The sequence below is a fragment of the Hemitrygon akajei genome, chromosome 11 (assembly GCF_048418815.1).
Source record: "Hemitrygon akajei chromosome 11, sHemAka1.3, whole genome shotgun sequence".
NCBI lineage: Eukaryota > Metazoa > Chordata > Chondrichthyes > Myliobatiformes > Dasyatidae > Hemitrygon > Hemitrygon akajei.
The window spans coordinates 150053531-150125619 of record NC_133134.1 but is presented as its reverse complement, the minus strand read 5'-3'; positions in this window follow the sequence as shown (position 1 = coordinate 150125619).

Sequence of the window (72089 nt, the reverse complement as noted above, 5' to 3'; positions counted from 1 at the left end):
AATATCACTACTCTCGATTAATATTTCTCAAATTTTTACCTTTCTCCCCTTGTATCATATAATTAAGAATATATTTAAATATTCTTCTGTCCTTAAACATCCATCAACTCCATTCACTGTCCCTGTCTTCATCTTTAATCCGTTTCACTTTTAAATCTTTGGCTATGGTTAGCAAGTATTTGGGAGTTCTTGTGCAAATTCTTCTGCATCCCGATAATCAGTAAAAGATCTTATTTTTCCGTCATCCAAAAAAAATATCAGGGTTGCCGGGTGGCGCAATATAAATTTATAACCCTTTTCCCATAAAACTTTTTTCGCTGGGTTAAATTCCTTCTTTCTCTTCAAAAGGTCATAACTTATATCAGGATAAAAAAGAACTGTTTTCCCTTCTATCATCAATGGCCCATTTCTCTTTCTAGCACGTTGGGCAGCTGCCTTCAGGATCTTTCCTTTATCTTGATATCTTAAGCATTTTATCAAGATTGATTGTGGGTTTTGATCAACTTGAGGTCTTGACCTTAAGGCTCTGTGAACCCTTTCAATTTCAATTAACTGGGTTCCTTCTTCCATTTCCAAAATTTCCGGAATCCATTTTTGAAAAAAAATTATTGGATCCTCTCCCTCTATACCTTCTTTAAGTCCAACAATCTTAATATTATTTTGTCTGTTAAAATTTTCAAGTACATCCACTTTTTCCAACAACCGTTTTCTTTCTGATGTCCAGGCAGAAATATTATCTTCCATTTTATTTACTCTATCAATGGTGTCTGCCATTATTTCTTCCAAGTTTTTAATTTTCTTGTCCATTTTGTCCTGTCTTTTCATCATTTTATCAAACATAATTTTCATATTTTTAATATCTTTTTTATTACTTTTAATGCTTTTAATTTATGCATTATTTGCACCAAAGATTTTTTTATGTCTCCAATATCACCTCCAACCTCTTCCTGTTGCTCTTCTTTGTTTGTCTCTTCATCTTCATCTGATTTATCCAGAGAATCTGATTCCATCTCATATTCACTTTCACTTTCAGTTCTGATCATAGCTGGGATTTGTAGTTTGGGTTGCTCGTGTTTGCGCATGCCCCTTCCTTCACGCATGTGCAATTCCTGTTGCTCTTTATTTTTGGAAATGGTTGATGTTGCCGCAGTTTCCCGTTCTGTATCGCCGGAGGTAAAATGCACTGGAGCCCGAGGCTCTTTCATGGTGGCCGGCCTTGATTCTTTTCCAACTTGTGTTGTCTTCAAAGTAGTAGTTTTCTTCTGCTTCTGTTTAGGAGACATATCTTAAGACAATCCTGAGTAGTTTATAAGTAATTTTTAAAAAGTATTTACTAACTTTTCTTCACAAACATTATTTTACTAGTTTTTTACGGGAGAGCTGGATTTCCACGTCTTGATCCTACGTCATCACGTGACGTCCCCTGCCAGTGTTCTTTTCCAATCAATTCTGGCCAACTCCTCTCTCAGGTGTCTTGCTCCACTGTAATACTGAAACATCTAACTTTAATTGCTCCTTCTTACATTTCAGGGTGAATTTGATTAGATTCTGATCACTTTCTCCTAAGGGTTCTTTTACATAGAACATAGAAGATCATAGCATATCACAGGCCCTTCGGCCCACAATGTTGTGCCGACCATGTAACCTGCTCTACAGACTGCCTAGAATTTCCCCTACCTCATTGCCCTCTAGTTTTTAGATCTCTAATCCTTAAGCTCTCTAATCAATTCTTAGAATTGGAATTGCACAGTAGATAGGTAGGGAAACAGTAACAGCTTTCCTTGCTAAATAGAAATGTTAAGATCTTTTATAAATCTGCTAATTTCATGGCCAGCTTGGATATTGTGTATTGTTTCATTTACCTAGGAGATATTATATATATGTGTCGGCACCTGGCCAAGTGGTTAAGGCATTCATCTAGTGATCTGAAGGTCACTAGTTCGAGCCTTAGCTGAGGCTTGTGTTCTTGAGCAAGGCACTTAACCACACATTACTCTGCGACAACGGTGGTGCCAAGCTGTATGGGTCCTAATGCTCTTCCCTTGGGCAACATCGGTGGTGTGGAGAGGTGAGACTTGCAGCTTGGGCAACTGCCGGTCTTCCATTTTTAAAAAAACCTTGCCCAGGCTTGCGCCCTGGAAAATTTCCAAAGCACAAATCCATGGTCTATTGAGACTAACGGAGGCCTACACATATTACATATATTCTACAACACAGAGCATAAGCAGTATTGTACCAACCTTTTAACCTATTCAAACATCAATTTAATGCTTCCCTCCCATTTTTCTTAGTTTAATGTACCATTCTAAGAGTCTCTTAAATGTCCCTCATGTATCTGTCTCTACCACCATCCCTAGCAGTATGTTCCACACAGCACCATTCTCTGTGTAAAAACAACTACCTCTGGCATCCCCCCCCTCTCCAAATACTTTCCTCCAGTCATCTTAAACTTACATCCTCTTGCATTAGCCATGTTCATCTGAGGTAAAAGGTGCTGGTTGTTTTCTCTCCATGCCTCTTATCATCTGTAGAAAATGTTCTCTCTGAAATAGCCTAATAACCGGTTAAATAAAATCTTTTCAGCTACAAGGTGGACTAATAATCACAGCTTAGAAAATAAAGGCCTTGCACTTAGTATATATGCCTAAAAATCAGGAATTAATCTTTATTATTACAATATTTAAATCAGAATTCCATGTGATTCTATGATCCTGAAATTTACTGTTCCTTCAGCAAATTCATCGGTTTAGGAGAATGTGAGCCATCAGCTTCACCTGGCAAATATTTTTTTTTGCATTCTGGTCTTGGGAATTTTAGTATTTATTACATTTTCTTTCTTGTTTCTTGTGTAGCTTACTTATATATTTCAGAGTGCTGTAAATATGGTTCTGTAGTTTCAAATAAGACAGAGGGATATCAGTGACCCAAGTGTTCAGTCCACCATTATTAGAAAGACCAGATTTTTTTTAACCCAAGATTTATTTAATTACTTGTATTTTTCAAATTCCTCAGCCACTATGATGGGAGACAAAGCCATGTACAGAGATCAACAATTCAGACCCCTGGATATTAAGTCCATAAATTTACTTACTTTGCCAATAGATGCTTTTGTGATTATACTGTTTTTTGGCAAAAGAGTAAGTCCTACAGAGCTTTCAGCCTCTGCAGTCCTAATCACCAGTTTCCACACAATCTCACTATCACCAGACACCATTACAGATTTCTCTCACCTTCCAGTTCTAAGATCCTTCATTTATCCCTGTATTCTCCCTGCTATCATACATCTTTCTGAAGATTTATTCTGAAATCACATAGGTTCATCCATGTCATTAATAAAATTGGTTATTAATCAGATAGGGCACATCTCAGTCTTCTCTCAGACTACATAAAGTGATAAAATACTCCAGCTGTCAGCGAGAGAAAATCCCATGTTTATTTGATGAGGTGATTATTGATGGAACCAGACAGAAAAGCAATCACATTGAATATTGGGACACTCAGATTTTGAAGATAAATGAAAATAAATATAAATCAATTAAGCACCTAGTTAGAAATAGAGAGCATATTTAATCATTGTTCTGGCATTTTTTTCATTTGGGATAATGGAGAGTAAATTAGATAGATCTTTGTGTTTTGTGATCTAACAAATCCTGTGGACTTTCAGGTTACTTGAATGAAGAATATTCTTCAAATGAATACTGTGGAAAATTACTGTGAGAATAATGAATTTTATACATATATATATGTGTGTGTGTTTGTGTGTGTGTGTGTGTGTGTGTGTGTGTGTGTGTGTGTGTGTGTGTGTGTGTGTGTGTGTGTGTTTGTGTGTGTGTGTGTGTGTGTGTGTGTGTAACTCTCAGGCTCGGCCAGCATGTGTTTGTCTAGGGGAAAACAACTTCTGGCCCATCAAACTGAGAAATCTCGTTTGTGAGGAGGCTGCGCATTGTGTTGCCCAGTTATAAATCTGCACCGCAAAATATCTGACAGTACACCATATTTAATTAAATGACTGAACTCTATAAATTTTAATCTGGATAGAGGGTTAGTAAAGAAAATAAAAATAAAAGGGCCCATTTTAAGGAAGAAGTCAAAAGTGCACGTTGGAACTCACTGCTACTGCCACGCATCATCATCAACCTCCTCCGAGCATCACCGAACTTCGGACCCTTGCTCCCAGTCCACTCCGTCTGGTGGTCTACCATCTCTCTCCACACATGCCTTCCTTCTTCTTCTTCTCTTGCCGACAAAAGACCGCGAAAACCTCTCTTTCAGACTCACAAGAAAGAACAGCATTTCTCCCATTGGATAACATACATTCCAAAGCCCTGTTACTTCTAGTCATAACCCAAACATTGCTGCTACAGGGAAACCATTACATTAGCAGTGAAACATTTCAAAGGAGCCATTACATTAGCAGTGACACCTTACAGCATGTTACATGTATATAAAATATAATGTATTTCTTCCTGCTATTATTTATTATTTGGTCCAAACATGGACCAAAGAGCTAATACCAGAGGTGAGGTGAGAGTGATAGCCCTCAACATCAAGGCAGCATTTGACCGAGTATGGCATCAAGGTGCGCTAGCTAAAATGGAGTCAGTGGGAATTAGGGGGAAAACACTCCACTGGTTGGAATCATACCTGACACAAAGGAAGATGATTATGGTGGTTGGGGGTCAATCATCTCATCCTCAGGACATCACTGCAGGAGTTTCTGAGGGAAGTATCCTTGGACCAACCATATTCAGCTGCTTCATCAGTGACCTTCCTTCCATCATGAGGTCAGAACTGGGGATGTTTGCAGATGACTGCACAGTGTTCTTCACTATTCATGACTCCTCAGATAGTGAAGCAGTTCAGACCCAAGTACAGCAGGACCTGGACAACATCCAGGCTTGGGCTGACAAGTGGCAAGTAACATTCGAGCCATGCAAGTGCCAGGCAGAAACCATCTCCAATAAGAGAGGCTCTAACCATTGTCCCTTGACAATCAGTGACATCACCATTATTGAATTCCCTACTATCAACATCCTAGGAGTTACCCTTGACAGGAAACTGAACTGGTCTAGCCATTTAAATACCGTGGCTACCAGAGCAGGTCAAAGGCTAGGAATTCTGTGGCATGTAAATCACCTCCTGACTCCCCAAAGCCTGACCATCATCTACAAGGCTCAGGTCAGTAGTGTATGGAATAATTGCCACTCGCCTGGATGAGTGCAGCTCCATCAACACTCAAGAAGCTTGACATCATCCAGTACAAGGCAGCCCACTTGATTGGTACCCCTACTATAAGCGTCCAATCCCTCGACCATCGATGAACTGTTGCAGCAGTGTGTTCCATCTACAAGATGCATTGCATCAACATACCAAAGTTCTTAAGGCAGCACCTACCAGACCCACAACCACTACTATCTAGAAAGATGAGGATAGCAGATACCTGGAAACATCAACACTTGGAAGTCCCCCTCCAAGTCACTCACTATCCTGACTTGGAAATATATTGCCATCCTTTCATTGTCAGTGGGTCAAAATCATGGAGTTCCCTTCCTAACAGCACTGTGGGTGTACCTGCACCTCAGGGGCTGCAGTGGTTCAAGAAGGCAGCTCATCACCACCTTCTCAAAGTCAACTAGGGATGGGCAATAAATGCTAGCTTAGCTGGCAATGTCCATGCACCATAAATGAATAAATAAAAATAAAGGAGGGATATGATATAAGCAGGATTATAATTTCTAAATTAATACTCTTCATAGGAATTGTCAGGTTACTGCAAGGTAAAAATAGTTTTACTCATCTGACCTACACCAGAATGCCATTGGACTCTTTCATCTTCAGTGGTTCCTGAACAACCCAGAAAGCACAATTTCTTCCAGAGCTTTTCTGCTGGATTGACCACATTAATAAGTGAAGGAAAGTGAGGGAAAGGGTGCATCTATTTTCCCTGACTTTCAATGACCCTTCATCTCATGTTTTCAGTATTTATTGCTTATTTGCACAGTTGAGCATCCAAGTTGGTGCAATCTTTTCACTGATTCTATTATGGTTATTATTCTATTATGAATCTATTGAGTATGCCCACAAGAATCCTCAGGGTTGTACTTTGTACTTCGATAATAATTTTACTTTAAACTTTGCACTCCATCTCTATTCAATGTGTGAACTATGTGAATTATCAGGCACTGGGGAAAAGGGAAAAGGCTGGGGAAACCAAATGTAATTGGTCAGCATCTACTTTTCTTCTTCACTGTAACTAAGAAGCAATCAGTCCTCAGCTAAAAATCTCTCCAGGCTTCTTTAGACCTGCAGTTATAGCTTCACTCCAAATAATAAAATAAATTATCCCTTTTAGCCCTCCATTATATTTCATTGATTTGAGAAAGCCAATTTGTCTACATTATATAATTAGCTTCAGCCATTCTTAATGTTAGAATTAATATGAAACTAGTCTGATGTGCCACAATTTAAAATAAATGTTATATCACACCCTAGCAGCGAGGAACTGTGGGGGTCTTTCACCCCAGTGGCCCAGCGGGATATTCTTTCTAGATTATTACTTTGTGAAGCACTTTCAGGGCAAAGGTCTATGGTCTCCAACTCCCACAACAATGCAACACATTCCTTTTGCAGAGTTGCACATCTGGATGATATTTCTATTACAATGCCATACATGTAAGGATTCAAATGAAAAATAAAATAAAGAATGTATGGGAGTAATAGGCACAGGTTTGTTGTTTTCGCACATTCCGACCATCTAAAATATAAGAACACAAATGGATGCAGTTAAAACATCTTTAGCTGCATGACAACAATTTTGCAGCAAAATAATGCAATAAAATAGAATACCGAAGTACCATATCAGCATAAAATACTGCATGTTATTTGGCCTGGTAATTGTACACATTCACATCAATAAGAACCAACAGAAACAAATAGTCAATAGTTTTCTATCAATCAACAGTCAATTTTAAAAGGTGGCTGTTACAGTAATGTTGATTTCCTTGTGTAAAATGGGAAAGCATTTGATCTCTTGAGACATTATCCTAATATAGTGTTGGAATGCAATATGATTTTATAACAACAACTTCCTATGGAATACCAGATGTCTAACATTTCCAGGTGGAGAATAAAAAACGAAATTATCCAAAGCAGTTCATTCAAAGTTTAAGGATTTCAGAAATCTTAGCATACTAACAAATATTTCAAGTAGGTTGTGACATGTATCATAGAAACCCCACTTCCTCTCATAAATTAGCAGTTTTATCTATAAATAAATGCGTGCAAACAAATTTTCTGACATTAAGTTTATATAAGTAATATAAACAGCTCTGTCAAAGTTCCACACTGCAATTTCCTACACACTAAAAATGGTTTCATTTCCATGTACTTTTGATAAGAATCTATCTTTTGTTTATATAATAATCCCTTGAAAGGCCAAGTTCTTCATTCTTCTCAAAGGCAGCACCAAGCACTAGTTTGGAATCCTAGAAACTGGTTCTTGTCATATCTGATACAGTACCTGAATGGTGAAGTGGAGTTTGGGAGAATAATTTCCAGACTTGATCTCTTGGCTTCTATCACCCCACAGAAAAGTTCTGGCTGTCAGTTTGGAGTTGCCTATAAGTCTTTTCATTATATTAACCTTGGACCTAATGGTATATTTATAATCCTGATGGCAAATTCAGTGCTAATTAACCAGATCATTTGGCTCCAAATATCTCTCCACATCTAGGGTAGTAAGTGTTCATGAGGTCCCACACAAGGTTCAGGAACAGCTATTGCCCTACAAGCCTCAGGCACCTGAACCAGTGTGGATAACTTCACTCACCATAACTCTGAAATGATACCAAAGCCTGCAGAGTCACTTTCAAGTTCCACTCATGTTCTCAGTATTTTTTTCATTTGCACTGTTTATCTTCTTTTTCGTATTGATATTTGGTTATGTATAGATTTTCATATATTCCATTGTATTTCTTCATTTTCCCATAAATGCCTGCAAAAATGAATCTCAGTGGTAGTGTGTACAGACCTTGATGATAGATATACAAGCACTGTGGAAATGGCAATAGATTATTTTTATGCATTCTACTGTGGAGCTTCGAGAAACAGGATTATTGTCCTTATTCTACAACAATGTGATGGTTGCTGACATCAAACTTACAGATGCTTCTTGTTCACTCCTTCCTCTTATATCACTACTTAGCTGCAAAATGGAGGCATAGGCAAGAAGGATAAAGTGGGGCTTAGCCCCTTTGGATAACCTGATGAGATTTTGCCCCTGGCATATTTTTTCCTTGTTCATTCATAGGATATATATTAAAGTGCACAAGACTTAGGCACATATATGTAACTAGGGTGTATAAGAATCTTGCACAGTACTGTAGTAAATTTATGTATTGCACTGTACTGTCGCAACAAATAAAATCATGATATATGTGAGTGATGATAAACCTGATTCTGATTTAGGTCTCTATTCAGGACTGAGAGTGGGAAGGGGGCAGGGAGAGGGGAAATCATAGTTGGGAAAACAGGAAGGGAGAGAGGATGGAGTGGGAAGCACCAGAGAGACATTCTGTAATGATCAATAAACCAATTGTTTGGAATCAAATGAACTTGTCTTGTGTCTCAGGGGTGCACCCATGCCATACCCCACCACCACCCCTGGAACAACTTTGCCACCTATCCCAGATCTCTCCTGCGACACTCCACCCTCACCATTCCCAACATCCTTTGCTCCCGGCAGATTTGCAAACTAACACTCCACTCCATGTTGACAAATACAGTACTGTGTAAATGTCTTGGGTACTCTAGCAATATATATATGCCTAAGACTTTTGAACAGTACTGTACACATCAGAGTTGATGCCATCATTTATTGTCCATTCCTAATTGTATCCAACCTAAAGAAACACTTAAATATCAAGCATGTTGGTGGGCTGAAGACACATATCATACTGAAATCATTAGTAAACCAGACGGACTTTTACAACACACACAAAATGCTGGTGGAACGCAGCAGGCCAGGCAGCATCTATAGGAAGAAGCACTGTTGACATTTCGGGCCGAGACCCTTCGTCAGGACTAACTGAAAGAAAAGATAGTAAGAGATTTGAAAGTAGGAGGGGGAGGGGGAAAACTGAAATGATAGGAGAAGACAGGAGGGGATGGGGTGAAGCTAAGAGCTGGAAAGGTGATTGGCAAAAGGGATACAGAGCTGGAGAAGGGAAAGGATCATGGGACAGGAGGCCTAGGGAGAAAGAAAGGGGGAGGGGGAAAATAAATAAATCAGGGATGGGGTAAGAAGGGGAGGAGGGGCATTAACGGAAATTAGAGAAGTCAATGACTTTTACAACAGTCTTGTCACTTCTGAAACTATATCTTATTTAAATCCAGACTTTTTTCCTGTCATCTTCCTACAGGAAAGATGCCAATAAGATTGAAAGAGCGCAAAGAAAATTTACAAGGATGTTGCTGGGATTTGAGGAACTGAGTTAATGGAAAGGTTGAATAGTTTAGGACTTTATTCCCTTGAATGTACAAGAATGAGGGGAGATTTGTCAGAGATATACATAATTATGAGGGGTATAGATGGGATAAATGCATGCAAGTGCTTTCCTCTGAGGTTGGGTGAGACTAGAACATGAGGTCATAAGTCAAGGGTGAAAGGTGAAATGTTTAAAGGGAACCTGAGGGAGAAATTCATCACTCAGAGGGTGGTGAACGTGTGGAATCAGCTGCTAGAGGAAATGGTGGATGTGGGTTCCATTTCAACATTAAAGAGAAATTTAGATAGGTTCATGGGTGGGAGAGGTGTGGAGGGTTTTGGTGGTCTGGCTGTGGTCCCAGTTCAATGGGACTAGGAAGATTAATAGTTTGGGTCCTGTTTCTCTGCTGTAGTGTTCTATGGCTCTACTTAACTAAGTATTTTAATTGAAATTCCCCAGATGTATGGGTGAGGTCAGAATGCTCAAAGGTCTAGGACTCTGGTTGCCAGTCTAGCTTCTTAAATAATACGCCCTGAGAACATTGTGGACCTGTGGAAATTTAGTCATCTGTTCATGCTGCTGGCTGTGGGCAGCAGTGCCTCAAAAGTCAGTCTGTGTCAGGGTCCCTGATCGATATCTGCAGCTGGTTTGACAGTATATCGATGAAAAGTGAAGCCCAAACCCTCTGCTGCTTCACCTTCAGCAGGTTACTCGCGTCGTATTGGTTTTCAGATGTGTCCCTTCTTCTAAGCTGCAAGGTGCCTGCTCGACATTCTTGCTATGCTTTATTGCCATACACCTGGTCAACATTAACAATGCTTTCTTTCAGCACAATGCCATTCTACATGGCTTTGTTCGTTAATGGAAACTGTTCCCTGGATCTTAATTAACTATTTTCTGAATTAAGTTTTGCATTTCAATAACAAGGTCGGGTACAGAAGGAAAGAAGGAATCCAGGTTACAGGCATTTAGTTTCATAATGACGAGTCTTTTCACTTCAGGAAATAATTTTAAGTACTCTCCATATGCTTGAGTCACCCTTCCAGATTAAAAGAATATGTTGCTTTGCATAGTATTAAAAAGAGAATCACACTACAAACAGGGCAATATTACCAATCCATTGTGATTTATAATGCATAATTGTTAAGTCTGCTTTGGCGCTCAATCTAAATGTTCGAGTTCAAGGAATTTTTCTTTACAATGGAAAAAAAGTATATTTTTTTGCAAATACCAGCTAGGCAGGGCACTATGACTTCCCTAAGTAACTTTGGGGGAAGGGATTCCATTCAGGTTTGAGGTGAATGTCTAGACATGATGTTACTAGGTTTTTATACATCTGTTAAATATTTATGAGGAAGTACATTTAGTAACAGTTTTGACAATTTATTAGCTAAGCTATCACCATAACAAGGCAGCAACCTCATGCCTAGAAGATTTTAAATAAATAGAATTAGAAAAATATGCAAAATACTACAAACATAATGAGTCCTGAAGAATAGCCGCGGCACAATATGTTGACTATTTACTCTTTTCCATAGACATTGCCTGACCTGCTGAGTTCCTCCACCATTTTGTGTGTGTGTGTGTGTCGCTTTGGATCTCCAACATCTGCAGACTTGTTCGTGTTTGAACCATAGTGAAAATCTGTCCTCGTATCAAAGTTACACAAGTTATTGGTTCCTTAGCATTTATATCCCACACCCTGCTTCAAAGTGGCCAAGATTTTTCATGTCATCAAGTCTATAGACAAAGGGAGTGCACATGGTGGTTGAATTCTTCAAGATGAAGATAACATTATTTGATAATGTGATTGACGAGAGTGAAGAAGAACATGTGCTGATGCATTTTGGGAATGGCTATGCATCTCAAGGTCATAGATGATAGAACGATGCAGTAAAAGAATCTTGAATGATTTTGTTTTGCCTGTTTTTATGAAGTTAAGTCCAAACAGTGAACTCCACTCAAAAGAGTAAACCAGGAAGTAACAGCTGGCAACACACATAGTGGATGCTTAATATGATTAAGTGAGATGAGCTATTTTGAGAAAGATTTCTTTGAAAGTAGTACGGTAACATCTGCATTGAAAAATAGGGAAATGGATGGCAAATATGTTAAGTCTTTGTTCACTTTTATCATCAGAAGTGATTTATGATCTTAACCTCTTTTTGATTCTCAGAATCAGAATCAGGTTTGACATTATTGGCATGCATTGTGAAACGTGTTGTTTTGCAGTAACAGTACATTGGAATCTATAATTTAATTAAAAAATTATAAATTACAATAAGGAATGTATTTTAAAAATAAATTAAGTAAGTAGCGTCTTGCCACTGGATCCAGATGGGAATTGGGAAGAGAGAGTGAGGGTGACGCAGACTGAGGGAGTGTTCATGGGTTCACTGTCCATTCAGAAACCTGATGGCAGAGGGGATGAAGCTGTTCCTGAAACTTTGAATATGCGGCAGATATAGGAGGCTCCTGCACCTCCTCCTCGATTGTAGCAATGAGAAGAAGGCATATCTTGGATGGTGGGGGTCCTTAATGATGGATGCTGCATTTTTGAGGCATCGCCTTTTGAAGATGTCCTGGATGCTGGGGATGCTGGTGCCCTGAATGGAGCTGGCTGAGTTAACAACTTTCCGTAGCTTTGCCCAATCCTGTCCAGTGGCCCCTCCATACCAGATGGTGATGCAATCAGAATGCTCTCCACTAATTTCCCTTCTGTAGAGATTTGCGTGTGTCATTGGTGTCCTCAAACTCCGGATGAAATATAGCCACTGTCATACTTTCTTTATAACTGCATCACTATGTTGGGCCCAGATAGTTCCTCAGAAATGTTTGCACCCAAAAACTTCCCTCAGCTGATCCCTCAATGAGGACTGATATGTGTACCCTTGACTTCCCCTTCCTGAAATCTACAATCAATTCTTTGTCTTACTGACATTGTCCACTGCCCATGGGAGGACTGCAGTGAGGAGGAGTCAGTGACCCACCTCTTTGAGCACTGTGGGTTCATGGAGAAGGTGTGGAGGAGGACAAAAGAGCTAGTATTGCACTTCATCCCCAGTAGCTGCATAACAGAGGACTCTCTGATCTGTGGGCTGTTCCCAGGGATGCACATGGAGACCAACATCCGGTGCTGTTGGCAGATCATCAACTCAGTGATAGATGCTCTTTGGTCGGCCCGAAACTTAATGGTCTACCAGCACATGGAGATGTCCGTGGGAGAATGCTGCCAACTGGCACATTCTTGGCTGCAGGAGTACGTGCTGAGGGACACACTCAAACTTGGTGCAGCCACCGCAAGAGCCTGGTGGGGAAGGACCACGGGTTAGGGTTCTTCTGCCATGGGAGTGGGAGGGGTTGGGTGGCAGGGAGTGTACCCCTCAACAATGGTGTGTAAAGATAAAACAACAGTGTCACGTGAGTGGCAAAAAGTGTGGAAATGTATAGAATGGTTTATTGTACATAATTTTATTTTTGAATAAAGTACATTTTGTTAATAAAAAAACACTGATTCCTGTTCTCATTCCTGTACACCTACTTGTCACTGTTACATTTTGTAACTCCAAAACATAAAATTAATAGATAGAAAAACATAGAGCCACATATATGTCTGTGTACCTCCTTTTAACTTTAGTGAGGCATGCACTTAAGTCATGGTGGTGTAAAAAATGCTAGCCCTCCTGTTTTACTGCATAAAAGCCCAGTGTAATTCATTGGTTCTTTTATTTCACTGTTACAAATGTCTTTCCCACAGGAATTATCTTTTCAACAGTATAACTTCTTAGTTGAATATCTGCAGGCTTCAGTTCAGTATCTGAAATGCCATTCAAACTCATTGTGAAATGACCATAACAGCTGAGCCGGTGTCCAATTCCATTTTAATTCATTTGTGATTCATTTCTGATGTAAGCCATATTGCTTGCCTCTTAATTTTCACATTGTAAATCTTAAGGCTACTCAGTCTTGCATCACTCTCATCATTATCAGATTTTTCATCAACAGCATGTAGATGAGTGCTCTTTTTTAAAACTGCATCTTGACTTTTTATCTTTTTCTCTTCCCTGTGCAGTCAATTTATTTTTGTCTGCCCAACATACACTTTGTCCTACATTTTCTGCAAGTTTTGCCTTTTAACCTGCATTGGTTTGGTGTATGTGACCCCTGCCACAATGGTAACACAATTTGTTTGGCCAGGATGGTTTCTGCTTAAACTTTGCAATTTTGTTCATGCTCACTTCATTCCTGACTGCAACTCAATTGGCTTCCTGGCTGCTGTTTCCATTGACACAGCAATTTCAACTGTTCTTTTAAATGTGAATTTTGCTACAGGTAGGAGCTGTTTTTGTATGTTTTCTTGTAAGATTCCATAAACTAAGCAATCTCTCAGTGCATCATTAAGCCCATTATTGAACTAACAATGCTCAATTTCTTCAGTTCTGCCTTGTAAGCTGAAATGGATTCACCTTCCTTTTGATTCCATTAATGAAACCTAAAACATTCTGCAATCAATAATGATTTTGGTTCTAAATGTTCCTGCGTTAGTTCAATAGTTCCACTGAATATTAGAGAATGTATACAATATACAATCTGTAATTCTTGTTCTTCACAGACATACATGAAAACAGAAGAGGGCCCCAAAGAATGACTGACAGTAAAATTATTTGAACCGCAAAGCCCCCCATCCCATACACAAGCAGCAGCAAAGCAGCAACAATCCTCCTCCCCCACCCACATCAGCACCCTCCACCCACCAAGCAAGCAATAGCAAAGCCCCCAAGAGAGACCATGATCTGCAGTACAACTAAAACTAATCATTCACCTGACAATTTGACATATTTGAGGCTCTCTCTCTCTCTCCTTAATAAAGGGACAGAGAGGTGTCACACAGCAGGAGGGGAGACAAAAACACTCACTGATTTACAGTGTTGAAGTCTGCTGTGTCACTTTTTTCTGAGTTCCCCGACTTGAGAATCAGCAACAAACTCTCCCCCACCTACAAGTGGGAGAGTGATCCCAGTACAGAGCCCCGACAGCGGATCCACTGCTTGCGACGTTCTAGTTTCTCCCACGATGCTTCAGTTAGCAACACTGGTTTGGAATGAGCTTATCCCCAGAGCCGCAAAGCCTTGCAATCCCAAAGGTGCATCCTTAAGATATCGAAAATGGCTGTTTGGTGAGCCCCGAGAGCGGGAACCAATGTCGTAAAGGTCAAAGTTTGAGTGCAGCTGTAGGTGAGGGTCTTCAACAGAACCCCATCCCCATGAAAAGGAAAAAGAGGAACATTAAAGCTAGAAATTAAGCTGCTTTCACAGATGATCTTGAAGAAGTCAATGCCTAGTGGCATCGTAGCTCTGCCTCTCTAACATGATAGCAGCAAAGCTTATTTCAGCTGGTTTGGGTGGACCAGTCAAACTTCTAAGAAATTGTATGCCTTTCCCCCTATTGCACTCAGCAAAACTGGCACTTGTTTCACATTAGTGATTTCATTCATTTTAAAATTCTACACAATTCATTCGACACGCACCATCCAGTTTTTTATTGTGCAATCGAACATGTCTAGCTTTCCAGCGTACCCAACCATTTCATCATTATTATGAGATAATTATTTACTTTTATTATTATCTCCCAGAACTCACTTTTTATGAACCTATGAATTTCATCCCTTTTCTGCCTTTTATTAACTCAACCATCTTGCTACTCTTCCAAAGGAAAAAAAGAAAGTGCTGGGCTTTTTTTTTATTTGAACGTCCTGCTGTGTTTCAAAAGGTAATTATTCATCTCAGGTTTGTTTAAAATCTTACTTGTCACCACTGTTATGTTTTGAAACTCCAGAACATAAAACTAATAAAAGAAATACACAGAGCCGAGAATATGTGTGTGTACTTCCTTTCTACTTCAGTGAGGCACTTATGACATTGTTGTGTAATGACGTATGCAATTTACATACTTTTTAATTATAACCTGTAATGAATTATGTAAACAAAGTATGCTTAATCAACAATAAACTCTAAATACAATATTTCTCAAATAATACTGCAAAATAAATATCTGAAATTCTGCCTACAATAGTTGTGTCATTGGCAAATTTTATAGTTGCCGTTTGATCTATGCCTAGCTACACAGACATGGATGTAGGAGAGTCGAGCAGTAGGCTCAGCATGCTTTCTTGAGGAGTGCCAGTGCTGACTGTCAGAAAGGAGGAGATGATTTTCCCATCTGCACTGACTGGTCTCCCAATGAGTAAGTCAAGTATCCAGTTGTAGAGGGAGGTACAGAGGCTCAGGTTTTAGAGTTTGTTGATCAGTACTGAGAGTATGATGGTGTTGAATGCTGAGCTGTAATGAAGCCAAATCTGAATGATTGGAATCAGTATTGCGGGAGGTTTCATACCCTAATTATGAATTGTTTTATAGTATGTGTAAGTATGGACAGTTCTGAGCAAAAGTCTTAGGCACATATATATAGCTAGAGTGCCTAAGACACTTACACTGTATTGTCAACATATTTGTATCTGTCAATGCCGAGTGGAGAGCAAGTTTGTAAATCTGAGGAGGAAAAGATGTTGGGAATGGTGAGGGTGGAGCACTATGGGAATGGTGTGGCACAGGTGGCAGAGAAGGAGTGGCAGGGGCAGGGGGTGCACAGGTACAGACACACCCAACCCTGAAACACCAGGCAAGGTCATTTGATTCCAAACTATTGGTTTATTGATCATTACAAGTTACCTCTCTGGAGCTTCCTGCTCCCTCCATTCCCCCTCTTCTTTTCCCAACCATGATTCCCCTCTCCCCACCCCTTCCCACTCTCAGTCCACAAGAGAGAGCCATATCAGAATCAGGTTCATCCCTCACATACGATACAAAATTTGTTTTTTTTGCAATAGCAGTATAGTGCAATACATAAAATTACTACAGTACTATGCAAAAGTCTTAGGCACACTAGCTATATACGTGCCTAAGCCTTTTGCGCAGTACTGTAGATATTATGAGCAAGTTGCTCGAACCTAAGGTTATCACATAGGAAGACCTTGGTGTTTTTGTTTCAGTGGAAGGAAGGAGCTATTGGATTAAAGACATATATATTGAAGCAATAGAGAAAAAGAATTTTCTATTAGTTCATTTTCTTCAATATGTGGATTTTATTTTTATTTCCATCAGGCAGTGCAGGAAGGGTTGTTAAGAGGTATAGCTGAGAAGGGAAGCGGTTGAAACCGTTGGTGTGTTCCACACCCATTATTATTTGCATGTGGTGAGTGTTAAAGGGAAGCTGGAAATGCTTGCTCTTGGGGTTAAGGTAGTGATCAAAGCAGAGGCACAGAGATCATAGTAGAGTACACCATCATATTTTATGTTATTTTTGTTGCCAACATTTTTTCTTCTGGGATGATATACTGTAACACAGAGAAGTCTGCACCTCATATGGAAAATAACAGCACGCAAACCTAAATCCTAAGTTCAGATGAAGGCCATCCAGTCTTTAAGGCCTGTTCTGCTATTCACCAGGTTCACAAATCATCTTCTACTTTAGTTCTATGTTCCTACATTGGCTCTATAACCCTTGCTTCCCATAACATCCAACATTTATCAGTCTTAGTTTTGAGCCATCTCAATAACGAAGGCTTTACTGTCTATTTGGGTAAGGAAGTCCAATGATTCACCATAATCCAAGCAAAAGCAGGTCTGAAATGACCTAAACCATACTCTGAAATTGTGATTCCTGCATCAACACCACTGAATGACTGGAACCATCCTCCCAACTTCCGGCATATGCCATATGTAATTATTTTACATTTCAATGGATTTTCCTTTATTCTTCTAAATTTCATACCTACGTGTTGGTTTCCAGACAAACACACACTGGTCCCTTTGAACATTGACATTGCCCATTCCCTCACAATTATAATGTCTGCCACCTTTCTGTTTCATGCAAAAAAATGAATAACTCCATAATTGTCACTTTACATTCCATCGGCCACGTTTTCCCCTTTTCCATCTTGCCCACGTCACTCTCCCAACATCTTTCTTTGTACATGCTGCCCACCCAGTTTAGAATCACCAACCTTGGAAACATGACATTTTGTTCCCCCACAGAAATCAATGATGTGAATTGCATGTAGCTGTGGTACACACGCACTCTGTGGTACTCAATTAATCACTCGACTGACATGCAAGGTTCCTGTATTTCAGAGGAGAGCAGATCAGAAAAAGAACAATAATTTTCCATGGAGTCCAAATATTACTGAGGTACAAAGATTATTTGAATTGAGCAATCATCCTTTCACAGTACCATTCACTAATTTTAGTGTAAATTAGTTTCGAGGTCCACTTCTAAGTGATCCAGTGCCTCATTTTGAAATGTTACCAAAAGCTGACATGAAATAGTGAGTGGTTACATCTACCCAGCTACATTATCATTTAATCATAAATCTGATAGTTGTGAGGGAGGCCACTAAACTCATTTTCCTGGTGTTCAGTTGGAACTATTTTCTCTAATAATATTTTCCTGCCTTTTTTCCATGTCCTTTTATATTATTTCCTTTCCAAATACACATCCAATTTCTTCTTACATGTTAAAAGACTGTTCCATAATCAAAGCGTTTAGTTACAAATCTAACACACCCCAGTCAAAATTAAATATAAAACAGTTCTTATTTTTTTTAATGTGGTTGGTTTCCTAGTGCATTCCTTTTAGCATCCATGGCTTTAAAAAATGCTTTGTTTTCAAATAAATATTTGGTAGTTTGTTTTATTTCATACCACCACTGAGAATTTAGCTTTACTGGCTCCTAATAAAATTCAGTAAAGGAATACAGCAGGTATGCATTACTGAGAGGAAAGTTTAAGATTTGGCAAACCAGTCAAAAATCCATTCATAAATACCATATGTAAAACCATAAAGATCTATTTGTAAGTAATGAGAGACAACAATCAGCAATCTTTACAGAAATTACAGGAAGGATGGTAGTGTTGATTGGAATAAATAGATGAAGTTCAGAGAGTAACAAAAGACATTTATTGGCCATTTAATGGGATTTTGGAATTGGAAGTATTGGAGAGAAGGAAACATTATGGATCACAGATAGGACTACTGGGGAAATAGAAGTTTCTACCCATTAAGGTGCAGATGACAGAGTAGTAGATAATCTGTCTGGATGGAGAATGTTGGGGTTGGGTTTGGGGTTCATGGTGGTCAAATAGTGGTCTAGAAAACATTGCAGTAATTCAGAAGCAATGTTATTCAGGATTTCAGAAAAATTTGTGTTTTTGTAGGAACAGTAACTAGCGATATAAACATAAAATATTTTGTATTGGAGAGAACATGGGCATCAAGCGATCTTTAAGGAGACATGTTTCACACTTATTAGGCCTCTCTAAGGGAGGATGAAGCCAAAAACCAGAGAATTAAGTATGAAGTAATGAATAATGATAATGGTGTTGCATTTTCCTAATACTTAGCCGGATGAAAGACCAAGAAGTAAAAACGTGTCTCTGTAGAGTCAAGCACCAAAATAATAATAATCACAACCTTCTTTCAAATTAGTTTAAATATTTATTTAAAACACAAGAATATCTGCAGAAGCTGGAAAACCAAAGCAACACACACAAAATGTTGGAAGAACTTAGCAGGCCAGGCAGTATCTATGGAAAAGAGTAAACAGTCAACATCTCGGGTTAAGGCCCTTCATTAGGACTCAGCCCGAAATGTCAACTGGTTACTCTTTTCCATAGCTGCTGCCTATCATGCTGAGTTCTTCCAACATTTTCTCTGTGTTGCTTAAGTATTTATTTCATTGATTTTCTGGGTTTTATACTGTCTTGTCAAATCTTTAATATTTCCTGTGTATGCTGCGCTTCCCATACGCCAGCTGTTTTTACCAGTACATTTTATCTTTTCCAGGATCTTCTGGGATTTTTCAAGTCCTGCAAACGTTCATCTGTCATACTCTCTTTCTTTCAGATGGTTTTCTGTCTTTTAGGTAAGCATTCTTTGATGTTTTAGCATGACATCCAGATGTTGACATCACACAATCTGTTGACAGGAACTTTGCTTCTTCTCCATTTCTTTCGCAAATGGAATAAAGAAAAATGGTGGAAAATGAGAACAATAAGTGTAAAAGGATCTGGTTTTTCTACACACTCTCACTGAAATGGAGGGAAAATAATTGCCTTCAATGGCTATGATTTTAAATGACCAGCAAAATGCAACTTACATCTCCTCAAATCTTGCGCTGTGATTAATGGTAACTCCAGTCCATCTACTGCTCTCCAGTTGGTGAAAGTCCAAGAGTACCAAGCTGTAAACTCCTTCACCAAGGACATCTGGATGTGAAATTACACTCTGTGTCCACTTTGTTCAGCACACCTGTATACCCGCTTGTTAATACAGATATCTAGTCAGCCAATCATGTAGCTGCAACTCAATGCATAAATGCTTGCTGCCATGGTCAAGTGTGTTCAAGCCAAACATCAGAATGGTGAAGAAATGTGATCTAATTGACTTTGACCATGGAATAATTGTTGGTGCCAGATAGGATGGTTTGAGTATCTCATAAACTCTTGGGATTTCCACACACACTAGTCTTTAGAATTTGCAGAGAATAGTGCAAAGAAACAAAACTACATCCAGTGAGCAACAGTCTGTGGGAAAAAAATACCTTGTTAATGAGAGAGTTCAGAGAAGGATGGCTAGATTGGATCAAGCTGATATGAGTGTGACAGTAACTCAAATAACCATGCATTACAACAGTGGTGTGCAGAAAAGCATCTCTGAATGTATTACATGTCAAATCTGTAAGATTATACAAGACTGCACCACATTCCTCTCTTGTACCTAATAATGTGGCCACAGAGTGCAGATCCTACTGCTTACGATGTGGTGAAGCTTGCTTGTCACTGTCTACTCAAATTTCCCCCATGTGAAAGAAATTAAAACCATAACTGCCCAAGAAATCTGCCACCCAACAAGATATCAAGACAAGGACCATCTTAATCCAATAAAAATACAGTGCTCTGTAAAATTCTGAGGTATATTATATATATAGCTGGGGTGTATAAGACTCTTGCACAGTGCTGTGGCCCCACAAAAACAAAACAAATTTCGTGGCAGATGTGAGTGATGATAAACCTGATTTTTATACGGGTCTCTATTGTGCACTGAGTGTGGGAAGGGGGCAGGGAGAGGGGAATCATGGTTGGGAAAAGGGGAAGGGAGAGGGGAGGGAGCATCAAGTGATGTTCTGTAGTGATCAGTAAACCAACTGTTTGGAATCAAATGACTTTGCCTGGTGTTTCAGGGCTGGGTGTGTCCCCACTACCCCGACACTCCTTCTCTGCCATCTGTCCCACACCCCTCTGGTGGGGCTCCACCCTCACCCTTCCCAACATCCTTTGCTCCTGCCAGATTTACAAACTTGCTCTCCAATCCACATTGACAAATACAGTACTGCATAAAAGTCTTAGGAACTCTAGCTGCTGTATATACTGTATATGTATCCAAGGCTTTTGCTCACTACTGTATCATAAGCAATTTTAAATTTACTTTCATTTTGGGAATGCTATACAAAATAATCGATTGTGAATCAGAGTTAGCTAGATTCTAGATAGAACACCGAAAAGTTTTAGACAAAATTCAAGAATGCGTTCAATATTTTCATGGTCATAGATGAGAACCGTGATATGTTGTTATTGGAAACCCTTATAATTCCAACTATTTCTCACAAGCTATTGGGAATTGCTTTCACCTCATACTCTTCTTGGTCGCCGAGGAACAGTCAGCTGATCCATAACTTTTTCTCTCATACACTGTAACATATTGACAATAAAAGTTATGTAAAGTTTTGCTTTCCATTTTTTTCATTTTCTTCTATACTTCCATTACTTTGCTACAGGACAACAGATGATTTTAATCTTTGCTCAGAACTTTTAATTTATTCATTTGAAGTAAATTAGTAAATGGGTAAAGTTTTTATATTGTCTCATTTATTGAGGTAGAGCAAACAAAAACTTTGTTTTACATGCCATCCACACAGTTAATTTCATTATATCAGTGCTTTGTAGTAGTTGCGGGAAAAAAACAAGAACAAAATGCTGAATATTGATGCAAATAAAGTGTTAGGCAGGCAGACAGACATTAAGGTGCAAGGCCAAAAAGAGGTTGATTGCGAAGTCCGTCTTTTCTGACTAGAGGACCATCTTTCAGATACAACCTGGAACTTCAAAGTCACTTTTGTGCATGAAGGTTTAAGCCATATCACAGCACCAGTGACCCAGGTTCAATTCCAATGCTGACTGTAAGGTGTTTCCACATTCTCCCCGTGACCATATGGATTTCCTTTGGTGCTCCACTTTCCTTCTAAGATGTACAGGGCAGTAGGTCAATTGGTCATGCGGGTGTAATTGGGTGGCACGGGCTCACTGTGCCAGCACAGCCTGTTACCTTGCTGTATTTATAAATAAACTAAGTAATGGCACCTGAAGACTACCAATTCCTGTTCTGGTGCTGCATTTCAGGAGAGGCAGGGGTGATGGAAACCAGGGCTATTAGTGGGAAACTAGTGAATAATAGAGATGTGAGCATAGAGGAGAAGGGGGTATGATAAAAGCACTATGTTACAGAAGGCTTAACTGTCTGATCCTTTCTTACGTTCTGGAGATCGTTCCCTCACATTTTCTTTCAATTACAGTTAAACAGTTCATTTTTGAACAATTGCTTAACTAACTCAGGCCTGTTTTGAATGATTAGTGCCTAATTCTAGCTCTGTTTCCAAATCTGGCTTTTAAGAAATTCCTCTCTGTTCCCATGTGGCCTCTGACTGTTACCTAGTTTTCCATTCCCTTCAACGTCCTTTTCACCAAACAACCAGACGCTCACTGTATCCAAGCGAGACAGTATATAATCAACACAACTCTCAGAAGGTATAATCAGTTGTTTTTTAATTACATCAGTTACATGTAGCTGATCTCCAATTTGAGGATGCTTAGATAATGATTTTTTAAAAATTAAATCTGATTTAAAATTTTACTCTTTTTTTCGTTCAGATTCCTCCGTGGCCCAGTCTTTCCCTGTCTCTGTAATCTCTTTTACTGTTACAAACCTGAATTCCTGCAACATTGGCTCTTGTATAACCTTCCCCACCCGAGTATTCTCCACCCAACGCCCTTTGTCCCACTATTGGCAGTCATGCCTCCAGCTGTATAATCCATAAATTCCAGAATCTACTCCCGAAACCTTGTCAATGCTATCCCCTCCTTTCAGACCTATCTTAATAGAGCTTGTGTGTTGGCTGAGTGTCAACCCTTGATTATGCTTCTGTGAAGTGCTTTGGAATGTTTCCCCACATTAAAGGTGCTTCATAAGTTGAGAATGTTGTTCTAGTAAACACAAATAGATTAGAAACACCAGAATTTTTTCACATGTGCTCTTCCATTAAAGCTATCAAGTGAAATAAATATTTAGCCTTTAAAATACATTACTGCAGGGGGAAAAGAAACATTGTTTAATAAAGAACACATGCCCCCGAGAGAAAGGACTGATCACTGGCCAAAAGTAAAGGATAAATCTCTCTGGCTAAAAAATCGTGTCAAGGAAATCACTCAAAATGATCACTTTTGAGGAATTGTTAATCACTGATAATTATACAATTAAGGCAAACAGCTCAAAATGTTTTCAATGTTTTGAACAACTATTTAAAATCTCATAAAATGAGTATGTTAAACTGACAAACCAATACATAAGGTTTAAATCAGCTGGGTATTGGAACAGGAGACACAAGTCATTACCTTGCTACAGCATTACACCCACTAAAATGTCAGCCTGCTTCAGAGAATATTCTCATCTCTGATTCTGAAAGCTGTGAGTTCCAATCCCTCCCTGAGATATGAGGTGATTATTTTGGATGATACTGGCGCTCATTTGGAGCCAACGTTGTTCTGTTGGGACTCAGCCGCCATTGGGCATAAAAAAGCATACTGAGGTTTTCCCAGCTACTTGACCAATACTTATCTCCAACCCAGTGGAAGTGGTAGATGCGGGTTCATTTGTAACATTTATGAGAAATTTGGATATGTAGGTGGAAGGGAGGGATTTGGAGGAATATAGTCTGAGTACAAGCTGATGGATCTATGCGGACTGTCAGGTTAATATGGAATAGGTGGGGTCAAGGGCCTGTTTCTGTGCCGAAGAATCGTATAAGACCAACATCACTGAAGCAGCTTTCCTGCTCATCATCTATTACTGGCTTTGATAGATTATCATCATGTTTCCTTTATTACAATGCCAAAATTGCCTGGTTGACTGCGAAAAGAAAAAATTCCTTTGAATATCCTAATTTTTAAGTAAGGTGTAACACAAGTACTATTTCTATCTTTCATGAACAAAATGAGGCCCCTCTCTTACTTTTTACCCCATTCACTTACCTCCTCCGTACCAAAACTCAGTCTGTTAAACATACAAACCAAAATACGTCACTCTGCTTATCAAACTGAATGGTTTTGGCATTTTGCAAAGAATTCTGACTTTTAAGACATTCACTAACAAAGTCATTAAAACTGAATGTGAAAGTGCAGGGAACCTACTATTTGCTATGCTCAGTGAGTGTTTTGGGCCTCATCATTTACAACATAATAATTTAAAAAAATAAACCTTTTTTTCTCTAAATGGGTTAAATTCCATCCCTGAGCGTTATGGTTTGTAACTTCAAAACATTAAATTCAAAGGAAAACTCAGGAGTCCAAAATGTGGGTCTAACTTCGAGTTTAATTTCAGTGAGGTGCGCACGTATCATATGGTAGCGTGATGACAAATGCAATTCATGTATTTACACATATAACATGTAATGAATTATTTAAATGGTCAAAAATGCTTAATCAAACAAAATATATACACAAAGTTACTCAATTATTACTAAAATATTAAATAAACAACAATGAGTGAATATTTGTTAAATTTAGAATGATCCTGAGTAAACATTTGTTCTTGATTAAATTCATTGAATGCAACATGTGGTAACATGTGTATTGTGCTCTATTTCAGTAGTGGAGTTTAATGCATGTTACCACATGGAACATTTGGCCCATAAAACAGAGGGGAATAATACTACCCTGAATGATTGAAAATGAATCACTTTATTAGAAACCTTGGGCACGGCATCAATGGAAATTGTGAAGCCTTTGATTCTCAATCCTAGCACCTTAAAAAAACCCATTTTATCTGTAAAACACTGAGCAAGTGATCTATCACTAGCAACAAGAGAAGCAGAATCAATTAGTAATCAGCAATTGATTTGAGGCCGGGGATATTTCATCTTAGCTGTTACGTGCAAGCCAGTATGCAAAGCAGGGCAGTACGATATGGAGAGCAAGCTGTTGCCCATGCAGCAGACTCCCCTCTCCATGGAACTGACGAAACCAAAGGAATGACACAGACCAATATAGTTTGGCACCAGTGGTGTCACAGGAGTTGCTAGTCAGCATTGCCCTCGACGTAGGACTGCTTTAGAGACTCCATTTCTGGATGATTCCTCAGGGTTTCCTCGTGGATAATAAATCAGCCATGATGGAATGGCAGAGCAGACCCAATGAGCCAAATTACCTAATTCTGCTCCTATGACTTATGGTCTTACTCCTGAAGCCTTCCCCATGAGTGAGTATGGCCGGAGGCAGTGGAGCTTTGAGATCGGTTTTCATTCTCCTAGATGAGCTGCCATCTGTATGAAGTTATGAAGTGACAGGGTTTAAGACATCAGTAACTTGCCTTTTTCCCTTCTCCTGTTAGTAGAAATGGTTCCACTTGGCTTAGTGGCTAAGCCACAGGTGAAAAACCAGGATTTGGACTTGGTTGTCAGAGGCTATTTGAGACCCATGCAGTTGGGAGTATTTAATAGTTAGTTTGGGGTTATCCCTACTACCTTCCCTGACTATGACAACATTAAGGAACCACAATTGATATATCATTGTCAAATGTACTAAGATACAGTGAAAAGCTTTTGTTCACATATCATGTAGACAGATCATTCCATACATAAGTACATATAGGTAGTATAAATGAAATTTTAAAAATGCAGAATATAGTAACACACACAAAATGCTGGTGGAATGCAGCAGGCCAGGCAGCATCTATAGGAAGAAGTGCTGTTGACGTTTTGGACCGAGACCCTTCGTCAGGACTAATTGACTCTTCTTACTAACTCGCCAGCATTTTGTGTGCGTTGCTTGAAATTTCCAGCATCTGCAGATTTCCTCGTGTTTACAGAATATAGTATTTCAGTTGCAGAGAAAGTGCAGTGCAGGTAGATAAATAAAGTGGTAGGGCCATGACAGAGTTGATTGAGAGGTCAAGGGTTTGTTTTTATTTTGAAGAGATTTGTAAAAGAGTCCTATAACAGTGGAACAGTGGGGTAGAAACTGTCCTTGTGCCTGGTGGATGGTTTTTCAAGCTTCTGTATCTTCTGCGCAGTGGAAGTGGAGAGAAGAGGGAATGCCCAGTGCAGGAAGGATCCTTGATTACGTTGGCCGCTTTCCTAAGGCAGCAGGAAGTATACGCAAATTAAATGGAAGGGAGATTGGTTTTCATGATAGACTGGGTTGTGTCCAAACTCTTTGTGATTACTTGCATCTTAAGTAAAGCCCTCCCCATCATCGAGCACATCTACAAGGAGCAATGCCGCAAGAAAGGACCTCCACCATCTATGCAATGCTCTCGTCTTGCAGTTGTTATCAGGAAGGAGGTACAGGAGCCTTAGGACCCACACCACCATGTTCAGGAACAGTCATTACCCCCTCAACCATCAGGGTCTTGAATCAGAGGGGAATAACTTCATTCAGCTTCACTCATGCCAATATTGAACTGTTCCCAAAACCTGTGGACTCACTTTCAAGGACTCTTCAACTCATGTTCTTGATATTTCTTGCTTATTTATTTATTTGTTTGTTTGTTTGTTTGTTTGTTTGTTTGTATTTGCACAGCTTGTTGTCTTTTGCACATTGGGTTGTTTGACCATCTCATTATGTGTGGTTTTTCATTGTTTCTGTGTTTTTTCTTTATATGTACTATGAGTTCCCAGAAGAAAATACGTCTCAGGGTTGTATATTATGCCATATATTAACTCTGTTAAGAAATTTACTTTGAATTTTTAAATGTTGAACTTTGAGCAGTTGCCATACTAACTCCTGCCATATCAATTAATGCTGTGGGATATCAAAATTATTTCTGCAAATGTATTTTACCAATGATTTTATATATACAGTAAATATGGCCATTAAGAACAAGACCTTAGTATTTTTGTGGAAATCCTGAATATGAAGAAATCATGCAGAGAAATGCCAGCAGACCATAGAATATATCACCAACTTCCAGCAAGTTCTAGTTTAATCATAACAGTAGAGTATTTCACTCCATTACTTCAGAAGTTGCTCGAGTTTGCAAACTTTGGTGACCATTTTGATTGACAGAGATCATAGAAACATATTGATTGTTGGCTTCAACCAACTAATGTGTTCAATCTCTTGATACTGAATAGGTATGTTTGAAAACAAGGGCATAGAGATTGCAGTCAGGGTGAAACATTTTCCTTTGCTGTTGAACTCAAAAGAAGCTCCTCACAAAGGTCTAGCCATCTTCATCTTGAGATTTTGCATTTTCTGACACCTGGCAAATCCATGATTATCAGCATCTGTAATCTTATCAAACTGATTGAAGGCCAATTACAATTATTTCTCACAAAACTTATACACAGACGCAGGAAGCTTGGACTTTCATTCACTTTCTAAATGTTAATTGCTAATTCAAGAATGGAACAGGCACATGTAATTAAAGCACATGCTGAAACACTATGTATATTTAAAGAAAACTAAAATTTCATACATTTATGCAACTTACTCCGATGGATTATAATACATAACAACACAACAATTTTTGCACAGAAGTAGGTCATTGAATCAGAATTAGAATAAGATTTAATAGTGAAATTAATTAAATAGTGGAAAAATAAAAAAAACGAAAAATTAGTGAGGTAGTGTTCATGGATTCAATGTCCATTCAGAAATTGGATGGCAAAGGGGTAGAAACTGTTCCTATATTGTTAAGTGTGTGCTTTCATGATTTGTGACTTTCTTCCTGATGGTATCAATGAGAACAAGGGATGTCCTGGGTGATAGGATCCTTAATAATGGTTGGTGCCTTTTTGAGGCATTGGTCCTTGAAGATATCCTGTATCTAGTGCCCAAGATGGAGCTGACTAAGTTCACAACCTTCTGCAGCTTATTTTGATCCTGTGCAGTAGCCCATACAAAACAATGATGCCGCCAGTTAGAATGAACGGTACTTCTGTAGAAATTTGCGAGTGATATACAAAATCTCCTCAAACTCCTAATGAAATATAGCAGCTCTAAGGCCTGCTTTGTAGCTGCATTGATTTGTTGGGTCCAGGATACATCCTCAGAGATATTAACAGCCAGGAACTTGAAATTGCTCACTCTTTCCACATCTGATCACTCTGAGGACTGGTTTGTGTCCCCATGTCTTACTCTTTCTGAAGTCCACAATCAGTTTTTTGGCCTTACTGATGTTGAGTGCAAAGTTGTTGCTGGAACACCACTCAACTAGCTGATATATCTCACTCCTGTATGCCCTCCTGTCACCATCTGAAATTCTGCCAACAGTATTTGTGTCACCAGCAAATTTATATAGATAGCATAAAGTCCAAGGTAGCTCCATGCAGAGTGATCTGTTCGGTTTTATTCCCTAGTTATTTCTCTTATTCCTGCAAATTACTTTCCTATGTGCCTCTAGAATGCTCTCTTGGAAATTCTCATTTCAAACTGCCCCATTCAACAGTGAGTCCCACATGATCATAACTCTCAAAGGGAAAAAATATTTTCTTTCTTATCTCTGCTTCATTTGCATTTCACTATGAATATGTTCCCAAGTCTTTGAACCATCTATTAATGGAAACAGTGCTCCACGAGTTACCCCTGTTATGGTCCTTGCACGTCGATCAAATAGCTGCTTGGCATTTAATGAACCAAGCAGATCAACCTTAGTCTAATCACTGAAACTAATCATGTAAATCTTTTCTAGAGTTTTCACATTCCTTCTAAAGTCTGATGAAAACAGTTGGATTCAATGTTTGAGTTCTCCGCTAGCTAGGCCTTTGCACAGAAACAGAATCACAATCCTGGGTTCAGATAGCTTGCTAAGCAATAATTCTGTTCAGTTTACAATTAAAAACTCATCTGGATTTGGCATTACAAAGAGCGAGGTTTTCTTGATAATTTACTACAGAATTAGTTGCTAAGTAGTTTCAATTCAAGTCAGTTAAAGTTATTTCTATTGATCCTGCTGCAGAATTTTACAGAGTATCATGGGGTATGTGCAGGGTTAGATAGCGGAAATCCCAACGTTACCATTAGTTCTGTGGAATAATAGTAGTGCGCAATAGAAGTTTGACTCTCGTTACTGCAACAAAGTCTAGGCCAAGATTTTCATATGTATTTCCAGATGGTTCCTTTTAAATGGTTTGTTAATTTATATTTCTGTGCGGCTTTTAATTGGTGTGATAATAGATGGTTTATAGAGCCCATTGTGCTCAGTTGCATAGCTTAAAGGTGTGTTATTTTGTTTTGGCCGCAATAACTGAGGTTTATGTTTCTGTTGTATCTCACAGATGAGAGGGTGTTTCAGCTTATGTCATGCTGGTTTTAAGTGTGTCTCCAATGGGTGGGCCGCACCGTCTGCATGCCAAAATCCCTAAGCAAGTTCTCTACCCTGACCTGTGAGACTGAAAACTCTGAAACTCAATGATAAAAGTATTCTTAACTCCTGGGTATCTCAATGATCACTCAGGAGGAGCAGACCAGGAGTGTGGTAGAATCGAGGGGTCTGGGAGTACAGATGCATAATTTCTTGAAGCGGTGTCACAGCTCGGTAGACTCATAAAGAGAGCTTTTGACACATTGGCCTTCATAAATCAAAGTGTTGAATACAGGAGTTGTGATGTTATGCTGAAGTTATATAAGATGTTGCCGAGGCCAAATTTGGAGTATTATCTGCTGTTGCGGTTACCTACCTACAGGAAAGGTATCAATGAAATTGAAAGAATACAGAGAAAATTTGCAAGGATATTGCTGGGACTTGAGGACCTGAGTTATAGGGAAAGGTTGAATCGGTCAGAACTTTATTCCCTGGAGCATAGGAGAATGAGGAAAAGTTTGATAGAGGTATAGAAAGTCATGAAGGGTGTAGATAGGGTAAATGCAAGCAGGCTTTTTCCACTGACCTCTAGAACTAGAGATCATAGGTTTTGGGTGAAAGATGAAATACTTAAGGGGTGCCTGAGGGGGTATTTCATCACTCAGATGGTGTTGCGAGTCTGAAGCTATTTGCCAGAGGATGTGGTAGATGCAGGTTTGATATCAATACTTAAGAGAAGTTTTGATAAGTACATGGATAGGAAGGGTATGGAAGGCTAGAGCCAGGTGTGGGTTAATGGGACTAGGCAGAATAACAGTTCAGCATAGTCTAGATGGGCCAAAGGGCCTGTTTCGGTGCTGTAGTGCTTGATGACCGTACGAGGAGGCACTGATTATGTCTAGTCACTATGACAAGAGCACATGAAGGCCAATGAGAAAGAACATTTTCTTCTTCTTAAGCAATACCTTTTGGTCCAGGATGACTTACTTAGAACATAGAACAGTACAGCACAGTACAGGCCTTTCAGCCCACAATGTTGTGCCGACCCTCAAACCCTGCCTCCCATATAACCCCCTACCTTAAATTCCTCCATATACCTGTCTAGTAGTCTCTTAAACTTCACTAGTGTATCTGCCTCCACCACTGACTCAGGCAGTGCATTCCACGCACCAACCACTCTCTGAGTGAAAAACCTTCCTCTAATATCCCCTTGAACTTCCCTCCCCTTACCCTAAAGCCATGTCCTCTTGTACTGAGCAGTGGTGCCCTGGGGAAGAGGTACTGGCTGTCCACTCTGTCTATTCCTCTTAATATCTTGTACACCTCTATCATGTCTCCTCTCATCCTCCTTCTCTCCAAAGAGTAAAGCCCTAGCTCCCTTAATCTCTGATCATAATCCATATTCTCTAAACCAGGCAGCATCCTGGTAAATCTCCTCTGTACCCTTTCCAATGCTTCCACATCCTTCCTATACTGAGGCGACCAGAACTGGACACAGTACTCCAAATGTGGCCTAACTAGAGTTTTATAGAGCTGCATCATTACATCGCGTCTCTTAAACTCTATCCCTCGACTTATAAAAGCTAACACCCCATAAGCTTTCTTAACTACCCTATCTACCTGTGAGGCAACTTTCAGGGATCTGTGGACATGTATCCCCAGATCCCTCTGCTCCTCCACACTACCAAGCATCCTGCCATTTACTTTATACATTGCCTTGGAGTTTGTCCTTCCAAAGTGTACCACCTCACACTTCTCCAGGTTGAACTCCATCTGTCACTTCTCAGCTCACTTCTGCATCCTATCAATGTCTCTCTGAAATCTTTGACAATCCTCTACACTATCTACAACACCACCAACCTTTGTGTCATCTGCAAACTTGCCAACCCACCCTTCTAACCCCACATCCAGGTCATTAATAAAAATCACGAAAAGTAGAGGTCCCAGAACAGATCCTTGTGGGACACCACTAGTCACAACCCTCCAATCTGAATGTACTCCCTCCACCACGACCCTCTGCCTTCTGCAGGCAAGCCAATTCTGAATCCACCTGGCCAAACTTCCCTGGATCCCATGCCTTCTGACTTTCTGAATAAGCCTACTTCCACCTAAATTTTGTGGGATTCTGAAGTGGCTGGGGAGACCAATGTCCACACAACTGATTCTTCCACAAATGAGGCGGCGGAGCTAGTGCAGCAGGTGCGTTGGTAGAATTGCTCCTTCTGCTGCTTACATGGGTCTTCTCCTGATGCATGGCTTCAAGGTTCAATAGAATCACCAATGTTCCTTCTCCAGTTTAAGTAGTGATAGGCCAGATATTCCCAGAAGTTGGAGTGAATGTTGCATTTCGGTGTGTGGTGGATTAGCATACTGCATCCTTGGTTCTTTTTTTCTCTGCTGGTCTAATATTATAGTGCTCAGAAGAAATTGTCTGATTTGGATAGCTCCTCATGTCTCATCTGTGGAAGAATCAGTAGCTTCCCTAGCCACTTCAGAATCCCACAACATTTAGGTGGAAGTAAGTCACCCTAGATCCCATGGAATAGCTCAAGGAAGAGAAGATGCTGCTTCTCTTTGTGCATGACCTCCATTCATCTCTGTCATGGTGACTAAAATGCTGGAGGAAACCAGCAGGTCAGACAGCATCTGTGGAAAGGAATAAAGAGTCAGCATTTCAGGTTGAGACCTTTCATCAGTCCTCCTGAGTTCATTCAGCATTTTGTGTGTGTTACTCCGAACATCCAGCATCTGCAGACTCTCTTGTGTCATAGTGGCCAGACACGATCAATGCCTCCCTGAATGGACCTGCTCCCTTCAGAGTGATCATTGAAAGGGATACCTTGGAATCAGAATATTTTTATCACCGAGTTCCTGGGAGCTTTGTCGAAACTCATTCTCTGTTGACTGAGAAATTGCATGTCATGGCAGAGTTTGCTCTGGGAGTTTGGCACGCTGTTGGATATAAAAGTGATATGGTCTGCCCAACATAGCTAAGTGAGAGTATGTATCTAGGGCCTTTATACTGGGGATGCTGACCTGGAACAGGATCCTGATATCAGTTTAATTGTGAATTTGTAGAACCATCAATTTCCTAGGTGTTAAGAAGCCTACTTGTCCTTGTTTCTAAATCATATAGAAAGTGAGGAATTAATGTTGTCTGGTAGATCATAGGCTTTGTTCAAGTGTCTGTCTTTTCTGAAACCCAGCTCCCAAAAATGGGATCTCTTAAGAAGAGCATCCATTTCAAATCATTCATCCTGTCAATCATCAGCTATAGAACCAGTTGCAGAATCCCACATGACTGGATCCTACAGATAGTTTATGACCTTATAAACTATCTCAGCACCCCGTGAATTTAAGGAGAGGAAAGTCTTCTCAAAAAAATGAGAAGAATTGTGTTGGTGCAAAATACTAAGTTAATAAAAAATTGATCTTGCCTATTGTAAGACCGTAAGACATAGGAGTAGGATTAGGCCATTCAGCCCATCGTGTCTGCTCCAACACTCCATCTTGGCTGTTCCCAGATCCCACTAAACCCATACACCTACCTTCTAGTCATAACCTTTGATGCCCTGACCAATCAAGAAAATATTAACTTTTCTTTAAATATACCCATGGACTTGGCCTCCACAGCTGTCTGTAGCAGAGCATTCCAGTGATTCACTACTCTCTGGCTAAAAACAAAATCCTCCTTACCTCTGTTCTAAAAGGTTGTGCCTCAGTTTTGAGGCTGTGCCCTCTAGTTCTGATCACCCCCACCATAGGAAACATCCCTCCACATCCACTGAATCTAGTCCTTTCAACATTCTATAGGTTTCAATGAGATCACCCCACATTTTTCTAAATTCCAATGAGTACAGGCCCAAGGCTGCCAAATACTCTTCATATGTTAACCCCTTCATACCAGGAATCATCCCCATGAACCTCCTCTGGACTTTCTCCAATGATAACATATCCTTTCTGAGATATGGAGCCTAAAACTGTTGACAATACTCCAAGTGCATCTTGACTAGTGTCTTATAAAAGCTCAGCATTATCTCTTTGCTTTTATATCCTATTCCCCTTAAAATGAATGTCAACATTGCATTTGCCTGCTTTACCACAGAGTCAACTTGTAAGTTAACCTTCTGAGAGTCTTGCAGGAGGACTCTTGTTCCTTTGCACCTCTGACATTCGAATTTTCTCCCCATTTAGATAATAGTCTGCACTTTTGTTCCTTTTACCAAAATGCATAATAATAATAACAATAAGTACTTTATTGATTGTGAGTGGAAAATAATTTTGTTAGAGCAGCAACATTTAAAAACACTTATCAATAATAATAAATACAATAATAGTAATAATAACTAATAGTAAAGTACAAATAATAATATACACAATAATAATTTACCAATATGTAATAATGTGCAATGCTGTGCAATAATACTTTATGAAATCATAAAGCAGAGACTATTGTACTATGATGTGTGTTCTCCTGTCACACAGAGATGAACTGTTGTAAATACTTATTGCAATTGGTTGGAAAGATTTTCTGTAACAATCCTTGCGACGGTGGAGCTGAATGAGTCTGTTCATAAAGGTGCTCCGCTGCTTATTCAGTAGGTCATGGAGAGGATGTTCCTGATTGTTCATAATGGATAACAGCTTGTTTAGTGACCTTCTCTCCACCAATAACTCAAAAGAATCTGGGTGGTAGCTAAGGGTGGATCCAGCCTTTTTGAAGAGTTTATTATACATTTCCCAACACTATATTCCATCTGCCACTTTTTTGCCCATTCTCCCAATTTCTTTAAGTCCTGCTGCAATCGCATTGCTTCTTCAGTACTACCTACCCCTCCACCTATCTTCATATCATCTGCAAATTTTGCCACAAAGCCAATAATTCCATTACCCAAATCATTGACAAATAATGTGAAAAGTAGCGATCCCATACTAACCCCTCAGGAAAACCACTGGTCACTTGCAACTAACCAGAAAAAGCCTCTTTTATTCCCACTCACTGCCTCCTGCTGGTCAGCCATTTCTATCCATGCCAGTATACTTCCTGTAATGCCTTGGGATTTTATCTTGTTAAGCAGCCTCATGTGTGGCACCTTATGAAATGCCTTCTGAGAATCCAAGTAATTGACATCCACTGCCTCTCCTTTGTTCACCCTGCTTGTTGTTTCCTCGAAGAACTCTAACGGATTTGTCAGGCAAGATTTCCCTTCACAGAAACCATGCTGACTTTGACTTATTTTATCATTAGTCTCTAAGTACCCCGAAACCTCTTCATTAATAACGAATTCCAACACTTTCCCAACCATTGAGGTTCGGCTAACTGGCCTATAATTTCCTTTCTTTTGCTTTCCTCCCTTCTTAAAGAGTGGAGTGACATTTGCAATTTTCTAGTCCTCCGTGACCATGCCAGAATAAAGTGATTCTTGAAGGATCATGATCAATGCATCTGCTATCTCTTCAGCAACCTCTTTCAGGACTCTGGGATGTAGTCCATCTGGTCCCAGTGACTGATCCACCTTAAGTCCTTTAAGTTTGCCCAGCACTTGTTCCGTTGTAATAGTAATGGCGTTCACTCCTGATCCCTGACACTTGTGGACCTCTGGCACACTGCTAGTATCTTCCACAATGAAGACTGATGCAAAGTACTTATTTAGTTCATCTGCTATTTCTTTTTCTCCCAATACTACCTCGCCAGCATCATTTTCCAGTAGTCCAATATCAACTCTCACTTCCATTTTACTCTTTATATAACTGAAAAATCTTCAGTATCCTGCTTTATATTATTGACTAGTTTACCCCCATATTTCAGCTTTTCCTTTCTTATGGATGTTTAGTAGCCTTTTGTTGAATTTTATATCTTCCCAATCATCCAACTTCCCACTCACTTTTGCTACATTAGGTGCCCTTTCCTTGGCTTTTATGCAGCCCTTAACTTCCTTTGTCAGCCACTGTTGCCATTGAAAACTTCTTCTGTGGGACGTATCTATCCTCTGCCTTGTGAACTATTTCTAGAAACTTCAGTCACATCTACTCTGTTGTCATTCCTGCCAGAGCCCACACCCCCCCCCCCCCCATTCACCTGGGCAAGCTCCTCCCTCATGCCTCTGTAACTCACTTTATTATATTGCGATATTGATACACGTGACTTATGCTTCTCCCTCTCAATCATATCCTGATCACTGCCTCCTAAGGGTTCCTTTACATTAAGCTCCCTAATAAAATCTGGATTATTACACAACATCCACTCTAAGATAGCCTTTCCCCGAGGAGGCTCATGCACAAGCTGCTCTATAAAGCCATCTCGTAGGCATTCAACAACTTCCCTCTCTTGCGATCTGACACCAACTTAATTTTCCCAACACGTATTGAAGTCCCCCATTACAATTGTGACATTACCCTTCTTACATGCCATCCACTCTGACTTAACCACTCTGAAGATGACCACTCTGTTAGGCGTTACCTCTCCTTTATGGAGTCTGGGTTATCCAAGCTTTGCTCCAGACCTGCATGGGAATGTTTCTATTGTGTTCAAAAACATTTTAAGTGGAATTATAACAACACTCTAATCATATTAACCTGCTCTATGTCCGAAAATACTATATCTGATGTTTCCTTTAATTGGATTCTTCTTTATTGACAGACACATCTCTTAAATAACTAACAGTTTGAATGCTTTATGGAAATGACAAATGATTTGGCATAAACACAGTAAGATAATCAATAGCTGAAGTTTTGCATTTTTTTTGTTCTTGAGTGGAATGTTTCAAGCAGTGGTGGGGTTGAGAAACTGAGGAAAATGTCAATGATAAATCCAGCAAATCCCTACTGGATTTGTTCTTAATTTTACTGTCTTGTGGTTAGTAATTTTCACTCAGTCAGACAATTCTCAATTGGCTATCTTGAATGTACTAGTTCCTCCAGAACATATCAACAACCATTACAGGGTTAGTCCTTCCAATACTACATTCAAATTTGTAATCTAAATGTTACGAACACTTTTAATCCAATAAATAAATTTGTAAACATATTGTAGTACAGTACATTGTCTGTTTATTCCTCTCCATAGCTGCTGCCTGTCTAGCTGAGATCATATATCATTTTATGTGTTTTGTAGTAGTGACAGGTTTGATACAAGTGTTAAAATAGAATGCTTATTTTATTACATCCTGTAATTCTTCTTAATCAACTGTTGAGATAGAATCTAACTGATGAACTCTTGAACTCTTGATCGTCCGAATCTACTTGGTCATGTCTCTAGTTCTTCGTCTGTCTGCACTGCAGTTTCTCTAACTGTCACACTGTAGTATCTGGGAGTACAGTTAGACGAGAAGCTAGACTGGACTGCCAACACAGATGCCTTGTGCAGGAAGGCACAGAGTCGACTGTACTTCCTAAGAAGGTTGGCGTCATTCAATGTCTGTAGTGAGATGCTGAAGATGTTCTATAGGTCAGTTGTGGAGAGCGCCCGCTTCTTTGTGGTGGCGTGTTGGGGAGGAAGCATTAAGAAGAGGGACGCCTCACGTCTTAATAAGCTGGTAAGGAAGGCGGGCTCTGTCGTGGGCAAAGTACTGGAGAGTTTAACATCGGTAGCTGAGCGAAGGGCGCTGAGTAGGCTACGGTAAATTATGGATAACTCTGAACATCCTCTACATAGCACCATCCAGAGACAGAGAAGCAGTTTCAGCGACAGGTTACTATCGATGCAATGCTCCTCAGACAGGATGAAGAGGTCAATACTCCCCAATGCCATTAGGCTTTACAATTCTACCGCCAGGACTTAAGAACTTTTTAAAAGCTATTATTAATGCTTTTTGAGATAGTGATTTAGATGCATATCATATTTTTTTACTGAGTTAAGTATTGTATGTAATTAGTTTTGCTACAACAAGTGTATGGGACATTGGAAAAAAGTTGAATTTCCCCATGGGGATGAATAAAGTATCTATCTATCTATCTATCTATCTATCTATCTATTCTGTTCTCTTTGTAATATCTTCATGTCATTATGTCAAATGAAAGCTGTTCACTGTTTCCCATTATATTTGACAATAACAAATCAATACCTAATCATTCAGATTATATATGATAGAAGGAAGTGGGAAGGCCAGGGCCTGTTTTTGTACAGTACAATCAGTATTGACATTAAGTGTGAGCATCCCAACATCCAGTGCAGGATAAAAGGAAAGAAAGTAGGTGCCACACTATTTGCTCTGTCTGTTCCCCTCCTGTGTTGTTCGGTGTCCACCATGCTTGTTATTACCCAAGTGTATATACCAACCTCCTGTCACAAATATTGCTCACCTATTCCAAGTGAGAACCTATCTGTTTTAACTGATCACTGAGAAAGCTAACATTAATTGACCAGTGCAACCGGTCTATAATATTGAACAGTAATCGTTATATTGCTGAGCTTTCTGAATAGATACAACAAGAGAAGTGTGAAGATAACTGGAAAGTAATCAATAGGTCATGGACTCAGATGCCGCATATACGACAAGCAGGGCACTTCAAAACGGTAAAGGCAGATACATGCAAGGACAAATAACCCACCTTTAGAAAAAGATGGAGAATATAATTTTGAGCTCAGTGGAAACAAAGTAGGAAATACTTGAATATTAAGTTCATGGAAAAATAATTATCTGCCATATGAAAGTCAGAAATAGACACTAACAATCCTAGGATTCTAGTTATTGTTCCTGCTATATAAGCTGCAAAGTCAAAAGAATGGTGTCTGAAATAATATAACACACAATAAAAACCCTTATAGAATAATTAAAATGGGAATATTGAAATACTGTATTTCAATTATATTCAATGTATGCGTTACGATATTTCTGTTTACGGGTTCTCAGAAGGAAACATTCAGAGGCATGGAACAGAATTGTACACAGTAGGTTATACATAGCCAGTGCTTTCCCCTTTCATCAATCAAATTGGCAGTAGGTCAAAAGTTGCAACTGACACTCATTAACCCACCAGTTCAGAACTGGAATTTTGAATTAAACATTCAAACATGACAATGCCAATGTTTGTTAACTGATTTCAGTTAAACAAAACTCAATAGGCTCATAAAACTGTGTGATTATTTGGTCTGTTGTATGCAAAAATGAAGTACAATACTGTACATCCATTTGTATTAAGTATGATCCATCAATGAGAAACAGGCCTCCCTGCTTGTCCATGAAGGACATAATTAAGTAACATAAGTAACTGGGATACCAAACTGTCAGTAAATCACAAACACATGGGCTCCAAACATCATAATTCTTCTGACTGGTGTTTGATGAGAAGAGCTCATTTAGAATTTATTATCCAAAGTGAAAAGCATATTTACATTACAAAGACTGTAAATCACTTTGTATATACATACATCCGTAAAAAGAATACAGCACTTGATGAAAGGAAATTAATTCTAAGGCTTATTATGTACAGAAAGAGAGTGCAAACTAAGCTCGTCTAGGGATTCAGATAACCTTCAAGCACTGTTATTATTGCACCATGCAAATTAAATCTAATCTTTTGTAGCCAAGTGGAAGAGATTGGCCAAGAATGTGCAGGAAAATAGCAGTAAACTCACATTGCACACTGTTACTAATGCTATAAAAGTTCAGGCCTTTGTAGCAAGGAGGAGTGCACATGGTTTGACTTTAGTCATGTAAAAATAGGACTATAATATCAACTGTTTTGTGAGTGTCAAAAAATTGAAGGACTTGCTTTGTCAATACAACATAACCTTATTGCAGAGAGTTACTGCTGGTAGCACATGGCAGAAGAACTCTGATAATGCAATGATTTATGATTCTGATATGTACTCAATTTTAGAGGGGAGAGATGGAATAATTAAAAATACATGTCTCACTCCTGCAAATAGTCAATGGTTTTGAGATGCTTTTAATACTTTCAATAACAATTTCATTTAGTTCTTTTTTTATTCTGACTTTTTTTCTCTTGAAATCCATTCTTTCCTTCTTTCTGTTCAGTTCTCTGTCTAATATTCAGAAGAATAAGGGGTAACCTAATTGAAATCTATCAAATGGTGAAAGGCCTTTTATAGAGTGGATGTGGAGAGGATACTTCCTTTGATAGGAAAGACTAAGACCAGAGGACACAGCGTTAGAATAGAAGGATGTCTTTTTAGAATGGAGATAGAAACAGAGAAATCTACAGCACATTACAGGGCATTCGGCCTACAGTGTTGTGCTGACTGTGTAACCTACTCTAGAAGTTGCCTAGAATTTCCCTAACGCATAGCCCCTCTATTTTACTAAGCTCCATGTTCCTATCTAAGAGTCTCTTAAAAGACCCCATTGTATCCACCGCTACCACGTCGCTGGCAGTGCATTCCACGCACCACGAAGGAACCTGAGGAGGAATTTCTTTAGACAGAGAGTGGTGAATCTGTGGATTTCATTGCCACAGGCAGCTGTGGAGGCGAAGCCTTTATGTATATTTAAGACAGAAGTCGATAGGTTCTTGATGAGTCAGGGCATGAAGGGATGTAGGGAGAAGGTAGCAGACTGGGGCTGAGAGGAAAAATGGCAGGGCAGATTTGATGGGGCAAATGGCCTATTTTTGTTCCTATATCTTATGGTCCTTACGGTCTTATAATTTCATTCAAAGTCACCACTTTTCATTATCTGCTCTGTTTCTTTATTCATTAATATCTATACTTACTTCATATTTATTCATAATTATTACTAAGAGGAACTGTTCCTCATTGTTCACCAATCCTGATAAAAGACCTTTGACCCAAAGCATTTAGATAGATAGATAGATAGATAGATACTTTATTCATCCCCATGGGGAAATTCAACTTTTTTTCCAATGTCCCATACACTTGTTGTAGCAAAACTAATTACATACAATACTTAACTCAGTAAAGAATATGATATGCATCTAAATCACTATCTCAAAAAGCATTAATAATAGCTTTTAAAAAAAAGTTCTTAAGTTCTGGCGGTAGAATTGTAAAGCCTAATGGCATTGGGGAGTATTGACCTCTTCATCCTGTCTGAGGAGCATTGCATTGATAGTAACCTGTCGCTGAAACTGCTTCTCTGTCTCTGGATGGTGCTATGTAGAGGATGTTCAGAGTTATCCATAATTTACCGTAGCCTACTCAGCGCCCTTCGCTCAGCTACCGATGTTAAACTCTCCAGTACTTTGCCCACGACAGAGCCCGCCTTCCTTACCAGCTTATTAAGACGTGAGGCGTCCCTCTTCTTAATGCTTCCTCCCCAACACGCCACCACAAAGAAGAGGGCGCTCTCCACAACTGACCTATAGAACATCTTCAGCATCTCACTACAGACATTGAATGACGCCAACCTTCTTAGGAAGTACAGTCGACTCTGTGCCTTCCTGCACAAGGCATCTGTGTTGGCAGTCCAGTCTAGCTTCTCGTCTAACTGTACTCCCAGATACTTGTAGGTCTTAACCTGCTCCACACATTCTCCATTAATGATCACTGGCTCCATATGAGGCCTAGATCTCCTAAAGTCCACCACCATCTCCTTGGTCTTGGTGTTATTGAGACGCAGGTAGTTTGAGTTGCACCATATCACAAAGTCCTGTATCAGTTTCCTATACTCCTCCTCCTGTCCATTCCTGACACACCCCACTATGGCCGTGTCATCAGCAAACTTCTGCACATGGCAGGACTCCGAGTTATATTGGAAGTCTGATGTGTACAGGGTGAACAGGACCGGAGAGAGTACAGTTCCCTGCGGCGCCCCTGTGCTGCTGACCACCATGTCAGACCTACAGTCTCCCAACCGCACATACTGAGGCCTATCTGTCAAGTAGTCCACTATCCAATCCACCATGTGAGAGTCTACTCCCATCTCCGTTAGTTTGTGCCTTAAGATCTTGGGCTGGATGGTGTTAAAGGCACTAGAGAAGTCAAGGAATGTAATCCTCACAGCACAACTGGCCCCATCTAGGTGAGAGAGTGATTTGTGCAGCAAATACATGATAGCATCCTCCACTCCCACCTTCTCCTTGTACGCAAACTGAAGAGGATCCTGGGCGTGCCTGGTTTGTGGCCTCAGATTCTGTATTATCAGCTGCTCCATGGTCTTCATCACGTGCGACGTCAAGGCAACAGGTCTGAAGTCATTCAACTCCTTTTTGGCTATACTGCTTTAAGGATAGTCCATAGTTTACATGAAGCTTCCAGTTAGCTGCAGTATACGTGTCTGTGTGCACATGTCAATACATTCTGGATTCTGCATTTGTGCAATGATCTCCCAGTACCATCCTTGGATTCTGCACTGAAAATGTATGTTGTATTGTGTATATTTGCTTATCTTCATTTGACTGGAGATGAATGTTTTCAATTAATTTACATAAAGTACACTTTCTTTTAAAATAATATCTGGGCAAGAAGTCATTTATATCTGCAGTTGCTCAGTTTGTTTACAGTTTACAGTTCATGATGTTTACACTTACCGTTCTTTAGATGTGCTAAGTATGCCCGCAGAAAAGGAATCTCAGGGTTGTCTGTGGTGGCATGTATGTACTCTGATAATAAATTTTACTTTGTACTTCAAACTTTGAGTCATCAGTTGGATTACTGATTTTATTGAGAACAATGTGTAATTATGCGATAAGCCGTTCCATCAGCATTTCCTATTCCATCAACAGCAAGATGAGAGAGGGCTAAAATTACATGTAATGGCTTCAATTAGAGTATGCTGAAATTCATTATCTGCACTTTCATTTTCCATATACTGCTCAAGTCAGCTATTTCCACCATACTTTTCACTGCGGTGGTTTCATTTTTAAGAAATCCCTATCCATTTCTCTGAAGGCTTGCCCTGTGGGTGTTTGCTATTTGAATCTAGAGTCTCTTCTATAAACAAGACAACATCTGACATGGGTAATTAGGCGGCACAGCCAAGCATTGATTAGGGCACCACTGTGATGTAGCTAGTGGAGCATTCTACAGTCTCCCTGTGACTATGTGAGCTTCTTCTCGGTGTTTCTGTTTCTGCACACCTCCCTAAGACATGAGGGCTAGTGGGTAGATTGGTCACTAAAAATTGCCCCATATGTAGGCAAGTGTAGAATGTGGGGATTAAGAATTTGGATATAGTAAAAACAGAATTAGTGTTAGGATAATTGTAAGTGGGTGGTTGATGTCTGGAATCAACTCAATGGACCAAATGGCCTACTTCTTTGGTGTATCTCTCTGTGACATTATCTCCACAGGAGAAAGGCTAAAAACCTACTTTTGGCATTTAGTGACATGAATATTCCCAAGTTATTTTGCTCTCTCATTCATTTCCATCTATTTATACATCCACCAGGCAGACAGCTCAGTTTCAATAACCAGAACATCACCACCCTCTCATACTGGCACCATCTCTTGGTTTTCAATTTATGACAAACATTCTTGTTGTTCTCTTTACTCCTTCCCCTTCTCATCAACATTAAATGTGTTTGTTTCCTCACTTTTCTGAGTTCTAATGCTTGAAACATTTACTCTAGTTTCCTCTTCATTTATTTTTATGAAATCAGTCTATATACAGGAGATATATATAAATATATATATATATATATATAGTATCTATAAAAAGTATTTAACCCCCTTGGAAGTTTTCCTGTTTTATTGTGTTGCAACATTGAATCACACGGATTTAATTTGGCATTTTTTTTAACACTGATCAACAGAAAAATACTTTTTTGTGTCAAAGTAAAAACAGATCTCCACAAAGTGATCTAAATTATTTACAAATATAAAGCACAAAATGATTGATTGCATAAGTATTCACCCCCTCCAAGTCCGTATTTAGTAGACGCACCTTTCGCTGCAATTACAGCCTTGAGTCTGTGTGAGCATCACACAGCAGAACAAGTAAGCGGAACAAGTGCTACACCTGCCTTTACACCTCCCTCACCACCATTCAGGGCCCCAGATAGTCCTTCCAGGTGAGGCGACACTTCACCTGTGAGTTGGCTGGTGTGGTATACTGCGTCTGGTGCTCCCAGTGTGGCCTTTTATATATTGGTGAGACCTGAAGCAGACTGGGAGACCGTTTTGCTGAACACCTTCGCTCTGTCCGCCAGAGAAAGCAGGATCTCCCAGTGGCCATACATTTTAATTCCACGTCCCATTCCCATTCTGATATGTCTATCCATGGCCTCCTCTACTGTCAAGGTGAAGCCACACTCAGGTTGGAGGAACAACACCTTATATACCGACTGGGTAGCCTCCAACCTGACAGCATGAACATTGACTTCTCTAACTTCCGTTAATGCCCCTCCTCCCCTTCTTACCCCATCCCTGGTTTATTTAGTTTTCTCCCCCCTCCTTTTTTTCCTTTCTGCCCATCACTCTGCCTGTTCTCCATCTCCCTCTGGTGCTCCCCTCCCCCTTTCTTTCTCCCTAGGACTCCCGTCCCTAATTCCTTTCCCTTCTCCAGTTCTGTATCCCTTTTGCCAATCACCTTTCTGGCTCTCAGCTTCACCCCACCCCTTCCAATCTTCTCCTATCATTTTGCATTTTCCCTTCCCCCTCCTACTTTCAAATCTCTTACTATCTTTCCTTTCAGTTAGTCCTGACGAAGGGTTAGGCCTGAAACGTCGACAGCGCTTCTCCCTATAGATGCTGCCTGGCCTGCTGCGTTCCACCAGCATTTTGTGTGTGTTGCTTGATTCTGTGTGGATATGTCTCTACCAGCTTTGCACATCCGAAAACTGCAATTTTTCCCCATTTGTCTTTACAAAACTGCTCAAGATTGCACAGGGCTCGTGATTGAACTGAGTTGTGACACATTTTCCAGTTTGGGTGGCTGTAGCACTGCTTCAGTCTTCTCTTGTGACTTATGTAAGCCCTGCTTCTCAATGACATGTCCACAATATGATATTTCATTCTTGAAAAGCTCACATTTCCCTCTCTTTGTGCGCTGACCATACTCACTCAGCCTGGTAAGCACTTCACCAAGGTTCTGTAGCTGCTCTTCATCATTCATGCAAATCAGGATGATGTCATCAGGGTAGCAATTTGTTCCTGGGTTACCTTGGAGCAGTTGGTCCATTGACACCAAAGATGAGACGATTATACTGGAACAGTCCCTTGTGAGTGATGATTGTGAGGATTTCCTGCTTGACTCCACAATTTCCATTTGAAGATAGGCTTGTGACAAGATGCAAAAATGTCTTCTATTCACGGCAGTCGATACTGCTCAGTATACAGCACGGGGTTGATGTCCCTGCATATGCGAACAGCTCCAGCCTTCCCTATCTTGATCACCAAGACATTGGGCATGACCAAATCACGCCACTCAGATTTGGAGAGAATGTCAGATGCCTCCAAGCTCTGCAGTTCAGCATTCACTTTAGGACGTCGTGCGTAAGGCATTGGACGCGCATTATGGAATCTCCATGCACTGCTTCATCCAGTTGAATGTTGACCTTCATACCTTTGAGTTTACCAAGACATATTATGGTCCAACAGTTTCTGTTGTTCTAAAATATTATTTCAATAAATGCCAGAGTCACAATAGGGTGTATGTATCATATGATATTTGAAGTTATTTACCTGTAAGTTTCAATTAACATGATATTGTTTCTTCACATTGCATTTATAGTTGTTACTGCAGTCAAGAAACTTGTTTAAATGAAAAACTTTGACACCTAAAGAATAGCAAAACCAGTAGTTCAGTCAGCAAATTCAAATTATTATATGTTTGCTTTGTCAAATTAAACGGTCGATGTTTTGCAATGTAACAGGACGAGCATTCTTCCAAATTTTTTCAAGTGAACCAGAAAACTGTGCTCATGCTTTACAGCAACTGGAGATTTATTTATTTATTTTTATGTATTTAGAGATGGTGGTGTGGACAAGAATTATAAAGACCTCATATGATGCTACTGTAGCGGTGTGCTACACGCAGCGCTAAAATAACGACACGGAGTCGGTAAACTGCAGTCAAAGATAAAGTTTATTCCAACTTCACAGCCTTGCTTTAAAGCCTCTCTCCCCCACCGGATGCCTCGAGAGGCACGTACTGAAACCCCCTCAGGCTTTCTTCCTTTGTGCCTGCACGCTGGCTAATTGTCAGCCGGTTCGAGTGTGCTAGTAATTGGGTCGCCACATAACCCCCCCCCCCCCCAGAACCGGCGATACACCCCCCCAATGTCCACAGTCTGGGCCGGACCCTGCTTGGGAGGTCGGCCTCTGTGCCACGGTGCCGGAAACTCAACCGGTTGCGCCAAGTCCACATGGGCCGGTTTGAGTCGGTCCACCGTGAAAACCTCCTCTCTCCCCCCAACGTCCAGCACGAACGTGGACCTGTTGTTTCTGATCATCGTAAACGGCCCCTCGTAGGGCCGTTGCAGCAGTGGCCGATGCCCGCCCAGTCGTACAAACACAAACTTACAGTTCTGCAGGTCTTTGGGTACGCAGGTCGGGTGCTGCCCATGCTGCGAAGTGGGTATGGGGGCCAGGGCACCGAGCCTCTCGCGTAGTCTGCCCAGGACTGCTGTGGGTTCTTCCTCTCGCCCCCTTGGGGTTGGTATGAACTCCCCAGGAACGACCAGGGGTGCGCCGTACACCAACTCGGCCGACGAAGCGTGCAGATCGTCATTGGGCGCCGTGTGGATGCCGAGTAGGACCCAGGGAAGCTCGTCCGCCCAGTTAGCTCCTCGCAGGTGGGCCATGAGAGCCGACTTCAGGTGACGGTGGAAACGCTCCACCAGTCCATTCGACTGTGGGTGGTAGGCAGTGGTGTGGTGCAGCTGAGTCCCCAACAGGCTGGCCATCGCTGACCACAGGCTGGAGGTGAACTGGGCACCTCTGTCGGAGGTAATGTGGGCCGGTACACCAAAGCAGGACACCCAGGTGGCGATCAGTGCCCGGGCGCAAGATTCAGAGGTGGTGTCGGTGAGCGGGACCGCCTCTGGCCATCTTGCGAACCGGTCCACGATAGTCAGGAGGTGACGCGCTCCGTGTGACACTGGCAGGGGGCCCACGATATCCACATGAATGTGGTCAAAACGCCGGTGGGTGGGGTGGAACTGCTGCGGTGGAGCTTTGGTGTGCCGCTGCACCTTGGCTGTCTGGCCGTGCATGCACGTTCTGGCCCATTCACGGACCTGCTTGCAGAGTCCGTGCCAAACAAACCTGCTGGAGACCATCCGGACGGTAGTGTGGATGGAGGGGTGCGCCAAGTTATGAATAGAGTCGAAAACACGTCGTCGCCAAGGTGTCGGGACGACGGGACGGGGCTGGCCGGTGGCGACGTCACAGAGTAGGGTCCTCTCACCTGGGCCTACGGGGAGGTCCTGGAGCTGCAAACCGGAGACTGCGGTCCTGTAACTCGGGATCTCCTCATCTGCCTGCTGTGCCTCTGCCAGTGCCTCAAAGTCTACCCCTTGGGAAAGGGCGTGAATTTTAGGGCGAGAGAGCGCATCCGCCACGACATTGTCCTTACCCGAGACGTGCTGGACGTCCGTCATGTATTCAGAGATGTAGGACAAATGGCGCTGCTGGCGGGACGACCAGGGATCGGACACCTTTGTGAACGTAAAGGTAAGCAGTTTGTGGTCCGTGAACGCGGTGAAGGGCCTACCTTCTAAGAAGTACCTGAAATGCCGGATTGCCAGGTATAGCATCAACAGCTCCTGGTCGAAAGCACTGTATTTGAGCTCGGGTGGCCGCAGGTGTTTGCTGAAAAACGCCAGGGGTTGCCAGCGGCCCGCGATGAGCTGCTGCAGTACCCCACCGACTGCCGTATTAGATGTGACAACCTTGAGGGCGGTAGGGACGTCCATTCTGGGGTGCACTAGCATTGCGGCGTTTGCAAAGGCATCCTTCGTTTGAATGAAAGCGGCGGCGGACACCTCGTCCCAGGTAATATCCTTGCCCGGACCGGACAGCAGGGCGAACAGGGGGCACATAATCCGGGCAGCTGAAGAGAGGAAGCGGTGGTAGAAATTGACCATACCTATGAATTCCTGAAGGCCTTTGATCATGGTGGGTCGGGGGAAATGGCGGACCGCATCTACCTTAGCAGGCAGAGGGGTTGCCCTGTCTATGGTAATCCTGTGGCCCAGGAAGTCAATGGTGTTGAGCCCGAACTGGCATTTGGCCAGGTTGATTGTTAGACCGTAGTCACTCAGCCGGGCATAGAGTTGTCGGAGGTGGGACAGATGCTCCTGACGGCTGCTGCTGGCTATGAGGATGTCGTCCAAATAGATGAATGCGAAGTCCAGGTCGCGTCCCACCGTGTCCATCAACCGCTGGAACGTTTGTGCGGCATTCTTCAGGCCGAACGGCATGCGGAGGAACTCAAAAAGGCCAAACGGGGTGATGAGAGCCGTTTTGGGGACGTCGTCCGGATGCATCGGGATTTGATGGTATCCGCGGATGAGGTCTACCTTGGAGAAGATCCGTGCGCCGTGCAGATTTGCTGCAAAATCCTGAATGTGCGGCACAGGGTAGCGGTCCGGTGTTGTAGCCTCGTTCAGCCTGCGGTAGTTGCCGCACGGTCTCCAGCCCCCTATTGCTTTGGGCACCATGTGCAGGGGGGAGGCCCATGGGCTGTCGGACCGCCGGATGATCCCCAATTCCTCCATCCTCTTGAACTCCTCCTACGCCAGTCGGAGCTTGTCCGGGGGAAGCCGCCGAGCACGGGCGTGGAGGGGTGGTCCCTGGGTCGGGATGTGGTGCTGTACGCCGTGTCGGGGCATGGCTGCCGCGAACTGCGGTGCCAGAACCGATGGGAAATCCGCCAGGACCCTGGTGAAGTCGTTGTCGGACAGCGTGATGGAGCCGAGGTGAGGGGCTGGCAACTGGGCTGCACCCAGGGAGAACGTCTGAAAGGTCTCGGCGTGAACCAGTCTCTTCCTGGGCAGGTCGACCAGTAGGCTGTGAGCCCGCAAGAAATCCGCACCCAGAAGCGGTTGGGCTACGGCGGCCAGTGTGAAGTCCCATGTGAACTGGCTGGAGCCGAACCGTAGCTGCACCGGACGGGTGCCATAGGTCCTTACCGTGCTGCCATTCGCGGCCCACAGGGGGGGACCCGGCGCCCTGCTGTGGGTGTCGTAACTCGTCGGAGGTAAGACGCTGATCTCGGCACCGGTGTTGACCAAAAAGTGGCGTCCCGACCTGCTGTCCCACACATACAGGAGGCTATCCCGATGGCCAGCTGCCATAGCCATCAGCGACGGCTGGCCCTGGTGTTTCCCGGGAACTGGCAGGGCGGGCGACAACGGCGGGCTTCTGCGCCCCACCGCTGGTGGTAGAAACACCATTGCTCGTTGGGCTCCACACCCTGGCCTCTGGGTTTAGCGGGCTCTGCAGCCGGGCCTGGACTGGTTTGCTGCTGGGAGCGTGGCCTGTTGATCAGTGAGATGGACGCCCCACTCCCCTTCTTGGCGTTCCACAGCAAGTCCGCCCGGGCTGCCACCTTCCTGGGGTCGCTGAAATCCGCGTCGGACAGCAGCAGGCATATGTCCTCGGGCAGCTGCTCCAGGAATGCCTGCTCAAACATGAGGCAGGGTGTGTGTCCGTCGGCCAGAGACAACATCTCATTCATTAAAGCTGATGGAGGCCTGTCTCCCAAGCCATCCAGGTGCAGTAAACGGGCAGCTCGCTCGCGGCGGGAGAGCCCGAAAGTCCTTATGAGCAGGGCTTTGAATTCCGTGTACTTGCCGTCTGCCGGGGGAGACTGTACGAACTCCGCGACCTGGGCCGTTGTGTCCTGGTCGAGGGAGCTCACCACGTAGTAGTAACGGGTGTCCTCTGAGGTTATCTGCCGAACGTGGAATTGGGCTTCTGCTTGCTGAAACCATAGGTGAGGTTGTTGCGTCCAGAAGCTTGGCAGTGTCAAGGAAACCGCATGAACAGATGCGGCGTCGTTCATCTCCGGTCCAAAAACGTTTGGACCGTCGGGGTCACCAATTGTAGTGGTGTGCTACACGCAGCGCTAAAATAACGACACAGAGTCGGTAAACTGCAGTCAAAGATAAAGTTTATTCCAACTTCACAGCCTTGCTTTAAAGCCTGTCTCCCCCACCGGATGCCTCGAGAGGCACGTACTGAAACCCCCTCAGGCTTTCTTCCTTTGTGCCTGCACGCTGGCTAATTGTCAGCCGGTTCGAGTGTGCTAGTAATTGGATCGCCACACTACTGCTTCATTTCAGCTTGACTATGAGCATATGATGAAGAAGAACCTTCTAAGAAATCAATGTCTGGGAATTCCCAGAAATTTTCAGTGTGATTACTTGTTGTGGGTGACTAAAACTGAGCCACATGGAAGCTATAACTGGAAAGTATAAGAGTCCCAGAAAACCTCCAGAAGAGAGAGTCCAGGAGAATCCTACGTAATCTTTCTCACGACACGATGTTTTCAACACAAAGATAACAATAAACAGTTAACTACAGTTTCAATTGCCATAATCATCTATTTAACTTTAATGTTTTGAACATAGTCAGGTAGATTGACTGACATGGAATGCATTGCCAGAGATGGTGTTAGAGGCAGTTGCATTAGGGGCATTTTAAAGCATCTCAGTCAAACATATGGGTGAAAGAAAACTAGAAGGCTACGCAGGAGGGAAATGTTCGATTGGTCTTGGAGTAGGTTAAGTGGTCAGCACAACATTGTGGGCCAAAGGGCCTGTACTGTGTGTTACTGTGACAAGGTAATCTATGAAAACCTCTCCTTGCCTTCTAAAGATGCAAAATTGTCTTCTATTCATGGCAGGGAAACAGTGTTCATGCTCAATTTGAAATCCTCGCTTATGCGAACTGCTCCAGCCTTCCTTTTCTTGACCACCAGGACAATGGGCATGGTGCAATCACTCCACTCAACCTTGGACAGAATGCCAGATACCTCCAAGCTCTGCAGTTCAGCGTCCACTTTAGGACGTAGTGCGTAAGGCAATGGACGCACTTTATGGAATCTTGGTGTTGCTGATTCATCCAGTTTAGTTTTGGCCTTCATGCCTTTGAGTTTACCAATGCCCTTCTCAAACAACTTCTCATCAGCATTAAGCAGCTGTGACAGTCTGTGCTTAGTGCTATCATTTGGGCTGCAGTTGCCTGTTGCTGACACATTGAGAGCTTCGATTGAGTGCCAGTCTAGTTGGATTTTTCTCAACAATTCACGCCCGACGAGTGCTGTCCCTCCACTTTTCAATACATAAAGCTCCAACTGCCGTGTTTGGCCTCCTTATGTCACATTCACTTTCAGTTTACTTTCAGGAGGCACTTTCTGACCAGTGTAGGTCTTTAGCATCATTGAGGTCTTTTCTAATGGCATCTTAGAAAAGAGTTTGTTGTAGTCAGACTCTGAAATTATAGACAAAGCTGACCCCCATATCCAGCTCCATTTTCTGTTTTATACCAGACACATCTATCAATTTTGTGTCCTTTCACTATGCATGCCTGTCCCGTAATGCATCAGAATGTCCATCTCAAATGTCATAGTATTCCCTACTAAAGCCATCAGCGTGTTATTTTCACTTTAACTTTGCTTACTGTGCTTCTTTCACTGTGCACTATGCAGTTACTCACGCGACCACTTGTTAGCATCCGTGACAGCCTTCTCCATACTGATTAACTCTTTCCTCTCGCTGTGTCCCCACAACTGATGGTGCAGTTGGTGATCTTTGCTGACTTTCAGGTTTGTACTCATAGCCAGTTTTTTGTATCTGTGCAACTACTTACGAATTAAAATAAAAGGGACGCATGCGAGAGTGGGTTTAACTGGTGTATTCATGGGAGAGAGAGAGAGAGCAGACCAATGTGCAGGCATAAAACAACAGATCAAGGTACATAGGTAAGTTATCAGTGCATTCGTAGTGCTGGGTGTGTTACTGTACTAAAAGAATTGGATCCAGACATCCAGGCATTACAGAACCTGTTTGAATATTCAGTACCTCTTCCTACAGGCTCTTGAGTACAAACTCCAGATACTCAAAATATCCCCGTTTTGTTATAGCATCGAAGAATGTTTTCATGAATATATAAGTAACCAAAAGGTTAAGTGGCAAAAAAGACCTGTTCTGAGCAATGCATTAAAGTTCAAAGTACATTTCTTATCAAAGTCTGTATATTGTACACAACCTTGAGATTCGTCTCCTTACAGGCAGCCATAGAATGAAGAAACCCAATAGAACCCATTTAAAAAATAGGCTGTCAAATACCCAATGTGCAAAACAAACTAAAATCATGCAAACAACCAAAACAAGCACACAATTGAAGTTCACGAAAGTGCGTCCACAACCAAGAAGCCAGTCATCACTGTAGCCAATCCAGGAGCCTGTTATTTCCAGGCCACAAGTAAACATCACGGAGAAGTGAGCTGTAACCAGCCTGTCCATTGCCCCTGGCCCCAACACCCTGATCTTTTCAATCTGGCCTGGCACTTAAATTGTTCAAACCTCGGGTCATTCCTCACTCTTGGACCTGGGCCCTGCCACTTCAATATGCTCTCAGTCCTGGGACCAGCCTCCTCTATTCGGCCTGTACCTGATCTTTCCAATTTGGCCCAGCTCTTAAATCGACCCCTCGACTTTGTCTTGCCTAGTCTCCACGTATGCTCTGGCAATGACGAAACAATGTCTCATTCTCTGCTCACGACCCAGGCAAGGGTGCACCTTTAACAACATATGTAGCTTCAATGGGAATGAATCAGAATGTCTTACATCCAGTGATTGGTTTCACTAGCCACAAAGTCTCAGTTAGATGTTGAGTTGTGAATAGGTCTTATTTCCAGAGGACTGGTTCTCATTTTAGTTAAACCATAACTGAGCTATCCATGATGTGTTAACTCCAGAATAATCCTTTACAGTAAGCAAGGCAGTAGAATGGTACGGAAAAACAACACACACAAAATGCTGGAGGAGCTCGGCAAGTCAAGAAGCATCTATGGAAATGAGTAAACAGTTGATGTTTCTTCAGGACTGAAAAGATGGGGGAAGACACCAGAATAAAAAGAATGGTACTGAAACGAGATATATCACGAATTCCTGATATGTTTGCTTCAGTTCTAAGGTACATCTATGGATATTTTCTTTGCTTGTTTACATAACTCCGCCACTTAAATTAAACCAAAACAGCTCAGGAAGTGGAAAGGCATCGCATCCTAAAGCTGGGCTGATAGGTTACGAGAGTTGAGGTGGCACTCAACTTGCAGGGGTTGACTGTGAGAATAATTATGCTGGCGGTGAATTCCTGTGGTGTTTATTTTACCAGCTAGATACCAACAGCATAGTGGTCTGAGGGGAAAGGCAGGAGCACGGAAGTGCTAGGAGGATCAGGCTTCTGAGCTGTGATGTGCACTCTGGATTTGGTGCTTCAGTCACCAGTTCTTGTGCTTGGCAGATATGAAAATTTGTAAGCCCTCTGATACTGCATTAGTCAAAGATTATATGGTGTCATAAAATGATTCCTCCCATTCTGTTCATCTGTACAAGTTCAAGTTTGATTGTCAATCAGCCATACACATGAATAGAAACAACAAAAACAGTGTTCCCTGTGAGGCTAAGATTAACACACAACACACAACACACAGCACATATGCAGTAATTATGATGCAGGAAACATACAGTTACAAAAAATAATATTAAAACAAAATATTGAAATAGCCCAAGACCCTGTGTGTCATGGCTGTAGATTGATAGTGCATGGATGTTGTTCTAATGCCACGTTTTTGCAAGATCAGCTTGCTGCAGTTCCTCATTTCGCCAGTGCAGATGCAGATGAAGGCAATCCAGGTTGTCTTTTACTGAGTGATCACTGGAGGGCAGCACTGAAGGGAGGGGCCACCTCCCATCCCCCCACAGAAGCCAGTGGCACAGAGCTAGCTCCAGCGTCTTCATCCTCGACGGCCTCAACATGAATGAGAGCCTCGTCCACGCCACAACAAAGGCCATGCAGCTCGTCCTGCTGTTGGTCCAGGGAGCTGGACTCGTAGAATTCTACATTACCAGTGTCCACCAGGGGCTTGCAATCACAACAAAAATGTCAAAGACTATCATCTGCATCAATTTCTGCGCCGCCTCTGATGCCTTCTTCCCCAGGTGGCTGAGGTAGGTTGCAACATGGTGCATGACAAGCCCAGATCTACCGCTACCCAGCAGCTCACAGATGGGGTAGACCTGCAGTACTCGATGTTCGTATTAACAAGCGGTGTTTTCAAATCATGAAAATGACATAAAGAATGAACATTCACACCTTTGTTTGGACCCAGAGAGGCCGCTGTGGCTGAGCACGGTGAACTGTGCAATTAGAGCTGTTCTTTCAAAAATACTACAGGACTGGGTGTTAGAAGTGGTTATAAATAATTATTGTGGAAAGCTATTATGTGATTGTACTTTTGGAAGGTTTGAATATAGTGGCAATCAGGATTGTCAAGCAGGAAGAAAAGAGCATGACATGCTTTTAATTCTTCTAACTTTGATCAGGCTATTTGAGATTTCACCTGCATTATGAAATGGTCCATATGCTTTTTTCAATTAACTGTTTGGACTAATTTTTATCAAACCCAACGCAGCCTCCTGTACTTTCACCAGGTGGACCTGCAGGGATCTTGGCAAGATTACCCACCATTACTTCATTCCTGGACTTAATTCATCCTTGTGTGACCATTTCTTTCTCTCTCTCTCCCTCTCTCTCTCTCTCTCTTTCTCCCTCCCCCCCCTCTCTCTCTCTAAAGGTATGAAACTTCATTTCTCAAGCTTTACTGTTTTTGCTGTTGCCTTCTGATTAATGATCATACTGATCAGTTGCCAGTTTTATGCTGGTGGTTATATGCCAGCAGACGCAACTGAATTCTATGGGAGATCTTGGTATCAAGTGGTAAGAGAAGTTTGGATAGATACAATGATGGCAGGGGTATGGAGGGCTATGGTCCAGGTGCAGGTTGATGGGAGTAGGCAGTTAAATGATTTGGCATGGACTAGATGGGCCAGAAGGCCTGTTTTTGTGTTGTATTATTCAATGACTCTATGATTCTATGTTGCTGTGAAGGTCAGTGTAGAAGCCAGGAAAAATTTCAGTGTAAGTTCTGTGTAAGTGTAATACAAGAAACTTAATTAGCATTTGTTTGACAGAGCATCAATCGGATAAACAGTTTAACCCAGACTGTACACACTAGCTTTCCAGAAATCATTACATAAAACTTATTTAATATGAAGCCACTTTGAAAATTAATAAACATACTTTTATTTCACTTAATTTCAAATTATAATGAATCCAAAAGCAAGTTCAAATGAAAATCTGGCACATATTACATTAATTTCAATGGGGAATCAGAAATTTGGAACAGAAAAAATAACTAATCTGCATGAACTGCTTTATGAACTTAAAGCAGTTATGAACTGCTTTTAAAGGCCACAAGGTTTCCTCTCTTAATTTTCAGAGTTATCACTACAATCAAGCTGGAAGATAGAAGAATCATTAACTAAAGATGATTGAGTGACTTTTCAGAATCAGAACTTCCTTCACTGGGATCACATCACTAGAAAGAGCTTTCTATTAATTGAGACTAAAGAGAGAACGGAATACCCAGATTTCTAAAATGCACATCACTGGCATGAATCACAAATTCTAATGCAACATTTTCAAATTCTACAGATGATATTACAAGCCAACAATTTAGAACCTTTCTGAAGCCTTTTCAGCAAATTACTGGTGTTGCTGGGTTAATTACTTCAATGTGATTGATATGGACAGAGGATGCTTTTAATCTGGCTTCTGTGGACTTGTCAATCACATCATTATTGACCATTGTCGACACACACAAAATGCTGAAGGAAAATGGGTCTGATGACATTTATGGAAATCAATAGACAGTCAACGTTTCGGGCTGAGACTCGGCTTCAGGACCGAGAAGGAAGCGGGAAGATGCTAGAATAAAAAGGTGGGGGTGGGGAAGGAGGTTAGATGGAAGGTAATAGGTGAAGTCAGGTGGCTGGGAAAGATAAGGGCTGCAGAGGAAGGAATCTGATAGGAGAGGAGCGTAGACCATAGGAGAAAGGGAAAGAGTAATAGGCAGGTGAGAGAAGGTCAATGGTTAGAGTGGAGAATAGAGGCAGGGGATGGGGGATTTATTTACCAGAAGGAGAAATCGATATTTGTGGATCAGTTTGGAGGCTACCTATGTTCCCTCTAATTTGTAATGACCAATGTGCACAAAAATCTTGTGCTGTGTAATTTTTTTCCCAGTGACAACAACATGTGGGCATTGAATAAGTTCTTCAATAAAAACGTTATAAATAAGCCAGTTCTAAAACCTGCAGACAAATCGTCGCAAACTCCACACTGTCAATACCGTCTGCATCAGAAACTGGAAAAGAAAATGTGATTGTGGACGATTGTGAAATATACTTAATATGCCAGTGAGGTAGGGGGTGACAACCATTTGCAAACAGCTTAAGTTCCTTTGTGTGCTAGTAGCAAAAGATGTGTGTGCGTGCACCGCGCACCTTAGAGGGAACATTGGAAGCTACCCAGAGGGAATATAAGGTGTTGCTCCTCCACCATGAGGGTGGTCTTGGCACAAGAGGAGGCCATGGACTGACACGTCGAATGGGAATGGGAATGGAATTAAAATGCTTGGCCACCACGTGGTGAATGGAGCGGAGGTGCTTTACGAAGAGGTCCCCCAATTTACACTGGGTCTCACCAACGTAGAGGAGGCCATTGATCATTAGGTGGAATGACCAAAGTCAAAGTGAGCAACAATTTATTGACTGGATGTTAGGATATGGTTAGGGGAAGTTAAAATAAAATACTCGCTTTTTCCATGACACATGATTTGACCTAGAACATAAGGCATTTTCAGCACCGCAATTTAAAAAAAAATTTCCATGGAACATTGTGTGCATCACACATATCCACAAAATAAACAAAATACTGTAATGAAAATGCTATGTACTTAGCTTATTATAGAGCTAAAACTGTAAGGAAGATTAAATGCTTAATTATTTATTTGGTTGTAATTCTGCTCACCATGTAAGTGGTGAAAGACTTTTTGGCTCAAAATATACAGATATTTTCTTTCAGGTAACATCAGCAAAAATGATAATGTGCCAAGTTGTAAAGATAAATGACATATTGCAGAATTACAACAAAATGTGGAATCACAGAACTTGGAATAGATTATGTTAAATTTTAGCACAGAATATGCTACTGCTGTTGTCAAAAAACATAAGCCAACCTCAAGACTTAACTTCTTAGAGGAAAATTGGCTGCAGCAAGTCAATAAACCTTTGTGGAAAGTGAATGTTTTTTTTGTCTTTTGTGTGTTTTGCTCTTTTCAGCTCTTCTGAAGATTTCCTTTCTGTATTCCAATTGTGCACAGTTTAACAAGAAGTTTGAGTTCCAAATCCATAGATGATTGCGGAGGGAATATACACATTAGCAACAAATACATCATAAGATACCCACCTTTGGGACCTAGCGGTTCTTATGGCCGCCAGCAGCAAGTAACGTGCCTAATTACCACCACATGGACTCAGTCATTATGCTCCATCCTCCAGCCTAGAATAGCTACAACTGGAAAGTCCTGGCCATGTTGAAGTAGGGATGCCAGGAGCAAAACAGAGAAACAAATTTAAAACCCTGATCTAATATTCACAATATTGTGCATGATTTCAGTTTCTCTTTAAATACTGCCCAGCCTTGTAAACATCCTCAAAGTTGTTCGTTCCCTCAGGTTCCAAAAAATGCAAATACGGTGGATACTGGTTAATTGGGACACATTAGGACCAGTACATTTTGGCCCAATTAAGTGGCTGCTCCAATTAGCTGAAATTACATGGAAATAGCTAAAAGGTATAAAGAAAGATGAACTACCATTTAACTGAGTAACAATTTACTGTATGCATTTAAATGAAATACAGAACAAATTAAAACACTACCAATACTTCTGCAGTAATATAAAACTGTTTATTTGTTCCTAATAGTTATCAACAGAGGAATTCATCCACATCACGTTCTTTCAACTGTAAATTAACAAAATCAACACAGACACCACAGTCAAGATGATTGGCGACACCTTCAAATTCTTCGTAGTTTCTAACTTGTTTACTCCTGGCCATTTCTGGCATCTCCAAGCCTGAATGCTTGAAACCATGTTGAACAAACGATTTCCTGAATTGTCTTACTGCTTATTTCTCGTCAACTACCAGTGACAAAAAATAAATGATTTTAATAAATAATTTCAATAAATAATTGATGCAACTGACACTATTCAAGGGAATGGAATTGAGGAAATGGTTAAGATTTCATTATATGAACACATGTTGGGAAGAATTAACAGTGAGGGAAAAGTGCAAGATGCGTGGGATCAATTTTGGTTGTATGTTAATTTAAACTTAAATTAGAAGTTTTTTTCTGTTTCTTAGTTTTATTTGTTTTTCTGTCATGGGATGGCTGTATAAATATGCTGTACTGTATCTGCTCTCAGATATGCTGTGCTGCTTTGTAAAATAAGAATAAATAATAATAAAAATTTGAAGTACAAGAAAAAATTATTGCTCTAAGTATAGTGTAGTGTCTAATGGCTATACAACTGCACATGACTGATGCTATTTAGAAACAGTTTGGCAACATTCTCCTGCCCCAATTAGGCAGCATATTGCTCCACATAAATGAAGTGAATCCCAGATATCTTCTTGATTTAATTTTTGTCCTTTAAGATTTGCCCGAAATAAATGGCTGTCCCTATTAAGTGATGGTCCAGTTAACCAGAATCCACTGTATTATATCCACCTAGGGGAAGCATTCAGATTTGAACCTGACTTTAGAGTCTAACCTTAGTTAAGTTATTGTTGCCTGTAACAGTTTACTTGACTGGGCTGTAGATGAAAATCTCAGATTATTTTATTTAAATTCGGAGATTCCTTAAAGTTGTTATAGCTGGGGGTGCTAATGAGGATAAGCTCCCACTACGTGTTATATGCTCCCAATGGCACGCACCTCAGACAAGTCCAGTTCCCAGCCTTCATGTGTGAATCAGCTATGAAGGCTGGCAGAACCATTTCTACAGACAGAGCAGGAGGATAAGACATGAAGGAATAGGACCAATCAAATGTGACAATGGGAAAATGTGTATGGAACCGGAGGAAATAGCAGAGTGGATACTTTACTTCAGTATTCACTATGGAAAAGGACCTTGGTGATTTTAGTGATGACTTGTAGTGGACTGAAAAGCTTGAGGATGTAGATATTAAGAAAGAGGATGCACTGGAGCTTTTGGAAAGCATCAAATTGGATAAATCGCCGGGGCCGAATGAGATATACCCCAGGCTACTGTAGGAGGCAAGGGAGGAGATTGCTGAGCCTTTGGCAATGATCTTTGAATCATCAATGGGGACAGGAGAGGTTCCGGAGGACTGGAGGGTTGCGGATGTTGTTCCCTTACTCAAGAAAGGGAGTAGGGATAGCCCAGGAAATTACACACCAGTGAGTCTTACTTCAGTGGTTGGTAAGTTGACGGAGAAGATCTTGAGAGGCAGGATTTATGAACATTTGGAGAGGTATAATATGATTAGGAATAGTCAGCATGGCTTCGTCAACGGCAGGTTGTGCCTTATGAGCCTGATTGAATTCTTTGAGGATGTGACTAAACACATTGATGAAGGAAGGGCAGTAGATGTAGTGAAAATGGACTTCAGCATGGCATTTAATGAGATACCCCATACAAAGCTTATTGAGAAAGTAATGAGGCATGGGATCCAAGGGGACATTGCCTTGTGGATCCAGAAGTAGCTTGCCCACAGAAGGCAGAGAGTGGTTGTAGATGGGTCATATTCTGCATGGAAGTCTGTGACCAGTGGAGTGCCTCAGGGATCTGTTCTGGGACCCTTACTCTTTGTGATTTTTATAAATGACCTGGATGAAGAAGTGGAGGGATGGGTTAGTAAGTTTGCTAATGACACAAAGGTTGAGGGTGTTGTGGATTGTGTGGAGGGCTGTCAGAGGTTACAGCGGGACACTGATAGGATGCAAAACTGGGCAGAGAAGTGGCAGATGGAGTTCAACCCAGATAAGTGTGAAGTGTGAATTTTGGTAGGTCAAAAATGATGGCAGAATATAGTACAGGTGTCCCCCGTTTTTCGAACTTCTGCTTTATGACACCTCGCTGTTACGAAAGACCTACATTAGTTATCTGTTTTTACTAACAGAAGGTGTTTTCACTGTTATGAAAAATGGCAGCACGCCATAAAAGGCAACTTGGGAAAAAGGCAACATGCAATAAAAGGCAGCACCCGAAAAAAGGCAGCTCGCACCCTGAGCAGCCAAGCTCCTCCCCCGGAACTTCATTCTAGCCGGCATTGCTTAAACACATGCCTGTAAGCATCTGTGCTTTATGTCGATTTATTTCGTGCATCTGTTAGCAAGATGAGTTCTAAGGTATTGGAAAAGCCTAAAAGAGCCTAAAAGGTTGTTACACTTAGAGTAAAACTAGACATAATTAAGCATTTCGATCGTGGTGAACGAAGTAAGGACAAAGTGAGTTTGGCTTGCGGAAGCTGACAAAGATGATGCTGAAGAAGTTTTGACATCCCATGACCAAGAACTGATAGATGAAGAGCTGATGCAATTGGAAGAGGAAAGGATAACAATCAAAACCGAATGGACCGAAAGTGAAGTCGTCCAGGAACTGAACATGAAGCAATTGCGTGAGATTTTCGCTGCGATTGACAACGCTGCAATGATTGCAGAAAAATATGACTTTAATTTTGAAAGGGTACGTAGGTTTAGGGCATATTTGCAGGATGGTTTGAGTGCTTACAAAGAACTGTATGATAGAAAAATGCACGAGGCTAAGCCGTTTTTCAAGCCTTCCACATCAGCCACAGCAGACGACGAAACTCAACCTTCGACATTGAGGCAGGCAGACATAGAAGAAGATGACCTGCTTGCTCTGATGGAAACAGACAACGACGAGATGACACCCCAGTCTCCTCCACCTCCCACCACCCCAACCTCCGACAACTCAGCCTAACATACCATCATCAGTGTTCTCGCTGTCTTCCTGATTCCAGTAAGTGATACTACACTGTACATACATTATTTCTACTTTATCTAGGCTGTGTATTTTTATGTGTTATTTGGTACGATTTGTTATTTGGTATGATTTGGCAGCTTCATAGCTTAAAGGTTACTGGAGAGAATGTTTCTGCTGAGAGTGCTTCGCTTGCGTGATATTTTCGCTATGGTGGACAGTGCTGCAATGATTGCAGAAAAGTATTTCCACTCTACATAGTCTGTATATTTATCATATCATTCCTGCTTTTACTATATGTTACTGTTATTTTAGGTTTTGTGTTATTTGGCATGATTTGGTAGGTTATTTTTTGGGTCTGCGAACGCTCACAAATTTTTCCCATATAAATAAATGGTAATTGCTTCTTCACTTTACGACATTCCAGCTTATGAACCGTTTAATAGGAACGCTCTACCTTCAGATGGTGGGGGAAACCTGTATTAATGGTAAAACTCTTGGCAGTGTGGAGGATCAGAGGGATCTTGGGGTCTGAGTCCATAGGACGCTCAAAGCAGCTGCGCAGGTTGACTCTGTGGTTAAGAAGGCATATGGTGTATTGGCCTTCATCAATCATGGAATTGAATTTGGGCACCGAGAGGTAATGTTGCAGCTATATAGGACCCCGGTCAGACCCCACTTGGACGACTGTGCGCAGTTCTGGTTGCCTTACTACAGGAAGGATGTGGAAACTATAGAAAGGGTGCAGAGGAGATCTACAAGGGTGTTGCCTGGATTGGGGAACATGCCTTTTGAGTGAACTCGGCCTTTTCTCCTTGGAGTGATGGTGGATGAGAGGTGACCTGATAGAGGTGTACAAGATGATGAGAGGCATTGATTGTGTGGATAGTCAGAGGCTTTTTCCCAGGGTTGAAATGGTTGCCACAAGAGGACACAGGTTTAAGGTGCTGGGGAGTGGGTACAGAGGAGATGTCAGGGGTAAGTTTTTTTACGCAAAGAGTGGTGAGTGCGTGGAATGGGCTGCTGGCAATAGTGGTGGAGGCGGATACAATAGGGTCTTTTAAGAGTCTTTTGGATAGGTACATTGTGCTTAGAAAAATAGAGGGCTATGGGTAAGCCTAGTAATTTCTAAGGTAGGGACATGTTTGGCATAACTTTGTGGGCTGAAGGGCCTGTATTGTGCTGTAGGTTTTCTATGTTTCTATGGCAGCAGAAGGGGTAAAGACGGGATTCTGGCACTTTAAAACCAGTTGCTTCAGGCAGATCAACTATGGCTGGCAGCTCATCTAGGGGAAGGAAACCTCTGATTTCTAGCCTCTGCTGCCTTGTGACTATGCTCACTCATGGGGAAGGCATTGGGAGTAAACGCCAAGGGAAAAATCTGGAACTGGCGTCACTAAGGCAGTCCTACGTTTAGTTCAATGCCGACTGGCATCTCCTGCAATACTGCTGATGCCAAACTGTATCAGACTCTGCCGTCCCTTTAGACCGTATGGCCATAAGACATAGGAGCAGAATTAGGCCATTCAGTCCATCGAATTTTCTCTGCTGTTCTATCATGGCTGATCCCAAATCACACTCAACCCCATACACCTGCCTTCTCGCCATATCCTTCGATGCCCTGACTGATCAGAAAACGATCAACTTCCACCTTAAGTATACCCATGGATTTGGCCTCCACCACAGCCTGTAGCAGAGCATTCCACAGATTTACTACTCTCTGGCTAAAAGTATTCCTCCTTATCTCTCTTATAAAAGGTCGCCCCTCAATTTTGAGGCTCTGCCCCCTTGTTCCAGATACACCCACCATAGGAAACATCCTCTCCGCATCTGCCTTACCTAGTCCTTTCAACATTCGGTAGGTTTTAATGAGATCCCCACACATTCTTCTAAGTTCCAGTGAGTACAGGCCCAAAGGTGCCAAACACTCCTCAAATGTTAACTCTTTCACTCCCGGTATCATCCTCGTGAACCTTCTCTTGACTCTCTCCAATGACAACACGTCCTTTCTGAGATATGGGGTGCTTTGTTATATCTCCCCTCTCGCTGTGAAATGGGGACACCTCTTTTTCCCTTATTAGGGAGAGAGAGAGAGCCTATTACTATCAGGAAGGAGGTACAGAAGCCTGAAGGCACACACTCAGTGATTCAGGAACAGCTTTTCCCCTCTGCCATCCGATTCCTAAATGGACATTGAATCCTTAGACACTACTTCACTTTTTTAAAATTATAGTATTTCTGTTTTGCACATTTTTTAATCTATTCAATATACGTAATTGATTTACTTGTTTATTTATTATTATTACTATTTTTTATTTTATTTTTTTCCGTGCTAGATTATGTATTGCATTGAACTGCTGCTGCTAAGTTAACAAATTTCACATCACATGCCAGTGATAGTAAACCTTATTTTACAAATGTTTGTAATTCTGACTCTGATCCTGGTATGTCGAATATCGGGTGAATGAGTATCCTATGGGATACTCCGTCTGTGTCTTTATTGATGCTTTGCTGCACGCTTGATTGCTCGGTGGGGGGTGCCAATGTTTTTTGCTAGTGGGTGGGGGATCGTTGCCTTGCTTTTGCTTAAGCATGGAAGGGGGGAGCCAGAGGGGGCTTTGGGGTTCTAACATTCACTGTTATTCATTCTTTGGGGCACTCCTCTGTTTTTGTGGAAGTTTCCGAAGAAGAAGAATTTCAGGATGTGTATTGTATACATTACTCTGACATTAAGTGTACCTATTGAGACCTATTGAAAACTGTTGACAATGGTCCAATTTCAGTCTGACAAGTATCTCCTTGATTTTATATTCTATTCCCCTTGAAATAAATGCCAACATTACCGTTGCCTTCTTTACCACAGACTCAACCTGTCAGTTAACCTTCTGGGAATTTTGTATGAGGACTCCTAAGTCCCCTTGCACCACTGATGTTTGTACCTTCTCCCCGTTTAGAAAATAGTCACAGTATTTTCCTTTTACCAAAATGCATTGTCATACATTTCCCAAATCTGCATTCCATCTGCCACTTTTTTGCCCATTCTTCCGATTGTCTAAGTCCTGCTGCAATCACATTGCTTCCTCAGCACCACCTACCCTTCACCTATCGTCATATCATCCACAAACTATGCCATAAAGACATCAATTCCATTATCTAAATCATTAACAAAAAATGTGAAAAATTTAGGTCCCAATACTGACCCCTGAGGAACACCACTAGTCGCTGGCAGCCAACCATCAATGACACCCTTTATTCTCACTCACCTCCTCCTGCCTGTCAGTTATTCCTCTATCCATGCCAGAATCGTTCCTTTATCATCATAGGATTTTATCTTGTTAATTAGCCTCATGTGTGGCACCTTATCAAACGCCTTCTGAAAATCCAAGTAAATGACATCCACTGCCTCTCCTTGACCACTCTGCTTGTTACTTCCTCAAAGAACTCTAACAGATTTGTCAGGCTAGATTTCCCTTTACAGAAACCATGCTGACTTTGACTTACTTTAGTCTCCAAGTATCCTGAAACCTCATCCTTAATTATGGACTCCAACACTTTCCCAACCACTGAGGTTAGGCTAACTGGTCTATATTTTCCTCACTCTTGCCTTCCTCCCTTCTTAGAGTGGAGTGAAATTTGCGATCTTCCAGTCCTCCGGGACCATGTCAGAATCAAGAGATTCTTGAAAGATCATGACCATTGTGTTTGTTGTCTCTTCAGCAACCTCTCTCAGGACTCTGGGATGTAGTCCATCCAGTCCAGGTGACTTATCCACCTTAAGATATTTGAGTTTGCCTAGCACATTTTCCTATGTAATAGCAATGGCACTCACTCCTGCTCCCTGACACTCACAGACCTCTGGCACACTGCTAGTGTCTTCCACAATGAAGACAGATGCAAAGTACCCATTAAGGTCGTCTGCCATTTCTTTGTCCCCCTTACTACCTCACCAGCATCATTTTCTAGTGGTCCAATATTAACTCTCAGCTACCTTATATGCCCTTTCCTTGGTTTTTATGCAATCCTTAACTTCCTTTGTCAGCCACAGTTGCCTTCCCCTGCCATTTGAGAATTCTTTCCTCTGTGGGATATATTTATCCTACACCTTGTGAATTATTCCCAGAAACTTCAGCCATCTCTGCTCTGCCATCATCCCCACTGGAATCCCCCTCCAATCCACCTGGGCAAGCTCCTCTCTCATGCCTCTGTAATTCCCTTTATTCCACTGCAATACTGATATGTGTGACTTATGCTGCCCCCTCTCAAATTGCAGTATGAATTCAATCATATTATGATAACAGCCTTCTAAGAGTTCCTTTACGTTAAGCTCCCGAATTAGATCTAGGTTATTACACAACACCTAATCTAAGATAACCTTTCCCGAGAAGGCTCATATGTAAGCTGCTCTATAAAGCCATCTCATAGGCATTCAACTAATTCCCTCTCTTGTGATCTGCCACCAACCATATTGCCCAATCCCCTTGCATATTAAAGTCCCCAATTACAATTGTGTCATTAGCCTTATTACATGCCTTTACCAGCTCTCTTTGCAATCTCAACCCCACATCTTGGCTACTATTTGGAGGCCTGTATATGATTGCCAAAATGTTTTTTTAACCCTTGCAGTTTCTTAGCTCCACTCACAAAGATTCGACATTCTCTGACCCTATGTTGCCTCTTTCTAAAGGTGTAATTCCATCTCTTATTCACAGAGCCATACCACAGCCTATGCCTTCCTGTATGTCCTTTCAGTACAAAATATATCCTTTGATGTTAAGCTCCCAACTATGTCCTTCTTTCAGCCATGACTCAGTGATAGCCACATCGTCATACTGATCAATCTCTAATGGCGCCACGAGTTCGTCCACCTTATTCCGAATGTCATGCATATTTAAACACAACTCCTTCAGTTCTGCAACCTTTGTCCTTTTGAATTTTGCCTCTGTGGTACAATTTAACTCTTTGCTCTGTCTGCATTTTTACCCAATCATTGGCTTGTCCTTCCTTACATTCATATTACATTCATGATCTACTTGTAAACCTGCTGGCTCATTCTCAGCTATATCACACTGATTCCCCTCCCTCTGCCGCTTTAGTTTAAACCGCTCTCAACAGCTCAGGTAAACTTGCCTGCAAGAATGTTGGATCCCCCCCCGGTCCCGGATTCAGGTGCAACCCATCCCCTTTGGTACATGTCACACCTGCCCCAGAAGAGGACCCAATTATCCAGAAACCTGAATCCCTGCCCCCCTGCTCCAATTATTCAGCCACTTATTTATCTGCCACCTCATTCTCTTCCCATTCTGACTGTCGCACGTCACAGGCAACATTCCTGAGATTATTACCCTTGAGATCTTGCTTCTCAGCTTCCTTCCTCAATCCCTGTATTCTGGTTAAAGGCCTTCCTCCCTTTTTCTACTTATGTCATTGGTACCAACCCATTGACTCTGGCTGCTCGCCCTCCATTGTGCATGCATTCAGAAACATCGCGGACTCTGGCACCTGGGAGGCAAACTATCATCTGTGTTTCCTTTTAGCATCTACAGAATCATCTATCTGTACCCTTGACTATAGAGTCCCGTATTACTGCAGCCATCTTCTTCAATTCCCTACCCTTCTGAGCCACAGGGCCAGACTCAGTACCAGAGGCATGGCCACTGTTGATTCTCCCAGGGAGGTCGCTCCCCGCCCCCAGGAGTACTCGAACAGGAGTATTTATTGTTGAGAGGGACAAACACAGGGGTTCTCTCCACTATTTGATGTTCTCCCTTCCCTCTCCTGCCACCCATTTGTCTGTCTCCTGTAGCCTTGGGGTGACTACCTCCCTGTAGCTCCTGTCTATCACTTTCCCTAACAAGCCAAAGGTCATCAGGCTGCAGCCCCAGTTCCCTAACACGGTCTCTCAGGAGCTGCATCCCGATGTATCCGGTGCAGATGTGGCCATTGGTGAGGCTGGGAGTCTCTTGCCAATCCCACATCTGACACCCAGAACAGAACACTGGCTCTGTAGACATACCCCCTATACTCTCAAGAAAAAGAGAAATAAGAATGAACCTGCCTACTATCCTTGCCCCTGCCTGTTCTTGCCAAAGCCCTATTGAGGCCAAAGCTTTACCACTCTGCCTCAGACTACTCAACGACAACTGCTCCCACAATGACAGTCTCTTTTATAGACTGTTTTTGCTGGACCTGCGCGGAACGGATGAGCGAATTTGAGTTCATCAGACGCATGGAGAGGGGGAGCTTGCTACATCGGCTACAGCTTCCTCTCCATATTGTACTGCCCAGGCTTGTGTATCTAGGCAGCTAGGACACAACTTCCATAGTCAACCCTGACTGATGAAGGCCTCAGAAAAACAGCGCAGAACGGGTCCTTCCAGCCCAACGAGTCACACTGCCCAGCAACCTGCCTAGCGTATTTAACACCAGCCTAATCATAGGACAACATATAGTGACCAATTAACTTATAATTTTGGACTGAGGAAGAAAAGTGGAGAAAACATGGATTTGGTGTGGAAGATATCAAAATCTTCACCACAATGCTCTGAATTAAAAGGATTCAAAATAATTCACAGAAAGTAGTGCAGCTTTGTGCTAACTGTTTCATCCTTAGACATTTCATTCTCAGACCATTGCTTTTGTTGCACCTGAACTTCTCAGTTGAGGGAATACAAAATTCTCTGCTCATCAACAGTGCAATCTTCAGTGTCGAACATACAGTGTAGAATTGTCAGTATTTTTTGTTTCCACAATTCCATTCCACTTCTGTTCAGCCTGAAATTAATGTTTCACAGACTGCCATCTTGCAAGCAGAGATCCTGGCACCAATCAGTAAAATAAACCATAATTAGGCAGAGTCCTGAATTCCAGCTACTTTGTCACGAAGTGAAATGAAGCCTATTAGTTTTCAGCTTGATCACAATGAAGTGAGACATGCCAAAATACCAGCAGAGTTGTTTAGTATTACTTTACCAAGAACTATGTCTGCAGTTCAAAAACAACCTGTATTCCTGTGTACTTGAGAAGTTGTCTAAAAAGCAGACACAATCAGGCTACAAAGGTAGAAAGTGGGGTCAATCATCTTATGATTAACTATGATCGACATACCCCAATTCTTTAATGGTCAATTTATTGACTATGAAAATTTCTGTCAAAAGCTAGTGTATGTTATGCAGAAATCTGTAATGGAAGACTTGTATAGCATTTCGGTCACACAGACAAGACAAAGGGGTGCTGATTTTTCCATCCAGCTCAGATCCAACATTAGTGCATCTTTAATAGTGCGGTCTTTCATTGATTCTATTATGATTATTGTTCTATTTTAGATTTATTGAGTATGGCCGCAAGAAAATGAAACTCAGGGTTGTATATAGTGACATATATGTACTTTGATAATAAATTTACTTTGAACTTTAACAAAAGGAAAAGATTTTGATGTAGAATCATGGGAATTGGAATGCTGTAAGTATCATTCTGTACCAATACTTATTACTTATTGATTTAGACATAAATAAACTTGTCATATGCATAGAAGGTATTTGCATGATACACATGTCATATTTCAGAATATTTAAGAAGATGGTGAGGCAATAATGCTTTGGGGAGCTGTCAGTTGGCAGATGTGTTGTGAAGCATTTGAAATTATAGTTAATTCACTGCAGTGAATTTTTTTCAATAGATGGCATCAGATACCACGTATGCACTAATCACATTAAGCTCTACCGCTCATCTCCACCTCTCTGGATTGTCAGACAACTTGTTCAGTACCGGATGAACAAAAAACCTTCACCCTAACTTTGTTACTTCCTCCAACACTATAAATCTCAAAGATACCTGTATTCTTTAATTTATGTTATCGATCACCACCAGTTTCTTTGTTGATGGTTGTCCTTTCAGCTGTCAAGCTCTTAAGCTGCAAACACGAGGAAATCTGCAGATGCTGGAAATTCAAGCAACACACACAAAATGCTGGTGGAACACAGCAGGCCAGGCAGCATCTATAGGGAGAAGCGCTGTTGACGTTTCGGGCCGAGACCTTTGGTCAGGACTAACTGAAAGGAAAGATAGTAAGAGATTTGAAAGTAGGAGGGGGAGGGGAAAATGCAAAATGATAGGAGAAGACCGGAGGGGGTGGGATGAAGCTGAGAGCCGGAAAGGTGCTCTGTATCCCTTTCGCCAATCACCTTTCTGGCTCTCAGCTTCATCCCACCCCCTCCGATCTTCTCCTATCATTTCGCATTTCCCCCTCCCCCCACTGCTTTCAAATCTCTTACTACCTTTCCTTTCAGTTAGTCCTGACAAAGGGTCTCGGCCCGAAACATCGACAGTGCTTCCCCCTATAGACGCTGCCTGGCCTGTTGCGATCCTCCCGTATTTTGTGTGTGAAGCTCTTCAGCTCCAAGGTTCTCAACTTGAAAAGTTCTCCCTCTTTTCCTATTGTTGTGTCTTTAGGAATCTCTTAAATTCTTTTTCTGGAACTCCTTTTACCACCTCAACAATGATTTTTTTCTATTTTCCATATTGCTTTGTGTCAGTAAATGCCAACTCTTGTTTGACAATGCCCCTGTGTCATTCATTCAGTTAATTTTGCAAAGTTAAAGGTGACAACTACATATAAATAGAAATAATTAACAAGAGAAAGTCTGCAGGTGCTGGAAATCCGAGTAACACACACACAATACTGGCAGAACTCAGCCAGTCAGGCAGCATCTATGGAAATGAATAAACAGTCAACATTTTGGGCTGAGACCCTTCGTCAGGACTGAGAAGGAAGGGAGGTGCCAGATTAAAATAAAGCAGGGGGGCGGTAGGGGGAGGAGGCTAAGTAAAGCCAGGTGGGTGTGAAAGGTCAAGGGCTGGAAAAGAGCAAATCCGATAGGAGAGGAGAGTGGACCATGGAAGAAATAGAAACAGTAATTTTTATTATTCATCTTGTTCAGATAGTAAACACCAAAGGAGAGAAACCACTTGGAAAAATTATTCAGGAAAGGAATAGGAAAGCAAATGAAAATTAAACAAACAGAAGAGATCATGCAGATGCTGGACACCCAGAGCAGCACATGGAATGTTGGAGGAACTCAACAGGTCAGGTGAAAATGAAATAACCACTTTTCCCATTTTTGTGACACTAATTTCCTTTCATGACCTTACCTCTTTTCGAAGTCGACTTTGGTCACCCACTAAGTGAACTAATATCCTAGTCGTAATAAAGAAAATCTGCCATCTTTGCATTCCAAAGAAAATTTCTCTACTTGGTAATTGAAAACAAGACTCCAGGTTCTATCCAGCAAAAAAGAGGTATAAAACAGCTCTTATAGTTTCTGGTTTGACAATTTTGCCTGAAGCAAAGCTTAGGAAAATAAAATGAAGAGGATTGCATTCACTAGGATTGCTGCTGGCCAGCAGTGTTGTTGAAGTCACAGAAATTTCAGCTTGAATAACATAGCTCACATGTCAGGCTTGGCTTAATGGTAACACTACGCTCTTTAAGTCGAAAGTCTGTGAGGCCACAGAATCCAGGCTGGGGCTTCAGTGTATTACCAAGGAAAGAGCACCACAGGAGATGATGCTTTTTAGATGTGCCCCTAAATCAGTCTGAGTTACCCTCTCAGATCAAAGTTCAAAGTTAATTTATTATCAAAGTACATATACTGTATATCACCATATACAACCCTGACATTCATTTTCTTGCTGGCATACAGGATAGAAGAATAACTATAACAGAATCAATGAAAAACCATACCAACTGGGTGTTCAGCCAATGTGCAGAAGACAACAAACTGTGAAAATACAAAAAGAAAGAAATAATAATAATAATAAATAAACAAATAAGCAATAAATATTGAGAACATGAGATGAAGAGTCCTTGAAAGTGAGTCCATAGGTTATGGATGTAGCAAGTGAAGTTGAGTGAAGCTATCACCTTTGGTTCAAGGGTCTGATAGTTGAGGGGAAATAAATATTCCTCAAGCTGGTGTTGTGAGTCCTGAGGCTCCTGAATCTTCTTCCTGATGGCAGGAGTGAGAAGACAGCATGACCTGGATGATGGATGCCGCTTTTCTGCAACAGGGCCTTGTGTGATGACCTCAGTGGTGCGGAGGGCTTTACCTGTTTGTAACACTGCTTCAGGTTTGAGCAGAGGACTTTTCTCAATGCTCTGGCTAATACTTCAAGAAAAATCAGCAAGAATTGGTAATTTACTTCTTTTTTTTACTGATTCTGCTGTTTTCTACAATATTTGGCTACAGTTTTCGTTACATTCCTGCAATGGCTGCACCTCAAAGGGAACTTTAGACTTAAATGACTATATGAGGTGGAGAAAGATACTTTACACATGCAAATTCTTTCTTCCTGCTTTATGGGCAGGAGGTAACGTGGTATTAGGACAAGAACTATTAGGATGGGAAACATCTTTCCCCTGGCTGTGAGACGACTGAACTCCATCACCCAGATCTCATCACTTATGAAGCACCAGTAGGGTAATACAGACAATTTTTTAACTTGTGTTGTAAATGCACCTTATGGAAAATGTCCGGAATCTTCTGAAATATATTTTATTCTTTGTTAATTTATTTGTGATAATATTACTTATCTGTCGTTGTGTGAGTTATGTGGACTGTGTTGTGGTCCTTGGTTCGGAGGAACGTTGTTTCATTTGGAAGAATGTGGTAGAATGACAATAAACTTGAACTTCAACTTGTTCTCTTTCATATAGAATCTGAAAATAAACTGGATTCTCAAACCACGATATCTTAAAAACTGACTTAGTTGGAAAACCTTCATAAAATCATCTGCAAAATCATATATTTGACATTATTATTTTCCTACCTAATGTTTTTATTCCTAGCATGTTTCAACTCAGAATTCACTTTTTCAACAGTTTTTGTTCCACAGTCCTTCAGAAATGGAAAATCAGATGTCATGGATTGGAAGCCATCCCATATGTGGTAGAAATTTTTAGAACATCAATACTTTGGATATAAATCAAACAAACATATATGGAATCAGTGGAGAACTGTAGAAGTCCATCAGCCAAAACAAAATACTTATGAGTTTCACAGACCATCAGAAGCTGATGAATTACATGGATAATCAATCACCTTTTCAGCAGCTACAGTACTATGCAAAGGTCTTAGGCACACACATATATATAGCTAGGGTGCCTAAGACTTTTGTACAGTACTGTATTTATCAATGTGGAGTGAGGAACAAGTTTTTAAATCTGGCGGGAACAAAGGGTGTTGGAAATGGTGAGGGTGGAATGTTATGGGAGGGGTGTGGGACAGGTGGCAGAGAAGAAATGCCAGAGGTAGCCCTTAGACACCAGGCAAGATCATTTGATTCAAAATAATTGGTTTATTGATCATCACAGAATGTCTCTCTGGTGCTTCCTGCTTCCTCCCCTCTCCCTTCCCTTTTTCCCAACCATGATTGCCTCTCCCTGCTCCTTTCCCACTCTCCATCCACAATAGAGACCCATATCAGAACCAGGTTTATCATCACTCGCATATGTCATGAAATTCGGTTTGTTTGTGGCAGTTCAATACATAAAATAACTACAGTACTGTGCAAAACTCTAGCTATATATACGTGCCTAAGATTTTTGCACAGTTCTGTATATTTAAGTGATTCATTTTATTTTAATTTTTTCTGTTGTCGGCATAGGAAGTCCTTTGGAACAACTGGATGACCACACACACACACACACACACACACACACACACACACACACACACACACACAGCAAATATATATTGTATTCATATTATGTATTAGACATAGAGAGACATAGGACAAGGGACGAGAAATTGAGAGGGGACCTTTATCACTCTAGACAAGGTGTGTAACTGGAATACACTATCGAAGAGAGTGTGGAAGCAGAGTTGCTGAAAGCATTTAGGAAGTGTCTAAACGAGTACTGAAATCACCTAGGTGCAGGACTTGTTTT